Source organism: Zeugodacus cucurbitae, chromosome 5 (assembly GCF_028554725.1).
Source record: "Zeugodacus cucurbitae isolate PBARC_wt_2022May chromosome 5, idZeuCucr1.2, whole genome shotgun sequence".
Classification (NCBI taxonomy): domain Eukaryota; kingdom Metazoa; phylum Arthropoda; class Insecta; order Diptera; family Tephritidae; genus Zeugodacus; species Zeugodacus cucurbitae.
The window spans coordinates 32,602,166-32,674,254 of NC_071670.1; the positions used below are offsets into that span (position 1 = coordinate 32,602,166).

General features: G+C 34.3%; 5 protein-coding genes and 1 pseudogene across 11 annotated transcripts; 4 read left to right on the forward strand and 2 right to left on the reverse strand.

The window, feature by feature from the left end:
• The first annotated feature begins 2,078 nt into the window (after positions 1-2,078).
• LOC105213921 (uncharacterized) lies at positions 2,079-35,126 on the forward strand. Of its 5 annotated transcripts, none has more exons than XM_054231874.1 (7): positions 2,165-2,538; positions 11,249-11,501; positions 23,349-23,456; positions 32,234-32,574; positions 33,448-33,562; positions 33,658-33,861; positions 33,942-35,126. In XM_054231874.1, the coding sequence occupies exons 2-7, from the start codon at positions 11,370-11,372 to the stop codon at positions 34,005-34,007; spliced, it is 966 nt and encodes a 321-aa protein (XP_054087849.1). In that variant the 5' UTR covers positions 2,165-2,538; positions 11,249-11,369; the 3' UTR covers positions 34,008-35,126. The 5 variants fall into 5 exon arrangements, 4 of the variants coding, with proteins under 4 accessions (XP_054087848.1, XP_054087847.1, XP_054087849.1 ...); XM_011187036.3 differs by having other exon boundaries at positions 2,166-2,538; positions 33,463-33,562; XM_054231872.1 differs by lacking the exons at positions 32,234-32,574; positions 33,448-33,562; positions 33,658-33,861; positions 33,942-35,126 and adding an exon at positions 26,316-27,798 and having other exon boundaries at positions 2,090-2,301; positions 2,416-2,538.
• A 7,049-nt stretch (positions 35,127-42,175) lies between these two features.
• Positions 42,176-46,955, forward strand: LOC105213919 (transcription factor 15). Of its 2 annotated transcripts, none has more exons than XM_011187029.3 (3): positions 42,176-42,642; positions 46,304-46,434; positions 46,538-46,955. In XM_011187029.3, the coding sequence occupies exons 1-3, from the start codon at positions 42,485-42,487 to the stop codon at positions 46,660-46,662; spliced, it is 414 nt and encodes a 137-aa protein (XP_011185331.1). In that variant the 5' UTR covers positions 42,176-42,484; the 3' UTR covers positions 46,663-46,955. The 2 variants fall into 2 exon arrangements, with proteins under 2 accessions (XP_011185331.1, XP_011185332.1); XM_011187030.3 differs by having other exon boundaries at positions 42,182-42,639.
• Positions 46,942-49,400, reverse strand: Zbtb17_0 (zinc finger protein 70). Of its 2 annotated transcripts, XM_011187032.3 has the most exons (8): positions 49,235-49,400; positions 48,998-49,123; positions 48,701-48,945; positions 48,494-48,611; positions 48,283-48,438; positions 47,833-48,216; positions 47,217-47,778; positions 46,942-47,160 (listed from the first exon to the last, which is right to left on the reverse strand). In XM_011187032.3, exons 1-8 carry the CDS (start codon positions 49,236-49,238, stop codon positions 47,058-47,060), a joined length of 1,698 nt encoding a protein of 565 aa, XP_011185334.1. In that variant the 5' UTR covers positions 49,239-49,400; the 3' UTR covers positions 46,942-47,057. The 2 variants fall into 2 exon arrangements, with proteins under 2 accessions (XP_011185334.1, XP_011185333.1); XM_011187031.3 differs by having other exon boundaries at positions 48,998-49,400.
• An 885-nt stretch (positions 49,401-50,285) lies between these two features.
• Positions 50,286-51,068, forward strand: LOC105213918 (protein BUD31 homolog). The gene is made up of 2 exons (XM_011187028.3): positions 50,286-50,539; positions 50,607-51,068. The coding sequence occupies exons 1-2, from the start codon at positions 50,446-50,448 to the stop codon at positions 50,945-50,947; spliced, it is 435 nt and encodes a 144-aa protein (XP_011185330.1). The 5' UTR covers positions 50,286-50,445; the 3' UTR covers positions 50,948-51,068.
• Positions 51,069-57,273: 6,205 nt separating this feature from the next.
• Positions 57,274-58,509, forward strand: LOC128922177 (uncharacterized). Its single transcript, XM_054231875.1, has 2 exons — positions 57,274-57,776; positions 57,840-58,509. Exons 1-2 carry the CDS (start codon positions 57,630-57,632, stop codon positions 58,236-58,238), a joined length of 546 nt encoding a protein of 181 aa, XP_054087850.1. The 5' UTR covers positions 57,274-57,629; the 3' UTR covers positions 58,239-58,509.
• A 4,113-nt stretch (positions 58,510-62,622) lies between these two features.
• Positions 62,623-65,001, reverse strand: LOC105213916 (uncharacterized; annotated as a pseudogene).
• Between the last annotated feature and the right edge of the window lie 7,088 nt (positions 65,002-72,089).

A 72,089-nucleotide genomic window follows, 5' to 3' on the forward strand; every position in this document is an offset into this window, starting at 1 on the left:
TTTTACGAAACTAATTTAAATTCAGTTATGTTGCTGGCTTAGTAACAGCGTGATAATCATAATTACACAAACACAAAAATATCTGCAACGCTGTCTGAAGGAGCGCACAAGAGCTGACATCAAGTGTTTCACATTCAGTAAGAAAATAGTCTGCAGAAAATCACCACAACTACACTAGCGCACATAAATTTCAAAACACAATGTTAGAGCGTTGGTAACAATGGCAACAAGCGCCAGTGTGGCAACCCATAAGGAAATTCGAAAATGCGGAAACTATTCGGCTATCAAATTGAACCAATGGCGTCATGGCAAACACAGCTAACTGGGTCGCAGTCACAATTGTGTTTGTCAGGATGTTTATTACGTCACGCCGGTTGTTGCTATTGTCTTGGGTACTCCTTCTTTATATATTGGCATATTATTAAATTTCTTTTGTATCATTGGTTATTGTTCAATGTGGCAAGTATCGTAATGTTGTATATATTGTATGTTGTTGTAGATTTAAGTAGTTGAATATATGGGATGTATAAGCACGAACTTACTAAAACAAAGGTGTCATCGAGCCAGCCACCCTGAACTTTCAACTTTTGAATGTCATTTTTGTAGTAAGATTTACTTCCATATAGGCTGGAGCCTCGGATATTTCTTCAAAGACATCTGGGAGCAGGAAAAAATTTATTAGCTGCATAAGAGGAATACAGTGGAGATGGAGGTTCGTGTAATTTTGCAAATATATTAATTGATTTATGTCGTCGTGAATCAATTGTTTGTGAGCTCTCATGGCATTAATTTTTTATGTTCCTACGTTTCTGTTAGAGTTTCTGCTATCTTGAACAATTTCTATATTGAACCACAAGCATTTAACAGGATCGTTACATTTGAAATCCAAAAACGAGATTCTCAAGAAAAAATTTCATTTGATTATCCTCAAAAACAATTCCTCTATGCACAACTCCACATCCATAGGTAAATATTTGTAGGAATGCATGCACATTCTATGCCCTTGCAAATTATATTATTTTATTATTTTATTTTATTTGTTACCATTAGCTATCAGCTTCTTGCATTCAGCTTATTATTTCTATTTGTTTATCTGCTTCCTTTGAGCTAAATCATGTCAGCGTTGTCGACAAGTGCTAATAAAAATCAACAACAGCAGTAAATAGTAATAAAAGGAATAGTCACAAAGAAAAAAAACAATTAAAGCATTATGAGTAAAACAAAATACGAAGCGAATGGAAAAACCTCCAAAAATACTAAAGATAAAACCGAAAAAAAATCTGTAAACCTTTTACTTTGCGCCACTTTATTTTGTGCGTGTATTTTTCTGGTAACGCATACTACAAAGGGCAGCAGCAAACATAGCAAAATTATATATAACATACAACAACAGTAAGAAAAAAATTATCTAACCCAAAGCAGTGGCTGATAAAACTGGATTTGAGCGTAATTCACTTTCGCTTTCGATACGAGTGACTTGCGCGAAGGTTGCATATGTATGCAGGCAAAAACCGTAATAATTATTACTACATTTACACCAACGGTGTGGATTTGCTGCGTTAACAAACACCTATGCAATTTTTGAAAAACATATTTTAAAGCGGCGAAATCTCTTTCGTTTTCAATTAAGCGCTCTTTGCTATACTCTTTTACTCTTTCTGCAGCCGCGCTGACGTCTTAACGTTTTTGAGCGCAGCGCTAAGATAATACTTATCGTTGCTATCAGACTTTAAGCAGTTAGGCATTTTTGAACCGAACACTAGTAATTAACACGCTCAATCGCTCAGACACTCAAGCGCTAAGCGCATGCGCCGCTGACGGCGGAAAGCTCAAACCCCTCATTATCAACACCAGCGCAACACCTCACACTACAAACCCTCGCGCTTAAACTAGCGCTCAGTCTTTTTGTTCATATGCAACAGTTTTTGAGCGCTCGTTGAAGCCATGAGCGCCACCACGTATGCTTAGCGTGCCTCAATGCCTCTCATGTGTGGCTCAAAGCACTTGTCTTGATTGACGTTGGTCTCTAGACGAACACCACCTTGCAGGCGCTAGTCTCAACGCCTTTTCGTGAGCTGCCTTGCCTGGCTCGGCGCTGGTGATGGCGGTGTTGGCGGCGCCACTCGTTGACTTGTTTCACTGTGTGGCGTTTTGAGCTTTATTCCGTTGGCGTGTGATAAAAATACGTTAGTAATCAATTGCAAGCCCAACTGCCAAGACACGGAATTAAGACGCGCCTTCGCCGTTGTCGTCGTGGTTTTACAATCGCTAATTTAGTCGTTTTCATAATAATCATATCTAGTAAGCAGCGTACAACAGCAGCCGTGTTGTTGAAAATCATTAAAAAGTGTTGCAAAACTAAGAACTCCGATTGAATTGAAAACAATTGTTAATATTATAAACAATAAATTGCAGTAACGGCACAGCGCGTATACCTGCTATTGAGTGGATAATTTGCAGTTATTTTCAAATTTTTTGGTATCATTGCCAAATTTTGCTGTAGAACGACAAGCAACCAAAGCGTTTAACCCTAAAATTGTACGTGTTTGAAATTTCTTATTCATTTAACATTCGATTTCATGGCAAACTCATTACTTCATTTCAACTAATACATATGTGCATTTTAAATATATAATATTTTTAAAACGTGCGTGCTAGAAACATTTTATAACTACTCATATGCATTTTATTGATCGTGGTATGTTAGATTACTTTTTCAGTTTTTGCTTGCCTTGACTTCCTATTTCATTAGAGTTATATACTAAATGTGCCTTGTGGTGTGGCATATGTGTGGGTGGGTGAAGAAATTAAAAAGAATTAAAAATCAAATACAAATCTCAATTTATGTGCCACAATTTTGAAGAAATATCAGGAAAAATATAGTGCTAAATTCTGTGTTAATCTTTTGTAAGGATGTTGTTGTGTTTTGCCGAATTACATTTAACCGAACGGCTTGTTGTTAATATCAAGGTTCATATGTGTATAAACTGTTTTCAATAGTAATTAGATATATATTTATATGAACTGCACCAGATCACAGAATTTTGCATTTTTATCAATTGTTATAATCGTACTACAATAGGTATTTCTTCGTATTTCGTCTAAACGATTATATATATATATTTCTGAATGTGTTAATAATCTGAAGTAAGCTAAACATAGTCAGTCCTAGTAGACTGTGTACTACTTGTTCTTATCTTTGTTTTGTACAAAGCCTTTTATAAGCTTGAACGCTGCGTTCCCATGAGCCTCTAGTGTATCGCCATCATTTGCTAGACCAAAACAACCTCAGGTACCCCTCAAGTTGCCCCTCCAAGATCTTATCTGATATATGGCAAAACATAGAATTTCAAGCCGGTTCCTAAGGTATAAATTGTAGAGAAGTAGAAGTAGTAGAAATTATTACACATTCCAAAGCCAAATCAACCAAACGTTAGTAAGATGGTCAGTATGAGAGACCCTTATTCTTAAAGCGTATTATATTGAGAATTTATTATTAATTAGAAAAAAATATTTATTAAAGCATTACGTATTGTCTATATCTATTGTGAATCAGCAAGTCACCCTAACTTTACCTCTGTTCACTCTATAAGTTATTAATAAGAGGGATAGAAACAAAAAAAAATATAGTTTAAATAAGATTATGATTTGATTGTCGTACTCGATTACACCTGTAATAGATATACATAATTATTCATTGTATTAAAGATTAATGTCGGTTTGTGCCTACTACTTACTTCAAATATTTAATTAACAATGCACCTACAAGCGTACATAAGTATACCGTTGTGTTAACACTTACTAACCACAAAATACCCGAGTGCTTCGCTTCTCAGCCAGTTGGATTAGCAAGCTAAACTAACTAATTGATTTTGCTCCGCTCACCGACCCACCAAGCGACTAATTATTATACGCTTGGGGCAAAGTTCCAAACATCCACTTTGCTTTAGCACTTAACTACAACAACAAAGTTGTTATTTGCACCCTGCAGTGAAACATCAAACAGGTCACCACAATTATAAGACTACAACTAGAAATCCCTTACTCGATTCTAATTAGTCTGAAATACACTAGTTTATAAATAAACTTTGGTACTTCGTAGTAACTAGTTAGCAAAGAATCAAGTTTACACCAATTATAAAGTAATGTATTATATACGGCTCCGATGATTAAACACAACAAGGGTTAGAAAAAAATTTTAATTTTCGATGGTGTTATTGTTCTGTTATAGCACTGTCTGATTTTCTAACTAGATGTGTTAGTCCCTTACTGAACTCTCTTCTACCTAATTGCTGAATTATTATAAAGCTCTTGTATTTCCATTCTAAACTGACAATTTTTAGAAGATCAAATTGTTATTAAAAAAGGAAAGAAATAAATGCAACGATAACTAGTTCCTAGGTTGTTCACTACTAGTACAATTCCCTGCTGGGCTTCTTGCAAGCTTTTGAAATGTGTATTCAGTATCAGTATTACTAGATCTGTTTAAACTTAACCTTAAGCATATGAGAAACATTTATTTGTATTATTGCGATAAAAAGTGATTCATATATACGATTTCTAAAGGGGTTAGGCCTGCCTAAAGACCTAAAAAGTCCAAAGTTTGATAGTTTATTCTGGGAAAAGTAATCCAATTTCTCACATTCAGACTTTAATGAAAATGAAATTGAGGTCGTTTTTTACAAAATGGCGACTACTAGGTCAATTCCCGAAATCGCGTTTTTTAAGCTTCTTTGGGAGTTGGCGATTCTGAAGCCTCGTGCTATATGAAAGTAAATAAAACGGTTTTTCAACTGTCCAAGTGGTCTACCCGTGATCTTCATCGTATTAGAACAGTCTGAAAACCTTACCTAATATAAGCGTACTTTCGACTCTGATCACGCAAAAATTTGCAGTAGTTAATAAATTAAGCAATTAAGAACAAAATTAGATTAAATTTAACCTAAAAATAATATAATATTTTCAACGAAAACATCACTCTACAAATAAAACCCCATCTCATACATAATTCACGTATGAAATCAACAAAAACGTACCAAATAAAATGTTAATAAATTCAGTAGAAAACCAAAAAAATGGTAATTTATATAAAGAATAATAAAATTTTACAAAGTACAAAGTGCGCATGCTGTAAGCTTGATAAGTGTCTGAATACAAAATACTTGTATGGGTCACGTATTAAAATATATTGTTGCGGAATTTTCGGATATTGTTTCAATTAGGACATTTATTGGTGCATAATTAATTTGTTCTTTGAGAAGATAAGATTCTTATGTAATTTTTATTTGTATTAATTAATTCATACTGTTTGTGAATGCAGACAACAGCAGAAAAATGAGCTCTATATCTAAACAAGCTTCCATAGTTCACAGAATTTACTGAGTTAACAACGAGTGATAAAGTAGTTATATTTCGATGTTAATCCACAGAAGATGAATATAATTCGTTAAAACTACTTACATAACCTAAACATGAATTCATTTTTGGTTGAACGTATTTTAAAGTGGTGTCATACTAGCTATACTTTCGCTTCAAGATCCGATTAAGCTAAAATTTAAAATCATATTTAGCGCTGTAGTCTTTTTGATGCACATCATATCAATTGATAGTCTCAAACATTTGCTAGATATTATTAAGAGAGGAAACAGTATTCTCTATCTTGAACGTTGCACCACTTTAGCAATCTTCCACTGTTCAAACATTTTTAAAGTACTATTGGACTATTTCTTCAAAATATCCGTCCGTTTCTTCTCTTTTTCTTTTGAAGTTTCCCTTGAGGTCTGAGAACGGAAAATACCGCTGGGATCAAAACCAAAGAATACACAGAAGTATTGCGAACTTTGCCATCACTTTCATTCATTTGGGATCATCCCAAATAATTTCGGGAATTTTTAGGTTAGATCAAGTCTAACAACAAACATGTTGTTACAACTTAGTAGTGCCATATCATAAAAACGTCTTACCTCTACAAAGTATCTAATGGCGTCGAGCTAAAGTAATGAAGTAAAAATACGAAATGAAATAAATCATTTATTGCTCTCTTCATTACTCACATTTTTCACAGGCAACATTTATAATTATTTTAAGCCTCGCAAGAGTTGCAACGCACATTAGTTACGCTCAGCCCACTTTAATGGTGCGACATATTGGCATATTGGTGTCAACGCTGCCAGCTGTAGAGTAAATTGCCAGCATCATGGATCTGAATTTCAAAAGTTGTACCCTACGCTGAAGAAGCAACAAAGCCAGCGGTCACTTTGCCGCAACAGTTGCCAAGTCATTATTACTGCTTGGAAAATACCATTCAAAACATTTACTGTTGTTGGCTTTGTTGTTGTTATTGTGCCCAGAGTGAGTGAGCAGCAGCGTGAATGGATTGCGGTTGAAGATAAAAATGCTGCTAAAAATGCAATAAAACAAAATATCAGCCACAGTCCACACATACATTAATAAGTGTATGAAAGTGTAAATATTTGTATGAAAGAGACCATAACAACAACGCTGGTGAGCCATACCGAAATGCAAAAACAAATCGTGAAAAAATAAAATAAAACAAATAAATAAAACATTAGCGTGCGCAACCATTTAGCTATGACATAACAGTTAAAGCGGTTTTGAGCACAACCAATGGCTCAGCCATTCACCCAACCAGCCAGCCATCCATCCGCTCTCGGCAGCCATGCCAGCGCGCATGCGCAACAAAAACAGCCTCTGGTGGCGACGAACGTGCGCCGAAAACTGTTTTCCTCTTTTTTTCTGCTTTTGCGTTTTGTTTTGTTTTTTAATTCCGTTTACCCACCTACTTTCTTGGTTTTCCATTTCTGCGAAAGTCATGCGCTCTTTCACTCTCACTTTCATGTCCGTGTCTGGCTGCCTCTGCGGCTCGATTACTTCATTTGTGCTGTCATTAGCAATTCACCGCCAATAATGGCTAAGTAATAAGGTTAATAGTGTTTTTTATTCTTTATTTGCCTGTTGATTTTCTTGATTGATCGCCGCATGCGATGGAGGTCATCAAATGTTTCGCATAATCCATTAACATACAATTGTAAATAGGGATTGTGTAATATGCCCAAACACATTCATATTGTTTGAATTTATTGCACATTCACAATTGGGATTTTTGCATTTGGGTTATTTAACATCGGCTTTCGTGCATTTTTGCAAATATCCAAAATATTTACCTTCAAGCTTTTATCAAGACTGGTGTTGCTGCGTGAGTGTGTCTGGCGGACGCAATTATATGAAGGGGTGGATAACTTATTTCCCTTAATAGTATTTAAAAAAAGTACATATTTTTATAGAGAGTAAAAGTCAGTTGATCAGTTCTGGATTTTGCGGTAATCTCTTTAAACAAACAGGTCTATTTTGGAGATAATGTATAAAGCTTGAGAGAGACTGGATTTTAGTAATTAGAGGAACATAAATAGTATAAAGGCTCGAAACCTTGTCTTTATAGCGCTCTCGACTCAGCAGTCTATGACAGGCTTGAGATGATATTAAAGCTCTTACTATAAATGGAAAGAAAAGTTTATGTAGAGATCAAGCAGGATTGTAACTGCCTTTATAGTATTTTCTCACAGCCAAATTATATTAATACATTACGATTATAATTGAGAAACCAGCTACTCGATTAATGATCAGTTGTTATACATTTTTGATTTTGCTGTTCATAACAAGTCGATAAGCTTCATCAGCTGATTGCCATTTTATCAATAAACACATCCAATTTGACGTAGACAACAACATGCAGAGCTGCATTTCAGTTTTAACTCGATTTGTATTCGATTAAAAATTAATGTAGAAATATTCGATTTTTATTTTGTATGGTAAAACGATCTAAATCAGCACTCTAATCGAGTAAAGGTTGGGTTATTACCTGTGCGAAAAGGCTAGTAGTCTGACTATGAAATTGGCATTGAATTTTTATATTACTTTATAATATTACTTGTTTAACAGAAATTTCGAAGATATGCTAGATGTGGGAATTGAAAAGCGAAACGAAGTTGTCTATTATGATAAAAACTGATATATTTATTATTAAGCAGTAAATATGAGTTGTAATGAGTATACTTGAGTTATTTGTCAGCTTTACTCAAGACAGTAGCTCTAAGTAATCCAAATGATTAGAACTTTTGTCAAGAAAGATTTATTATTATAGTTACTACATTAAAGAATGTTGACATTCAGAGGAAGTTGTTCCAATCTTATTTTTTCTTCATATATGTTGATATCAACAAGTGATCCAGTGATGTAATTAAAACTAAATTTAATGAAATTTTCGACAATATTTTTGCTTTAAACCAGTTTAATTTAAAAATAATTATCAACGGTTTGCTGTTAAGCATTCCATTTTAATAGGTTAATGGCTTTATTAGATTAAGTCTGGCGAGCTCTTCATTTATGCTCATTACTGTTAGCACGAAAATAGGTTTCGGGTACCTGCTATACATAAGCAATGTTTTGTCGGAAATAATCATTATGATAGAACATGAAATACCTTTAGGAAGTTTTCTAAATTTGATAGTTTAACAAAATATCAATAATTTTGTACGTTCTCAGTAATCAAGTAACCCACATAAAAAAGTACAGCCGACATAGTTGTATCAGCTTTTAAGCGGAAGGCTGGCTATGGGGCTAATGATACAGGTGCAGTAGCAACGTCATAAAAATCAAAATAAGCATGCTAATTATTTTATGCATAACACTAAATATGCGGGTGGTCCGAAAGTGGTAACATACGAAATTTCTGCGAAATAACCACAAAAAACTAAAAGTGAATTCAAAAGCAAGCATGTACATTTGGAGTGACATTATTCGCAAAAATCAGCAATTTGTATTACCAAAAGTAGTTTTCGTTGCTTCTGCTGGGCATTAGTAAATTCCACACAGATTTAACGTTTAACAACGTTTTCTAACGTTTTTTCCGTTGAACTTGACACAAAGTTGTCTGGCGCATGCGCAAACGCCATAGCTGTAGATACTCGTTTCGAACTTTATATTATTCCAAAATACATATTGTATTCATAGTCAGACATACGTACGTGTTTGTAGGCTAAGTAATTTGCATAATTTTGTCAAAGCAGTGCCCAATAGTCATTCGTAATTGTGTGTGTGTGCAAACATAAGCAAATGATGCACAGACCTCTATAATATACATCCATATATTATATGTATGCGTATATACCGCCATAACCACTTTAAAATGTTTATGCTGTGTATAGATTGCGGTTCAATGTTGACCTTCTCAAACGCAAAAAGATAATGCTCTGCGTCATAACGGCATATTTTAAGAGCATTTTGAATGGTACTTGCACTACCTTCATATTTTCATATACTCTGATTTGCATAACATAAAAACCCGTTTCGAATATCAAAAAAAAATAGTATTAAAGATACGAGTTTGATATACTTATAGGTTATCTGCTCAAACACACTTTTGATAATTCTCTTTCTTTTTAATATGCTTCAGAAATGCTTGGATGTTTCGATTTCAAAAACTGTCAGGTCACTTAGTTCAAGGTCAAAATATGCCCGATTTAATGAAATAATTAGTAACTCTATCAAATTTATTAACATTTTTTTGGAATGTATCTCCAAGTTGTATATAAAATGGCGTTTTGGTTTAAACCAACTTTGTTTATAATTTCTTCAAAAATTTATAACACTTAATCAAGGGCTTATTTACATACATGATTGATCTATATCGTTTTTGTATTTATGATTTTGAATCGGTTCTCTTTCTATTTGTATAGGAAAAAGTAAGCACATTAGTCTTCTTGGAATCCAATGAGTATAAAAACAATGCTTTATACATAGTTGTCACAAAGAAGGATAGAATTTGACAGTTTCTTTCGAACCGATCATTGACCTAATCATGAAAAATATTAGCTTACATTTGTAACAACAACGATCGATCTCTTCTGAAAAGCATCCTAAATATACCAGATTTTGACTCAAAAAGAAAAAAAAACGGTTTCGTGAGCGAAGCATATTTTCTTTATAAAACACAAAAAAACCTAAATATGTGGAATATAATATACCCTGAGTATATAACATACCATATAGGTAATCATAATTCGTTGTGTTCCCTGCAAGTAGTAATAGTAAGAATAAAGGGGTAATTCTTTGGCGATTTCCATTAAAACTTCTAGACCCTAAACTAAAAATGAAGTGAAGCCTTTATTGTGAACTCTCCCTCGCAACGTGACTCTCTCACATTAATCTGTCACTTTGTTTGTTTTGTTTGCTTAAGAGAGAGAGAGAGAGGAATAATTATTTTGACAGTTGTGACGTTTCTCAAAATTTAAATATCAACTCATTGAACCTTGTGTGCCTTTATTTATACCATAGTATCAAATTATGCCTTTCATTTTGGTATTGGAGCCCCAAAAGTAAAAACATGTAAATTTATTATTTCTACAACTACAACTTTCTAAGGTCAAGCACTGGTCGATTAAATCGATTAAATCGTTTTATATCGATCTTGGACATTTGTGTCAACATTAACCCAACACAATTTTTGTAGAGATCTGTTTGCATCCCAAACTTATTCTTAACTGAAAATGTCACTGTTTTTGTCGTTTGCGGGAATGTCTCTAGGGTCAAGCACTGGTCGATTAAATCGTTTTATATCGGTCTTGGACATTTGTGTCAACATTAGCCCAACAAAATATTTGTAGAGATCTGTTTGCATCCCAAACTTATTCTCAACTGAAGATGTCACTTTTTGAGCCGATTTCTCGACATTTGCGGGAAATTTTGCTTTTCTTTTATAATTCCAAGAAAAGTGCGGCTGAGGCTCATCAAATGCTTTCGGATGCGTACGATGAGGCTGTCCTAAGTGAAAAAAGCCTTAAATTTACATAAAACGGCGGAAGCAAAGTTGTAGACCTAATAATTTATGCAAAAATTGTTGTATTATATTACATAGCTTAGACAACCAATGTGAAACATTTTCCTTTTTAAATCGTATCGTTTCAATAACTAAACCATAAAAATAAAAAACAACAATATAACAAAACCATTAAATTAATTCAATTTGTACCAAATCCAGTCTAATAAAACTATTTAGCAATAAAAATAATCTTAAACATGTTGCTCCACTATGCTAATATTAACAATTGTTGTAAAATATTTATCTCACCTCAATTTCATTAAAAACAAAATATTTTGAAATTCATAAGAAAAATATAAACAAATTTTGTAAGCGTAATTTAACGTTACATTTCTTATCTTTCCCTTTCAGTGTTTATTTTAGTCAAGGCAAACGCTTCGTAGTGCTCTTAGCTGATTAACTGATTGCAGTCAACCATCACCACCAATAGTGCTCAAATTTACCCACACACACACATAGCCACAGTCACATTATGAGGCAACAACACTTATTTGCAATCGCCGCCTGCCTGTGCAGCGCCGCCGTAGTGCTCGTATCCGCTGTGCCGCTGCCTGCCGGCAACCAGGAATTGGATGTGTTACAGATTCCGCTTTCAGACGGGAAGGTAAGTCTATTGTCAGATTAAATAATTTCAAGTGATTCGGTTACATCAGCGCCGCAGTAGTCATTAGTAACCTGCAAATATTTATCTATGTAGTATGTATGGGTTAGTGGGCACGTACGAAAGCACAGCCAGCATAGTTGGTTAAGTGAAGTGAGCTGAACTACTCGTACTCACTGCAATGCTGCTTGAATTGTGCAAAGTGTGAATTTTGTTTACAACTCATTTCCTGTGCCATTGTTGTTGTTGTTGTACGTTAATTGTTTAAAACGATGCTAAATGTCAACAAACGCCGAAAGTACACGAATTTGCGTGTTTGGTTAGTTTTTCCAACTTTTACTTTGCTCTCCACTGTAGCCGCTATTAGATAAGCATTGAAGCAGAGGTGAAGCAGAGTTGTCACGAAGTTGCACTTATTTTAGAAATGCAAAATAAATGAAATAATTGCAGAGTGTTTTAGTTTCAAATAATTCCGTATTTTCAATGGGAGGAAGCTAATTATTCTCAGTAATAATTCGATTATAATAGGCACGTTGGACTTTTTTTAAAACTTGACTCGAATAGCGTTAATTAAAACATTACATATTCTTTTTCAGAAGTGATGTTGAATTCGCTACGGACTACGGCTTAAAATGAATATGTGACACATTGCTGTAAAAAATCGTGCTTTTTATTATTGATTATATCTCAAAATTGGCGAGAATCACCAATTACTTGCTGTTTTTGAGTCGTTTTTGAACGTCGCGGGCCTCAATTTCCACAGAGATTTCTCAATCCCAATTATTAAAGAACAGTATGTCCAATATATTCTTTCAATATTAGATTGACAAATATCTCCCTTCGGCCTTTTTGTCTTTTGAATTTCGCGGCTATGTATAAGCACTACAGAGCTCGTATCTGACAATACTATTCATCTTTAAAAGGTCTTGACATAACCTAGAAAACGACGCTATGCATGATTAGTTTGGATATTGAGTTCAACAGTTATAGACGTGTAAACATGGAGTTTACTAACCCCGAAATTCGGGCTATTTTAAAGCTTCCCTTCGTTGAGAAACGCTAGAGAAACGTTCCGTGAGATTAATGGCGTTTTGGGGGATGGTACTCTATCACTTCGAAATGCGAATGAATGGTTTCGCCGATTCAGAACAGGTGAAAACAACACCATGGATAAGCCAGCGGAAGACCTGTGAAGACGAATACCGATCAAATCATGGAAAACATCAAGTTCGATGCCACATACTATCTCGTGACATCGCCCAGGAGATGGGAGTTAGTCACGAAACCATTTTAAACCATCTGCAGAAGTCTAGATATACAAAAAAGCTTCATGTTTGGGAACGAACCCGAAGTATTTTTGAAGCGGATGGTGGCTGACGACGAAAAATGGATCACATACGACAATATCAAGCGAAAACGGTCGTGATCGAAGGCCGGTGAATCGTCCCAAACAGTGGCTGTGTGTTTGGTGGGATTGGAAGGGAATCATCCACTATGAGCTGCTCCCATAGACGCTTAATTCTACCATCTACTGCGAACAACTGAACCGCTTGCAGCAGGCGATTGACCAGAAGCGTCCAGAATTGGACAACAGGAAGAGTGTAGTGTTCCACCATGGCAACGCCAGACCACACATTTAGTTGATGACTCGTGAGAAACTACGGGAGTTGGGATGGGATGGATATTTTATCGTATCCACTATATAGCCCGGATATAGCGCCAAGTGATTACCACTTGTTCTTGTACATGGCGAACGCCCTTGGTGGTGTAAAGTTGAACTCAAAAGGCTTGTGTAAAGTGGCTGTCCAAGTTCCTCGCAAATAAGGAGGGGGGCTTCTACAAGGGGGGTATTATGAATTTGCCGTCTAGAAACAGATTATCGAACGAAACGGCGAACGGCTAAATCCGATCACTTTTATAAAGAACACTTTTTTTAAAGAATTGAATAAACAGCAAAAAAGCGGAAGGGAGATATTTGCGAAACTATATATGCTACCTTGTCTCTTCTTGGCCATAGAATCTGCGAGTGATCCAACTATGAATGATCCTGGTTCTTATGAGTGACCCTATGGTATTACTGTAGCTTGACTCCCCGTCATTCAAACCACAATTCAACTTTTATAATATAAAACTATCAGTGATCAACTATAAATTTAATTTTATAGAATTTATAAAGCTTCTTGATTGCCTAGCTGGTAGACATCCTCATAATATTATGAAACCATATGTCTAATATATTCAAAATGTTGACCGAATTTTTGTGCTTAAATACGAATTGTTGTTATTCACATTATATCACATTAATTCTGGTTTTGAGAGGCATTCATGCATTAAATTTATGCCAACAACGTTCTGGTATTTTATAAACTCGAACAGCCGGCTTGCGGTAATAAGCTAGTGTCCATGCCATTAAGTTTAATATTTGCTAACCTAGTCAAGCTTTAATATTCTTGTATCAAGCCCAATTAATACAAATATAGAATGGGCATGTATAATTTTCATTCAAAGTCTTACTAAATTTTTTGTAATAGCTCCATTCTATTCATTCTTAGTATAAGATACTAAACACCTCAACAGTACTGTAAGTTGTTGTAGCCGCAAACGTTCACTTATAACATTGAATGACTCATATTAAGTCCTTATCTCCACGCTTCGCACAATCACATACACTAGAGTACTGCAGTGTTGTTGGTGACTTTTCAATCGAATTTTCATTGTCCACCAACTGGAAATTTGCGCCTTTTGTGTCTGTATAAAATCTGGGTCTCCAGGTTTGCAGTCACATATAGACGAAACAAGTTGCCACCAAATCCTGACAAACCTGCTCAATGTGCGTGTAATAACCGATATGCGCGGAAATGACACATTGAGACACTGCCCAGTTAACCAGTTGGCGTGAGGCTGAAAACGAGAGTGTTTATTGCATATACAATCATATATATATATATATATATATATATGTGATTGTATATGCATTTATGTAAGAAATAAATCGGCATGTGAACATGTCGGTCGGGTCTTACTGACTGAATATCCTCTAAAGCAACAACTTAAAGTTAGTAAGCAAAGCGGTTTATGTTGGAGGCTATAAAAAAAACAGAAACAAAAATTTACAAAAATCAAGCAAAAGCTTATATGCACACATACATATTCATACTCATACATAAGTAAAAATAGCCAAATAGTTAAAAACTGCATTCGGCATCAGTCACATGGACAAAGGAGTGAACGGCTGATTTGCTGACCAGCTGAAATTATGCTTTAGTATGTATACATACATATAGACAGAAATGTATTTTAATAGCTGCGCTTATTGGCGCTTGGTTCAACCAGTCGCATATTGTCTTGAGAGTTGAAAGTAAAATGCCATAACGCCGAGCGGCATTCGTGCGAATAACTCGCTTGTTATGCCGCATATTAGAGTCACCATTAGTTTGTCATTACTCGTAATATTTTGCTTTGAAGTTGGTAATATTTAACTTAAACATGAAGACATTGTATCGAGTGACAGCAAGTAAAATGTAAGTTACATTTAATTACTGAGGAGTTATAAGCGAATTGTGTTAAGGATTTCTGGATATTTGAAATACGATAGTCCTCGTATTCAATAAATGGTTGATTTCAAGAAAATGTTCGAGAAAAGTTAGGCTATAACTTCATATAAATATTTCCAGGCACTTTCACATTCAGCGCTTTATTCAGCTATTCTTCTCTCAAGCTGAAGTAAGTGTTGAATGTAAACACAGTTAAAAAGAGCATAATATGGTTCAGCCGTATATAGCTAACATACATTGGTAATTTCTTAAATTCATTAGTATTGGTTTATCAAATTAAAGTTTGTGTAAAGTTTGTAATGTTTGAAATTTAAATCAAATCATTATATCGAGTGTGAGTAAATTACACATAAATTTTACTAAGGAATCATTAGCGTGTTTTTGTTAAAGATTTCCTGATGTTTTAATTTTAAACACGAGTGATCTCACTTCCAATATATTCGAGAAGCAATTAATTTCAAAATTTTGAGGTACTTTGGCATTCAGCGCTGTATTCAGCAATCCTTCTATTGAGCTGAATGAGTGGTGAAATCAAATAGAGCTGAAAAGAGCCCTATATGGAGTTACATTTGAATTTATGCGATCTAATCAACTCTGTATCTTAGGGAACTATCTTCTCAAAATGATTTAAAATATTTCATTTTCCAATTAACAGTAAATTTAAATTTACTCAATGGTAAACATGCTGATATTTACTTTAAGGGTTTATTCCAGTTAATACGTTAATTTCCCGACTCTGTCATATGCCTCGTTAAATCTACAAAGAATAATTTGAAACTCAGACACACTCTTAAGTAGTGCTTTCTATCTCCAACTTCGTTAAAATTATCAAGCAACCAAAAATATCTAAACCAGTAAAAAATACCTTACAACAACAACAAAGACAATTGTCTGCAAGACAATCAATAGCGCATGCTGCCACAGCTGTGGCAACAAGCTGAAGTGCTGCCGAAAATCACCTCCATCAGTCAACAGCCGGCACACTTCAAGCGATACAAAAGACTTAAGCGACGAACTCGAGCCAAAGTACGCGCACTTTGGCAAAGTGCACAGCAATTGAAGCAGCAAAGACAACTTTTCGAGTATTTGTTGGCATAACTTATGCTCGCGGCTATATTTCGCTAACGATTTTGTATATACAAATTCATTTATCTATTTTCGCTGTGGTTACTTAGCAATGCTTTGTTGTCTGTATTATTTAGCAGTAATTTGTCGAAGCGCGCAGGCCGACATTTTATTTTTGTTTTAATAATAGCGTTTACCTGTCAATATATTGCATACTATGCTTGTGAGTTGCATTGCAGCTAGCAATTTGGGAATTTCGCTTTAAAATTTTTGGCAGACTCTATATGCTTGCAGTTACGCGTTAAGCGCGTTGCGTTTCGATTCATCGTATTTTGTGAGCGTCCGCAGATGTGGTATCCAATTATGCGCGCTGAATAGCATTTGATTATTGCCTACTACTGCTGTTCCGCTACGGTTATGTAGAAGTGAATTAGATGGTTGATGGAGCGTGTATGTTAAGTGCATGACTACAAGTTGATGCAGTATGGGTTCAAATCTCGAGAGAGTTAAAATTAAAAAAAGCATAAAAATATAGAAGAAGTTCTATATGAAAATATATATCTCATTCAGAGTTGGTTTAATCGTTGTAACGATTTCAATTAAGCTATAGACAGAGTTGAATTTTATAAGTGTGTAAGTCCATTTGTCACTTTTTTGATTTTATATGCTTAAAAGGTTTTATAAATATAATTACAAGCACTTTTTCTAAAAAATTTTACGCAATTTTTCGGCCATATATATTATTACTCTTGGTCTAATCTTAGCACATTCACTTCGCTCGTATGCCTGCAGCCATTTAGCATGTCAAATGTCATGAAAAATAGATTTGCACAAAATTTTTGTTCTTCGCATGCAGACGCATATATAAATATACATCATTTTCAGCCACATTAGCTACACAAATAGTCGTAAGTGTGTTGCATTCGAGGTCTGCGTTGGCAAAAAAAAACTGGTTGAGTCGATAATTTGCATGCATGGCTTAAAAATGTTTTTTTGCGAGTTTATTATATTTTATACGTTTTTTGGTCTTTTCTGCAGAAACCAAAAATAAAATAAAACAAAATGTCGGTATAATTGAAATTTGATTATGTGCCAGTTCACGTCTCATAAGAAATATAGCGTATGAAATAGAAACACTAATACAAAGCAACACTTCAACACAGTTTTGCAAAACATTTTTCTACTCAATTTAAATTCAAATAATAACCTTAATGAACACATTAAGATTTGAGCCGTGCGCTCGGTCTGCAAGCGTATAATCAAGTGCTACATCATTGAAATGTTTTGGTTATTAGAAAAGTGATTGTATAATTTAATGTAACACTGCACACTAAAAATTTGCGATTAAGTAATTTAATTACAGTAAATTTTTATTAAAAGGAAGAGCGCAAATTTCGCCCCAAAATTTTTTTTTAAAAATATCTCATGTAAATTATGAAATATTTTTATTAATTTTTGATTTTTACAAATATCAATTTAAAAAAATATATAATTTGCACCAATTTACATTTCATATTTACTTATTTCAAAATTTTGCAATTTGTGCCAATTTCGCCGCTAAAGCTTCACACAAAAGCCGCTGCGTATGAAATTATAATTGTGCTTCAATCAAACAAAATGTGTCAGACATATTAAAAATCAAAGCAAAAACTATTCACACACGTAATAGTTGAAAGTCCACTACAATTAAAGACGGCACAACAAAAAAAATAACAACAAAAACTACAATTCATTAGCTGCTCCAGTTATTTTTTTCCACCACTAATACATATGCATGTCTGATGCCAGTTGGCAAATAAATATTAAACAACATCCGCACAGACAAAGGCAACATTTTCATTCGGTTTCAATCTACGAAACCGACTTCAAACTACGCGTGATTTAGTGTTCAATAGTTAAATGGAATTATGGCAAATTGCGAGTCAGAGATTTCCTCAAATTTACAATCAAAGATCTCTATTGATATGTTCACAAATGCACATGTTGGCGAACGTAAGTAAAGGTTCACCGCAGCCATTGCATAATTGCATATGTAATAGCTCAGCTCAAAATTGTTTTCATATTCAATTTGGTAGTCATATTTAAATGCCTATAATTGAGTTTGGTTAATTGAGCGGAATATTCAATTGATTAATCTCACTTTTGTTGTGCATGACTTACAGACAGCATAAAAAATGTATATATATTCCATTACAGGGCTTAATAATTCTTATTATAAGTTTCTACTTAAATATATAAATACATGATAAATTACTGTATTTAAATGTGCAATTTACAGAAGTAAAGGGTATAACATGAACAACTTCAAATTTGTGCTACTACAGTTGCTAGTACAGTTTTTGCATATAAATACATAATCAATAGATATAAATCTAATGACTACAACATGTTTCAAGGTTAACAGATTGCACATTTTCTTGTAAATATCTTTATTAAATATTGGAAAGAAATATAAATAGTGTAGAGCCATCAAGTCATTTCTGAAGTGTCGTACAAAAAAATATCAATATTTTTACTATCCCTTTTTTATAACTTAATTATTAACATTACAAGAATACAGAAAAAAGGGGACAAATAAAATAATAAGAAAGTGGAGAGTCCCAAAAAATTGTGACCATAACCACGATTCTAACCCTCCTATCAAAAAGATTAATAATTCGCAATAGCTGGAATAGTGAAAAAAAAAATTCTCAAAATTTCCACTGCTTCAAAAAACAAAAAAAAATCTGGCAAGAAACTGGAGAAATCGTAGGTGTCGTTTTAAAAAAGACAGTTTCAAGAAAAACACGTTTAAAGATGCACGTCAAAGAGGCCAATTTGGATGCCGTACCAGGAATGTCCACAAATGATTGTTGATTATTCATTAATAGCACAAATTCGACCTTACAGATACCTCAGATAATCTTAGAATTATTTATTTATGCTTAAATAGTATACCACTCATTCCGAATTAATTTAGTTAACAGCAACTTTAATTGATATTTCTTAAAGATTCCATTTAAATCAATATAGAGCAAAATCTATTACAAAGCCATAAAATCGTATACACATCACTATTATAGATATGTAGAAAGAAAGCTTATTGATTTGTTAATAGGAACCTGTTGAAAATTCAAACACATTATTATATTTAGTTTGTTTTAGGTAAAATTAAACAACGGGAGGCCCAATTGATGGCATGTTCAATTAAATCGTACTAAGCTCCCAATTATTTTTATTTGGTTTTAAGTCCCATGGCATAGCCCGCTCCTTATTCATATCATCTCCACAAATAATATTTACAAATAATATTTACACGCGAAATGTGTACGAGTATATCTACGAAACTACATTATTCGTAAAACAAAAGATTTTCATGTCAACAGTTCTATAAATCAGACAATATGTCTCCGAATCCGTTATAAAAAATGAACTACAAGAACTTTCCATATATTTGTTTTTTGACCGACTCCAGTTAATGAGCTTTGGTTCGTGAAGGCAAATTGGAATCATCCAGACATTTTCTTCTCCAATATGCAAGTTTCGCTGAACAGAGATCAAAGGATGACGATAGGCATATCTTCGGCGAACGCAGCGAACTGCCTGGCATTGATATTAGCCGACTCAAGAAATTTGTGAAAGACTCTAAGTTTTATCTCGTTTTATCGATAAATAAGATTTGTCTTAGTCCATAGATAGGCGTGTTTTAGTTGGTATTACAATGAACCAGCATTTCTAGATGCCCAAATGGCATCGGCTATGACTCCAAACATGCGAGTAAGCTTCTTAACCTAACCTAACTGTTTCTAAGTTTAGTAATCCCGCTAGTTTTCTCGTTATTATATTTCACATTACTCTGCTATCTGTTTCTAATATAAATCTCGATTATCCATAACTAGTGTATCATATCACAGAGTTTCTCGCAGTTTGAGCTTTATTTGCATATTTCCTCCCTCACATACATCAAACATTTTTTACTCACTGATTCAGAAAAAAATCGCTTTCAATGACGAATTAATTAAATGAGTTCTCGCTGATAAACGAAGTATTACGACTTTCAATAATTAATAAATGCTTAGAAGCCAACGCGAGTGTTCATAAACATATCTGTGGCGTGAACAACAACACTGATGTGTTGTAAATTAGCATACACACTTGAGCAGCACAGTCGGGGGTATTATTAGTAATTGTTATTCACTAAATACCATTATAGAATGTTTAATTTAAATTAGACAGTACTAATTGCTAATTGCTTTAGCACAATAAGAATAACGATCACACACACACAGACAGGAATAAAGAAAGGTTTATTACAACTACAGCGGCAGCGCATAATGTTGCAAGTATCTTTCATGCATAAACATTGATTTATTGTTTATTAATTAATATGTGTGCATGTTTTCATATCGACCTCTTCCACCTACATATGTAAAACATACTCACACACTTGAATGCCATGTCGAATGCCGATTGCCGATTGCCGATTGCCGAAAGCGCCATTATAATGAAATGGATTTACGATAAAAATTGTTGCATTAACAATTTTTGTGACCTTCACCGACTTAAGGTGGACGAGTTAGTTAACTTAACGGTTGGCATAACCGAGCTAAGCAAACAAAACAGTCAACGGTGATGGTACTATAAAGATACCATATACATATGTACATACATGTATATAAATATTTATAAATAAATATGTGCGCATGCGCACGATGACTGCGGCGAAGGTGGCGACGGCGGCGAATTGAGGAACGTCGCTAATGACAAATATTAGAGTCGCCGTTAAAATCAATGCGCATACCAAAGCCAATGCTGAAGTCAAAGTCGCTCGCTTCATTATTAATAATGAAAATTAAAAAAAAATCGCGTTCCATGGTAATACTTCAAATTAATGGTGCTATGCGCTTTTATTGACTTTGCCAGTAAATCATTGTTGTCAAAATTGATGACACTTTGACATTGTTAACAAGACATTAAACACACTCGTCTGTGCTACGTGTATGTGTTTGTGTATGCGTGCAATGCGTGAAATTTGAAAAGTGAATTCTTTGTTGTGTGCAAATTGGTGAAGCATGTTGCTTGGTATGGCATGAAATTCGTCTGCTAATTGCATGATAGCCAGCGGTTTTGTTTTTGATTGCTTTTAAGGTTAATCATTTGAATGGAGGAAACACAATTTTGGATTTTATAAATTCTGAAAAATACTTCCGCAAATCAGTATCAACCTGTTGACCTGGTTATGTAGATTAACATATATTATGCTTAATTGAAGCTTACGTCATAATAAATTGTGTAAAGGGTTTTAGGGTATTTTTGAAAACAGTTTATAGCTTTGTATGCTATGTTATGTTATGTTATATTATATTACGTTATGTTATGTTATGTTATGTTATGTTATGTTATGTTATATTAGGTTATGTAATGTTTTGTTATGTTATATTAAGTTATGTTATAGTATTCTATAATATGGTGTTCTATGTTATGTTATCTATTTATAGCGTTTTTAGACAGCCAAATTAATTGATCAATTAAAATTGTTATTGAGAAACCCTTTTTTATTAAAAAATTCAGCCAATCGCAGACAAAGAACGTATGTATATCGTACGTATTTGTAGCAGAGTTGCATTTGATTCTCAAGTGAATTAAAATCCAATTGAAAATATATGTAGATTTTATTTTGTATGGTAAATCGATCTTAATAATTAATTAATTAGCTCAAGTCTAAAAACGCTATTAGTTTCCATCAGCTATTATACGAAAAGTAAAATATGCCTTTTTGAACGGACCCTAGTCTCGATAAAGTTTATCGGTAGACTTCTATTGCCTTTTGTAGTGTTCTCATAATAACATGAAATCTTAAAATCGGTTAAAGGGAACTTAAATTCTTTAACAACAATTTGACAAATACAAAAGCTTCTTTGCAAGATCAGAATCGGATGAAAATTAATACATTAAGGTGCCTTGAAGATGGTAAATTAATCAAAAATTACTATTAATTATGTTCTATTACTGAAATAAAGTACGCTTAGGAGTAGTGATGATTAAGGACTAAACTGATCTAGTTTCGGGATGATCTATAAAGACCATTTATTCAAGTTTTCGTACCATTTTAAATTGCACAACTACTCTTTGATGATACATTAAGATGTATATTCCATTAACTATAGATTTCCAATACTAAATTACATAAGATTACATTTCAACCACTTATTATGTGAAATTTGACATTGTGAAATTTTCTTTTAGCTCGTGGTTTTCAGCTCGTGTCATTGCAATTATCGCTAATCAACGGTGCTAATTTGCAAATTAGCTGCAACGTAAACGCTGCATAAATTAAATTAATGTTGCGTTGTGCCAGCTGTCAAAGTGTAAACTTTCAAAACTGGCTAAATGCGTCTCTAGCGTCTCTCTGTAAATAAATATCAAACTTGGCTATATTTGGTGCGTTGTGATTTATCGGTGCAACAGTTGACATTTACATTTCTATTAGAAGTGGGTATAAAATGTTGTCGCCTGAATGCTATTTTAAATTATGTTGCATAACTCTTCTATCGTAGCTATCGTTTTGTTTCTGCTAAGCAATCTTGAGAGCCTGCCTCAATGCTGAAATGTTCAATGAACTTGAACCCACAATGTAGATATATTTGCCGACATTATTGTTGTATCACGAAATACAACGATTAGTTAGCTTATGGCGTCGTATTTATATATAAACGATTCAATTAAGCTGTTAACCAAGAAACGTGACCTTTAAAACACTCCGACTGTTACCTTCAAATTCAACACATGTTAAAAGAAGAAAAGTTGTGGTGATTATTGAAGTGAATGCCATTATATTGGTAATTACATTGGATATTCTACACTTTAACACTTTAAAGAAATTCATTTACAAATAAAATTCTTTATTCTTCGCGTCTTCAAAGAACAACAGGAGAGACAGAGTACTCTACGTTGATTGATCTCTTCTTTTGGAGGCATATACTTACAAGAGTACTTTCCCTTAAATTTCCTAATCTAATTATACACCGACCTCACTCTTTCCGTGTACTGTTAATTTGGTCCGGTCCGAATTTAGTGTTACAATCTCTTTAAGTTTCAGTATTGTTATATTTTTTTAAGAAGTTTGGTCGGAAACTAAAACTTTTACATCTATATGTCCGAAATAAGCTACACTTCCTTATATTTATTAAATATAAAATATAAATTCTAAATCTCTATAAAAATAATTTCCAACTGTCTACATATCTTCCAGGAAATAGATGTTTTGACACTTGGCGCCAAAGATCAGGAACAAATAATTGCTGAACGAAATAAACGAACGATTGGTCTACTGCGTGAACTCTTCCCCGACATCACAAAGGTATATTGATATTTTCATCTAAAATTTCAGTGCAATTAATTACAACTATTTACATCTATATATATATATATATATATAACTACATAAGTATAATGCTCATCAAACAATTTTGAGAAATGAACATTTTTTTTTCATTTTAATAAGCATGCATAACTTATTTTAACTTATAACTTTGTCTATATAACTTCTGTACAGGCAGAATAGTTTGTAAGACATATGAAAGAATAATCAAGCAAAGCATCGCCTTCACTAATTCTTTGTCTACTTACGTATAGTCGCTGTCAAACACACGCATTCCGTTGCGCATAATAAATAACAATCTACAACAATAACTTGAAGTCCTCATTGACGTAGCTGTCATATTGACAATTGTGACGACAGCTTTTGTCAATTGTTAGCGCTTGAATGACAAATAGTAATTTTACGTATTCACTCTTCCATTAGCATACTAAAAAAATATGTGAATTCTTCTTTATATTATATAAACTATTTCTTTGATAAGTTTAAGGAAATAAGTAGATATAGTGTCATAAAACGAGGTGTGCTTGTTCGTGAGCTTGAACCTGATACGAATACGCCGACTAGACTATAAAGCAAAATACACTCCCTCCGACAGTAATAGAGTGATTATATAGATTTGTATGTTTTTGCTGATATATGGTATAGAAGTTTTTGCCGCATAGTAACACGAAAATCCCGGTAATACGCGTAAAGGGCACTTGTCCACTCGTGAAATTGGTAATTCCAAAAAAAAAACTGCACTTTTGACGGTCTTATTTCATGTTATCTTTAACTAATGAAGTTTCAGAAAAGATAAAGATTTCAATGACAATGGGTTTCTACATTAGAACAGAATTAGATATGGCATACTTACTACCCACAATTTAGATTGTGGTCCCAACCTCGTAATAGTCTTACCAGATCATTCTCGAATCAAAAAAAGTGATCAGAATTCTAACTAGAAAAGAGTTCAGATTCCCTGCTACACTAGAAATAATACTTGATTTAGTCAGGAAGAATGTTCCCCGAAATTACAGAATCCTGATACATAAATCCACCGTGTTCTTTAGGTCCATTTCCTTACAGCCTTTAAAATGACACTCGTTATTATTTAGCAGGTATAATAAGGTGTGTAAAGTGTTGGGAAAGCACACCTCATATCTTGCATAGATCTCGTTATAGACTTAACTGTAGTTAAAGTTAGAGTCAATAAAGAAATTTTGTTGAGACATCATATCTCTGACCGAGGTGTGCTGTATAAGAATAAGATAAGTGACGCCTTATTCATACTTTTCTCAATATTTGGATTTCATGGAACCTTCTTCTTCAGATTGGATATCTACGTTTATGGGGTGTGTTTAAAATATTAATTTAAGAAAGAGGAATTCAATTTTTTAACGATACACTCTTAACACAAATGAATTAAAACAAAAATCAAACGGGATGAATATACTTAACAAAATAATTTACAATTGTAAATAAATACATCAATATATATCTACATATCTATACCATTATCGAAATTGGCAGATTTCCCTGAAGGTCCCGATTCCTCTCCTGCTTTTAGTGTTGAAGATTTAATACTTGATTTTGTCAACTCATATCGCTAATTCACTTCTACAGACCATTAATGAAGAGGTAAATCGCTTTGTAAATCGTTTGCTACAAGAAGTGGGTCCTATAATACTGGGGACTGTGCTCAACCCAACCTTAAATGCTGGGCGCCGTCCCAACAACACTACCACGGTAGATTTCAATGATGATGTTAATGATGATGATGCAGACGCAAATAAGAATGGTGCTGACAATAACGATGATTTTAACTATGAAAGTGGAGCTAATGGAAGTGCTACTGAAAATGACTCTGAAGAAATACCGGAAACAGTATTCGTGCCAGATGCCGAATTTGGACGAAAGAAAAAATCGGAATAATAAATAAATACAAAAAGAAACTAAAAGGATAATTGAGTGCTAAACATAACCATTAAATTACAAATCTCAAATGGAAATAATCTCAGCATTAATGCAATAATTTAGCTTTAAGGCGGTATCACGAAGTACACTCTTACAACACCAACTCTAACATGCATACATACCAAACCAAACAACATACCAACCATTTTATTTTTGAATTTTTGAGATTTTTTATGTGTTTTTAGTTAAAATGCACAATTTCTGTGTGCATTTTGCTTTTGTAAAGAATAGTGTCTAATTCGCAATAGTTTCGGCTTAGAACCCACTTATAATATATTGGCACGCTTCTATTCAAAGCTTGTAAAATAGCGCGTAAGCTTGTAAGATATATAGAATTTTCAGTGATTTGCTTAGCTCTCTTCCAGTTTTGCTGCATTTTACTCAAAAAGTACGATTATCTAAGTTGATTATTTTGACATTATGATTCACATTAGATAAAGAGGTAATCCTAATGACATCATTTGTTGAAAATAGATATTAAAATAATATATCAACCGAATGAATATGAATCCCACGTCTTCATTGAAGTTTTGGTCCAACAAAAGAATATAAAATTATTCTCTAATATAAATATATTATTGTTTCCATAATTGCAATTACTTTCCGACAAGCGAACTAAAATTCTCTCATCAAGTACCTTTAATATTAGAAAACAAAAACAAATTGGTTTTTAAAAATATATTTAAATTGATAACCCAATTGGCTTACAAACAAAAGTGCACTCGCTCTCTCATACGCATCGATGCAGGATAATAATAACAACGAAATCATACCAGAATCCAAATTCCGTTCATCTTCAGCAATGCAAACCGTAGACGATTCACCAAGTATTATCTTATTTGTTGTACTTTCTGAATTTATGCACTCTTCCACTTTCCGTTATAGCAAATCGACGACATAGTTAATCGCATTATAGGTCAGGTTATACGCGTTGCCGGACCGAGTTTACTGCCGGCTTTGCTGGGCAACAATCGCCCCACCACCGAACGTTCCGACTTCGATGCCGATTTCGAAGATGACGATGACACCAGCAACGATGTTAATGCACCAAGTAACAGTGCTAGCACCACTGCTGCTAACAATGAGAATGGTGGCACGCGTGTAAGCATTGTATTGCCAACTTTTCCACCAGAGGCTGGTTCTACTACCCCAGCGCCAACAGCTGCTGCGGATAATGTGAGTTTAGCGCAAGCAACAACTGGTGTTGCAGCATCAACAGCAACAACGACAGCAGCAGCTATTGCAACAACAACAACAACGCCTAACACCACCACCACAACAGTGGCAACAATCACCAGTACCCAGCCTACAACTGAATTAACCACAACTACAAGTCGGCCCGTTGAAATTCCCACCACTTTACCAAGTACTACCACCACCACCACCACTACCAGCGCAACTAGTCCAATTACCATACCTACGCCCACACCAACGATCCTTTCACCAACAACATTACCCACAACAACTGTTAATTCCATTCTGGTTATACCCAGAACTAAAAGTAAAAGTAATGCCATTCCCACCGATATAAATGGTAGCACTGTCAATTCAGTCACAGAATCCACCGAAAGTACCTTTGACACTGCCACTACACCCATACCCCCCGCTCTTCCCGAAACAGCTCCACCAAGCCAATATCCCACCGATTCCACATCAATATCCGACATTTTGAACACACCAACCAAAACGAATACCATTGGTGGTGAACCATTACCCACACCCACAATACCCGCAACCTATATTGGTAGATTTGAGGGTGATGTTGCATCACCAGCCAAATCACAACAACAACCATCATCATCGCCATCTAATGCGTTGCCGTTGGCTGTTGATGTTGATCGATCACAGCTTGTTGCTTTAGTCGACAATATAAATCGTTTATTGAATTCACCAAATCTTCTTATTACCAATAGCAATAATCCAAATACACAACAATTCATGACAACAACAACAACAACAAACCCAATCACAAGAACGCCTTTAACAGCAGTTTCAACACAATCATCGGCGTTCAATGCAACAGCAAAGATTACAAAACTTCTACCGGTGTCCAATTAATTGGAAACATAGAAAATAGAAAAATATATAAAACAAGTAATAACGATCAGCAATTATCACAAGTACAAAACTTAAACAACAACAACTCATATAACTGGCAGCAATACAGCGTACACATGTTGGGAATTTCCGTTATGTAATCGGCTAATATAACTATATACAACAGCAACAACAACAGCGCATGAATAAAATATCACAACAACGAAATCAGCTAATCAACAACAACACATTCCACAAACTAAATGCATCACTGCATAAATGAGTAGTTCGCCAATTCACCACGATCTCTCCTCACAGCCGCTTTATCGTATAGTAATATCGTACGTTACATATTCTTATCTCTATCCACGTTGTAGTCTCAATTCATATGCTCACCATATCAACAATTCAGCAACGTTGCGCAGCCATATATACAAGTAGTTACATACATATCTACATATATAAATATATATATAAATATGTAAGTTTGTATATATGATTGTTTATGTTGTTGTCGTTGTTGTGTTATTGAAAAAGTTCGTTATCGTCAGCGCATTCACATCGTTTATTACTCCCTCAGAAGGCCTTGAGTTATTGGTGATGTAGTTTGTCCTCTCATTTAGGTTCCTTTGCACTCATTGTAGATCACTTGTACGTGTGTGTTATACATTTATTTCGCATCAGTTCCGGTTTGATACACGTATGTATAGCAGGCATTACTGCCTTGTAGACACATGAATTCCTGCATTGCGCAAAGTTGACTTACTAATATACCTAAACTAAATATCTTACGAAAATAAGTGCTGCAAAAATATTATTTAATGTTGGAAATCTACAGAAATATACTTAAGTATTATATTTTATTCAATACAAGTCCAAACTATACAACCATTCAAAAAATTTCATGAATATAGATCAACCTATTATATATACATATGTACATACAGTTGAACTTCTCTAACTCGAAAAACTTCTCTAAAACAAAAAAAACTTCGAGTTAGAGAAGTTTGAGTTATGGAAGGAAATTTGAATGAAATTTGATTTCTAAACGTTATTGCTAGTTCAAAAGTTCGAATTATGGAGATCTTCGACTTATAGAAATTCGAGTTATGGAAGTTCCACTGTATATGTCATTCTGTCCTTCATATACTACAAAATAATAAAAACGCTCAATAGAACATTCCATAGCTCGTTTATAACACTACTGAATATTACGGTTGAAATTACGCTCAAACAATTGATTTTTTCTGTTCTTTGACAGAAGTACAATAAGAGATATTATCACTTATATAAAATATCTTTTTATCGACTAAATGCTGGTCCGTATTCAGCTAGGCAACATCTCTAAAAAGACAAGTTTCTTAATAACAATTATTTGTCCAAATTTCTCTCTTATATGAAAAAAAAATTGTTTAAAAACGCAAATATGCCGTATTCCTTACATTGTTTGCAGCACTGAGTAATTAAATAATATAATATCTCAATATGTCGTAACTAACTAGTGACTAAATTACAAAAAAAAAGTGTATACAAGTATTATATAACAACATTCATACTCATACATTGCCGTAATGTAGACAGCAAAAGGCATGAGAGTTTTCATAATTCAGAAAAAAAAATTATATTTCAGAAAGATAACCAAAAAACCTGTGTGTCCTCCCATTTGGTTGAAATTTGTATTATAAAATTGAAATGTTTTATTTTTATTTTTATTTTTTCAAAAAATTAAAGTTCTTAGTAATAAGTTACGTTACGTCTCAAAGTTGTATCCCTCATAAAAGCACACTTTGTCTCATTTGCTAATTATATTCGAAAACCCACCGTGTGTTGACTCATTACTTTTGTATCCACAATATACATTTGCACCAACTATCTCTCTGCTCTAACTGTCCCATACGAAAAAATCAGGTTGTGCTTAAGCATGCTCACTTTATCACTTGCTTGAAATCAGAAAAAAATGCGTTTATGTTTCTTACAAAAAAAAAAGTTAAATAATATAAAACGATTCGAACCGCCACTGACTGTGCTGTTGTTGTAGCAAATCGATGATCAAGTAAATCGTATAATTTCGAAAATCCTGCGCACCTTGGGACCCACTGTGCTGCGTACCGCCGTGCAAGGTAACACCGCCAATCGCGCACGCACCAATTTCGACGCCGATTTCGATGACGACGATGACAGCAGTAGCAGCAACAGCAACAGCAGTAGCAGTAGCAGCAGCAGTGGTTCCAGCATTAGTTCCAGCGATGGCAGTGGCACACGCGTCACTATCGAATTGCCAACATTTGCGCCCGATGAAGATGATGAGAACAATGAGGTGGGCAGCGGCAACAGCTCGGCCAGCACGAAATGTGAGTGAGCGTGTGCAAATACGTATTGCAAAGGCGTACAAGTGCAGGGCGTGTACACTTTGTGGTGTATGTACAGCAAGAGCTGTCAATTTGACATTTGTTTTGACAGCGGCGCCCGCCACTATGTAACGCAAGCATATACTTTACAAATCACTTTAGTTGATCGCATTTTCAAATTCGTATTTTTCAAATTATTTTATTTTTTTTCAATTGTTAACAGAAATGCAAAATTCTTAAATTTGAATGTTAACGAATAATTGGCAACAACAAACAACTGACAGCAAATTGGCAAAACACAAAATTATTATCAAATTTCAGCGGAGAACTGTTAAAAGCGCGTTAACAAACAAAAAACAAAAAAAAAAAAAAACAATAACAAAACAACAAATCTAAAGCAGCATACAACTTTACATCCACCAACAACAACACACGTAAACAGCATGGAAAATAATAATGAATGTAACTGTGCAGACGGTCGATGCTACAACAGACGCAACAACTGTCAGTCTAACACTGAGAGAAATCACTAAATTGTAATATATTTAAATGTGTGCAAAATAAATCTTACGTAACTTAACTTTACATAATTCTTTTTCACTTTTCCTTTATGTCTATAACTCGCATTTGAGTGTCTCTACCACCATTCACTAAATTATTAACTAACTATGTATTAATTTTAGTATGTGCAGTGTCTCTAGCAGCAACTATACCTGTTCACTTTGTATGTATATTTCGCGTGTGCGCTGTAAATTTCCATTATTCATTCTATAAGTACTTACCTACATTAAAGACGGTCATTTGTATTGTCATAATAACTGCAACACTGACAACTGTTTCCTGTATTTTCACTCTCACGCAAAACTCTCCACTATTTCGCGCCATATGTCTCACTTTTCCTGGTTCTCGCACTGTCCGTTTACGAAAATCGTTTAGCGTTTTTGCAATTTTTATTAGTTATTTGATAAACAAAACGAAAACTCTCAGCAATATGAGCACTGAGTAAAGCTTAAAATGAAAATGAATTGTATTAATGAATTGAGAAGCTTACTTATGCAAATGTATGGCTTATCAGCTGAAGTTCTTGAAAAGCAATAAAATTGTGCCACGGTCACATAGTTTATCTTACATAAGTATTTAGTACTACATTGCAGCATTATTTAGTGTAGTTATGCAGCCTGCAAGGATTCACTTTATTATAGTATAGCCTACGTAGACGCATATAACAGTAGATTATGAAGTGAAAACTGCGCTGAAAATATAAAAAAAAAGAGTTTAACTTGGTTGTAAAGCGCTTCGCAGGCATTTAGCGTTAACTGCAGCTAGTAAAAGCTTGCGTTCATCATCTACTGTTGTATATATGTATGTACATATGTATGTGGCATAATTTTTTCCATGCATTAAATATTGCTAGGCATTTATGGAAATATATTTTTTTAAATTAATTGGCTTAAAACGAAATTTCATAATTCTCATGCTTTTTGTTTTTTTCTCTTTTTCTTTCTATTTACTTTCATATTTACGCATACCATGATTCGAACTGTGAAATAATCCACCAAACACCCACACAACTACACACACACACCCAAAAAAAAAAAAAAAAAAATATCGAAATAAAACTGAAATGAAACGCATACAAATTTCAAACGAAATTGTGCATTTTAATTTGGCATTTGAAACGGCAACTCAAAAATATGCTGCTGCAATAAAATTATAATAAAAAAAACTATAAATTGCAAAATTTTCACAATTAAAATTTCAACAAAAAAATATAAAAAATCACACGCACGTGCATCTTGTAAACCTGCTCACAAAACCTTTTGAATCACTGTAAATACTGTACGCTTACTCTGCAAAACACTACATCTCTCCTGCTCGTATTCGCACTTATGACTGCCGCAATTTGCTAATGCTTTTATAAAATTAAATCTTTCTCTCGCTATTTCATTTACTTGTTCTACACAAACTTTATTTTTTCTCATACTATAACTTTGACGCATCCTGGATAAACACTTCACACAACAAACTTAACATAATTTACACCGCACACACACATACCTTTTCTACAATGCTCTCCCTATCACAACTCTTTTATTACTATATGTTAAAACAACAAAAACGCCCCATTACAATAAACACACTTACACGCAAAACAACAAATATGAACATAAAAAATCCAAAAACAAATGCAAATAAACGCACTTCATGCGGAAAACTAACTTTCTTGCCATAATCAATCAATCAATAAATATACCATCAAAAAACAACAACTAAATTGGGTTGGCCATTATCAAAAAAAAAAAAATAAATTTGCAATTAATACATAATTAATAAACTCAATTCGAACCACGGTGTTGCGGTGTCTTGCACAAATCTTTGCCAAACCAAAAAAAAAACAACAACAACAAAAATAAACAGAATGGTGCCACCGACACACAAATCGATTTATCGGCCATAAATAAACAACTTGAGGAGACAATACGTGTGGCACGTCAAGTGAAGGAAGCCGAAGCTGCGGCACAAGCTATTGCCCAACAACAACAACAGCAAACACCATCATCTCTGCCCGCACAATTGCCGATACCCAGCAAAACTGATCCGAATGCGCCCATACAATTGAGCTTCAACAATGAAGCACGCGATAGCTCAAAGCCCGTCAATAATGATCTTCGTCTCACCGAATCCAAGTCGCCAGCCATTGATGAGCTCAGTTTGGACTCCAATGAGGATGCAGCCGATTTAGATGATCGCAACAAGAGGTAAACTTTATGAGTTCTTTATTAATGGTGAATATTTGAGCGCGTGAACTGCAAATTATGTTCTGAGAGCTATACTACCATGGGGCATTTAGCGCATACTGAGCATTAGATATAATAAATACGAGGTAGACAGCTTGATTAATGTCTGTTAAATTAGCCAGCAAAATTAAAGATTTTGGTATCAAATCAGTTTCTTTTTTATATTCACCTTCATCTACAGAAAAATCGTATTTTTCTTGAAGACTAACAGAAGAAGTCTTCATAAAATCGAAAAAAATTAATTTCGAATGCATTCATTCGACAATTTATATGAAATTAAAACAAATAAATATATAAATATATGAAATGCTAGACTTTTTGACTTTATTAGTAAGCAAATTTTATGGCATTTAGAGTTCGAATAGAGTTTTGGGAACATGACAACCGTAACTATGCCATTGTGTTTGTTCCTCACCATCTCGTCAATAATATGACTCATGTTGGATTTCAAATGGTCAGTTCTAATTGGTTCATTAGTATAACCCATTAACCAGATACACTCCAGTCGCACAACAGTCGAATTTATGTAGCCGGAAGATACCTCCATTCTGAACAACAACAAGAAGTAGTCTAACTTACAACACTTAATTGGGCAGTTTATAAGTTTCTACGATTTCTGTAAGCACCAATATAATTAAGTTGGTTGTAGTTCCGCGCTTGTATTCGCTATTAACTGCTTACTTTAACTGTATATAACATTGTACACTTGACTCAACCAATTGGCTGTACACGTACAATTAACGACTAAACATCATACTGAATACAAGCTACAAAAGCATGAAAGAAATTCTGGTAACACAAAACACACTAACCGATATGAAAAAATTTCAAAAGTAATTTGTTCAAAAGGTTCCTGAGCTTCGGGGGAGCTGGCGTAGCGGGCGGTTCGAGCGGCAACTCTGGTAGCGCCACACCTGGTTCGGGAAATTTCCTCTTTGATATCATACGCGTGAGTTAAAATCTTCTTTTCCTACATAAGCAGTGACTCTAAAAAGCATATGAAGATACCAATAAGTAAAATTCATATATTTCCCATCCAAACAGTTGTTCTCGGGCAGTGTCCAAACACAGGCTGGTGATGAGGCGGCTAATAGTGCCAACAGTGTGAGCGGTGGCGGTGATGCTGATGGTGATAGCGATGCGAATCGTGCTGCCGATGGCTACACGGAGGGTATTCCCGGGCCGGTTACACGCTTGGTCGTGCTGGCAAACCGAGGCTTGGCCAATCTGATACAAGATTTGATATTGGTAAGTGTCTACCGCCAGCGCATTGATTTATAAAGCATAAATGACAATATTAAATTAAATTTTTTTATCTGACTTTCCAGCGTATTGCGGCAACCAGCGAGAAGTTCGTCAACTTCAAGGCCAAACTTATCACAGCGCTTATTTAAATCAACACCAATACGCAGCTACAGCTGCCTTCATATCACAAAAGAAACTGCCTTTGTCCATGCTCAATACTCTTATAACATTAACATGCATGCATGCAAACATACACAGCGAGAAATCGCTTTAGCAAACTCATAAATTAGTTGAAATTGGAAATGCCATTAAATCAGACAGAATCCTCATGAAAGGGCAGCAGATACATATACGAAAAGCCGTCAAAAACAAATTCAAATATTGTAAAATTGTAATATTTAGAAAATTAATCACAAATATTTATTCGATATGTACGCATGCGCCAAAAGCAACAATTATAACTTACCAGTTGAAAAGGCAACACACGTACACCAATTATATAACCTTAAAACTACCGGCAAAAACGATAAACTGAAGAGTAGTCAAATACAATCTATCTGCGAAAACACAAATAACAGCAATGATAGACGCTTGTATAACTTTTCTCAATGAACTAAACGGTGATAGCAAGTGAATAAAAAATGTACATAACTTGTCAACTGAACTCACATGGAAGCTTGCGTGAAAGCTCACATGTAAGCTTGTGCACAAAAAAAAAACAATTTTTAGTTGCATCAGATTTTCAAAGCGTGAATGCAGTAATGCGTTGTAAAGAGGCGTAAAGCTCTAAAAAAATAATTGATATTATTATTAGTGTTTATAATGGCTATAACTTCATTTACTTTTCTCAACTTTCGCACAAAAATTCAACACAACTACAACAACTTCCAACTATTGTATTTTATGTACATACAAATATCTTACTTCCAACTCTTATTTACTCTTTTCTTACATATATACTCTCTTTATATATTACATGCACACATATATACCTTTGTAAAAGAAACTTTAAATGACTGTGGTGTTTAAATAGCTACTTTATTTAAATTGTATGTTTTTGTTTAAGGTTAAAAGTCTTAAAGAAAATTAATTTTGCGAAGCTCGATCTACTTGCAACACCCCAAAGTGTTTGCTGCAAAAGCGCATTACTTGTCAAAATTCTTGCTTTATAAATGTTGTTAATTATTATTTGGCATAAATAATTTACGAAATCCTATATATAATTAATTTAAGCATTTTTATTTACATATACATATGTGGTTTTTAGTTACTCATTACTTCTTTTAATTTGTAAACGATTATTTTACGTTTTTGTACAGAATTGTATGCAGCGCTTTAAACAAATTTTTGAAAAAAAAAAAACAAAAACAAAACTTGAATTGTTAATGGTTAACCTGAAAACGTAAGCTCTTAACTCGTCACTTACAAGTAACTGATAAAAGTTACTAAGAGTATATACGTGTAAAACGTGTAAAATTTGTACTGTTACAAAAAATTATGAAATTTGTTTAATTCGTTGTATATTTGCTTGTAAATTTAATTTTGTAAATAAAAAGTACGTAAGTGAAAAAATTACTAAAAGTTGGCTATTTTTATCTCAATACTGGCGCTATCACTTCGTTAAGCGTTTTTCTCGAAACTACATTTTTTTGAGGTGGTTGACAATCGGGTGGACAAGTTTTTTTTTAGATCTCTACAAGGGTTGAAATCACGTCAACCAGGACGCACCGGCCCGTATCACGACGAATTTTGTTTTTTTTCTTGTTTTTTTTTTTTTATATTATTAAAATGTCAATAAAATCATATAAAAAATGAATAGTAAAATGTTTTTCATTTCTTTTATCTTAGTTTAAAAAAGATTGTCGCGGACAAAGCTACGATATTGCTAGCATTGATTGCGAATCAAGGCAATAAATAAGTACTTCGAAGTAGGAAAGCTAAGTCAGCTGTATAGCTGTATGAGATTTCAATGCAAATGGACAGTAATCACCGCTTCTACAGTACGTTACCGTAGATATCCATGAATATCCGATTTTTTCCGGAAAGATGAGTCGACCGCTGGCAGGGTTGCCAGTACCGATGTTTTGTGGTAATTAAAAAATAAACATAAATATACAGTGGAACTTCTCTAACTCGTATCACCATAATCCACAAAAAAATAGTAGTAAGATAGTACAATTTTAAATTTTGTATTATGCCCTGGTCGAAATGTTCGATTTATAGAAGGAAATTTGTATGAAATTTTACTTCTGTTGCCCATTTAAAAGTTCGAGTTATGGAGAACTTCGAGTTAAGGAAGTTTTAGTCATGAAAGGAAATTTATATGAAATTCGATTTCTAAACGCTATTGCCAATTCAAAAGTTCGAGTTATGGAGATCTTCGAGTTATAGAAGTTTGAGTTATGGAAGTCCACAGTATTTCAAATATTCTTAAATTATCTCAAAATTCCAGATGAATATTTTTTTTAATTGTTGGCTATGAGTTTTGATCTTTTATATTATGAAAAATCAAAACTGAAAAGATAAATGTGTACAAAACATTCTAGACAAGTAAGCAATGAGCAATGACAATGGCAACATTGATTTCCCATTTCTTCGTTACTACTAAGGGCATAACGGGCATAACTTTGGAAAACTTTTGGTTGCTACGGGCGACCAGTATGGTAGGGCGGAACGATAAATACGTGGAATAATGACAATTACATGAAATAGAATTTTGAAACGCTTGCAATACTAATATACTTCACTTTATGTAATTTTTGGATGCAAGTCAAAATCTTTTTTAGTTTAAGAGATAAGTAACCTCAAAGTCAAATCATTTCACTGCACAAGTTTTTGTTTTGGTTCACTGTATGTCCTTTTCCTTTATTAGTATGACTTTGAATATGTTGAGCAACAAAAACGTCAAATTGGACTCTTAATTCTAATAAGCCTGAATAATTCTCATTGAGGGGAGAACCAACTATTTCGTTACTACACCAAAATGCAAGACATCGTTCTGCTAAAAACTTTATTACTGCAATAATTCATTTCCTTAAATTTTTACGATAAATTCATATTTTTTTCTGTCGGACAGACAGACAGACCGCAGGGCCTCCCAACTCGTTTGGCATTTGCTACTCTTGCGGCCAAACTATTAATTCGAACCTGGATAATTGTTTTGGTTAATAGGAGAGGAATTATGTTCTATCAGGACAACACTAGTAGCTCGTTAGAAGTTCGGGAGCTTGGCTGGGATGCATCCATCTTCTGCCTATCTGTTTATGGTAATCGAACGATTTAGGTGGTGAAAAATACACCTAAAGCAAAGTTTGAACTAATCGAATATCCATCCCAGTTCTTTGCCGATAGAAACGAGTGTATCTATAATGGCGACTTTATTTATTTTTATAAAACCTTTAATTTGACCAATATGGGCCAAAAATAATATATTTTATATATATTATATATTTTATCAAATATAAGTGAATCATTAAAACATCTATTTACGGCATATTATCACTTATATATGAACATATTTATTTATTTTATTAGTTCCTCGAATATTTAACAAACAATTAAATATGATTTGTTTCGAACTCCTTCTGCAGCATCAAAAAATGTTGATCGATCGGTTCACTATAAACTCTGTGGTAACTCCGCTGTAAACATAAACACGATAGAAGATACCGAATTAATAAAAAACTTATTTTCTCACCCAAAGACAACGACCACTATGATGCCATCTCAAACAAGGTACCCGAAATAGAATAGCCCTTAGACTCTCATCCTTGCTTGAAAAATTGTTCATTAAAAGCTTGGTGGTTGCAAGAAAGCAACAACAAGTAAGCAATACCACCAACGCACAAATAAATTTCATTTTCAGTGTTTTTATGTTGAAGACTTAAACGATACAATTATAACTGTACCAACGGATTTCGAGAAAGTAATTATCCACTTCAGTGATAATGAAATTGTTATAGTATGTGTGTATGTATTTATTTTAAATAATTTTTTCGATAAGCGCTAAAGCTGTAAAAACAAATAAGGATGGCTGGATTCGTACGGAATCCAATAATGTATTTTTTTAATCTTATGAATATGAAAGATTCTATAATTCGGAATTCATTTTTAGTGACATGTTACAACTCAACAGTTGTTATGTATGGAATGGTATAGAAACTATTCTCACATAGTTAGGATACATGTTATTCTCGAGAAAAAATTCGCCAGACTGTATGACTATAAGACTCATACAAATCGTTTGATACATGTAGTATTTAGAAATCTATACAAGTATCTCAACTTCATTATGGTGTTTCAAACAACCATTAAGTGCAGACAACAATATTACTCCATGCAGCATGTTGCTACACTATAAATGTACAAGAAATAATTAGTCATCCAATAATAATGAGCGTTGTAATCAAGCATGAATGAAGCAAATGCTACTTTGCTACTTATAGATGTACGGTTTCATATACGTAAACTCATGAATTTACGCGTATGAAATTTTATACGAACTTCTCTGCAAATGTTGACACTGGTCAGCACCTATGTACACTGGTGGTCACATAATTAAGGACACTCCGTTTTCTTTTAAAATATTGGTTTATTTTATAATTTAAAAGCGACATATTTTTTTAAACTTCAGTTACCATAAGTTACCATTTAAAATTCAGTTCATAATTTAAACTTCAGTTACCGGTTACCATCTAAGGTATAGATTTATTGAAAATTTAACGAACAAATTGTTTCCCATCTGAACCAAATAAATTAAACTTGGATTCATCGCTCAACAGTATTTGTTTCCAAAAATCTAAGGGTTTTCCGATATACTCCCTTGCAAATTTAATACGACTCTTTAAGTTTTTGTTTGATACGTGCGGTTTTTTTCTTGCGATTCAAGAAGACGACATCTGATGGTTCGTGTTGATACATCGTTGGTCAGTTGATCCTTTATCGTGCCAAGAATTTGCCTGGAAGTTAAAAAAGGATTAGCCTTGCAAACTCTACAAATTACACGATCGTCCTTTGAAGTAGTTTTTCTGGGCCGTTTTTTTCCTTATTTTACTCCCTGTCCTCCGTGATGAATCAAAACATTGTGAACCATTGATTTTGAGCATAAAAGTTCCTTCGCTACGGCTCTAATGGACATTTTTTCCTTCACGTACTTGTAAATAATCATTTTCCTCAACTCTGGAGCACAACTCTTTTTTCGACCCATATCTAACAGTTATTTTATTTGATATTGAATATTTAGTTAATATACAAATGATTTATACAACTTACCGCAAGTTTTTGTGTTAAAATAATAAAAAAAGCAATAAAAAATTGGTGTCCTTAATTATGTGACCAAGCACAAGCGCACTCAAAATACAATAAATTCATCAAACCGCCGAATTTTAGTAAAAGTGTCTAAATTTGTCACTCAAAAACGTGCTACATTTTTGAGCACAGTTATAATATACCGTTGCAATTTACAGTGGGTCTCTAGGCGAAAATTTAGTGCTAAAAACATTGAACTGAAACGCGTGTTTTACTCAACTTTATTTTGTCCCTAATTATGTGGCCACCAGTGTATATGAATTCGTGCTGCCCTATGAGAATGGATTAGGCAACGGTATCGTTGTGCTATAAAATCTACGTATGTCTATGAACACGGCAATATCCGATAGCTCTGAAAAACAATTATTACTATACCCAACTTGACATGGTTCAAAATTGAATATATCTACTGACCTAACCAAAGCTCTATTTAAAATTTATATTTGTGTCTTGTATTCTCGTAACACCCTGTACAGGATTACAACACCTTTTATAATAATTAAGGGTAGTTAAGAAGAATGGAATTGGATATAGATTTATATACCTAAATATTATTCTAAATTCTTTTGGAAAGTAAGCTGTGTCCCTATTTAAATGAGTCTCACTCCCTCCCCCACGCAATACACCAGTACCCAACACTGAAACACGTAAATCATCACGGACACTCACCATTCACCACATCCAAATACACATCACTGATACACAATATTCACCACACTCAATGGTCCGATACGCGTATCAATTATCTCACTTCCCTTTTCAGACACCATTCTATATTATTAATTAAAAAATATGTGAACATAATAATACGGTCATTTTTAATTAAAACATTTAAACTAGGGCTCTTAAAATTATTCGAATAACCTGAAAACCGATTATTCGAATATCCGGTTTGTAATCGTTCGTATCGGCTATAACCGCGTAAGCGGTGTCTACACCAGTCAAGAAGAACAGTTCGTATTAATATTAACCGATTAATACTATGCGAATAGTCGGTCTACTGCGATTATTGGAATGGTTGCCCTGCTGCGAGCATTTGATTAAATGGAAGTTGCTTACAATCCAAGCAGCCTTTGATTTCCGTTTGTTTCTAATTTTTGAATAAAAATAAGAAAAGGAATTAACTTGTACTGTTCGAATAGCCGACAAAGAACGGTTAACCAGATAGTCGGAACTGCTCATGTTAATCGAATAGTCGACGACTTACGACTGCAGCCCGGATACTGCAAACCGAATATTATTATTCGAATAATGCCCTATCCGGTTAATTCGGTTAGTCGATTAGACGAATACCAAGAACTCTAGAACTCCGCCCTACTTTTTTGAAAAACATGTGAGGTAATTTAATGAAGCAAACAGGCAGTTGAAAATATTTTATACAGCTTCAGTTTTTACAAATTGCAAGAATAATATAGAGTATTCCCCTGCTCCGAACTAAGATCTTCCTTATCATTAGAGAAATTTCGGGCAAGGACCTGTGCTCAAATGCATACAAAGTAAATATAAGAAACTCACACGAATATTTCTAATTTATTCACCATATGTATTGTGTAATTTTGAAAACAACAAACAATATGTAACTGTTAAAATAGCAAACGACGTGATTGCTCTTAACTATGTTTCTAAACTAATGCAACCACATGTCAAAACAAACCATTTCCATGTCCACTTCAAAAGGGCACGCCTCCTGCTGTGACTGGGCAATTATAGAAAACACACACTTGTACTTTCTCAACTACAGTATAAACTCGATAATTCGGACACTCTCTAATACGAACAACGGGGTAATCCGGACACTAAACTTTCACTTTCCATTGTTGACTCTGTAATCCGGACACTCTGGTTTTTGATTTACCTCACAGATCCGAATACTTATTTATTATCTTTTCTTTTCGTCTGTTATTTGCCGGGGAGTCCCCGTTTTGGATTTGAATATATGCATTCATAAGTAAACTGGGGACTTGTATGAAAACAGGTTTCTATCTCTTTCTTACATATAAGATGCATAAAGTTGAATGGGTTAACGCTCAAAAAGTGAGTAATGAGTCATGACATTTTGAATAAGTGCGTGAAATTTATTTGTATTTTTCGCATTTATATGACTAGGTCGGAAAACGGCCTACTATGCGATCTGCTGAATACCGACTGATGGGATAATCGAGATTATACTGTAATAAGCGAGCTAAGTTGACGTCACCGCACAGAAATTCTCACTTCATTAAGGAATAAACGCTCTATTTATGTGCGTTTAGCAGCACTTTATCAGAGATATGTTTCTTTTTAATTAGTGGAGATACACTGCATGCTGGAATGCTTCATTCATAGCACTACACAGAATTCAAAGCAGTAAACGCTGCCCGAAAGCAACGCAATTTAATTTAGCGTAATAATTGAAAATCAAGAGCGCAAATGAGTGTTTAAGGCTTAAGTGGATCGGACGAGCTGTTGTGGGCACTTAAGTAGTATGTGAGGAAGTGCGGCGTGACAGCCTGCTGTGCCAATATCCGCAAAGCAAGTACCAAAACAAATTTCGAAGCACGGACGAAGAGGAAAAAGAAAATATATCAATCTTAAGACAGAACAAAGAATTTTCACAGCTCATGCGAGTTGTGGTCAAATATTTAGACTCCTACAAGTGCATTAAGTTGTCCCTATTTACACTAAACTGTTGTTGTTGTTGTACGCATAATTACATACTTACAAACATACGCGTACATAGTTTATGGTCAATTTGTCGCCACTAACGACTTAATTCATTTCACAGACAGTGCGCCACCAATGCGCTCTCACCGCATCTCACTCGCACTGTTACTCAAATTATTAATTTTAAAAGCGGCACACTAACGGCACTACAACTATGCAGACTGCAGCTGAGTAGTGGGAGGAGCAGAAGGAAATTTCTGAAATAAGAGATCAGCGATGATCATTAACTCATTAGTTAAACAAAAACAACAACACACAAGCACACACACGCGGGAGTACATTTGTAAGCGTTGAAAACCGTTCGTTGAAAGTGGAAAACATTGAAAAGAACAACGCCGGGACAAGCGAACGCGCATTTCTAACGTTCTCCTACAATTAGTAGCCAGCTAATTGTCCAACAGTGTCAATTAACTCGACTGGAAGTGAAATTTTACAGAGCATTTCAATTTATGTGCAAGAGTACACACACATATATAGATTGATAAATAAAATTTAAACAGTTCATCAATTAATTAATTTTACATTTGTTTCGTAAAAAAGTGTGTCTTTCCCATAAAAATAAGTAAAAAGTGCTTTGGTGCTAATATTTCTTGTTGTTGAACTACAATTGTGAAATATGGAATATGAATTATTGCAAAACTATCCATTGATGATGGATATGCTTTGTGAACCACAGAGCATAAGTCCTGCGCACTCGGATGCCTCTAACGGTAGCGAATCGGGAAAACCAAGAAAAGAAGTGAATGCGAGAGAGCGTAGTCGTACACAAAGGTTGTGAGTTGAAAAAGCGTTGATTTGTTTATATATTTATGATTTATTTAATATTAATTATAACTATTAATGGCATTGTCAAAATAAATAAAAATTTATTTTGTCCTCCAATATGAAGGGGCATATTTGGATGTAATTTTTTTGGGGAAGTAGGCGTGGCCCCGCTCCAAATAGGTTTTTTGTACATATCTCGCAAACCAATAAGGCTATATAAACCAAACTTTCTGCAGTCATTTCTTTTAGCCACTTCTTAATACAGTCCAATTAAAGAAATCGGATAATAACCACGCCCACCTCCCATACAAAGTTTAGGTAAAAATTACTAGAAGGGCGTTAACTCACTAACGAAACACGTCAGAAACACAAAAGTTTACAGAATAAATACCAGAAAGAAGCTGCACTCAGATTTTTTTACAAAATGGAAAATGCGCGTGGCATCGTCCACTTATGGGTCAAAAACCATATCTCAGGAACAACTCGACAGATTTCAATGAAATTCGGTATATAATATTTTCTTGACACCCTGATGACACATGTGGAAAATGGATGAAATCGGTTCACAACTACGACAACTTCCCATATAACTCAATTTTGAATTTCATCTGATTCCTTCACTATATAAGATAATCGAAATAAAAGTTTACATAAATACTGTATATGATCCGTGGCATCACTTGTGAAAAAAATTGTCGAAATCGGACTATAACTTTTCAATGCCCCGGATATCGAATATGAAGAACTCAGTACCTTATGGTAATTTTTCACTGAAAATATCGGTAAATCTCTCAGATATCTTAATTTAATTCAGAGGAAATCTAATAGTGTGTCTCTGTATCAGAAATGGTTAAAATCAGGTCATAACTTCCCCTCTCATATAGCTAATTATAGGATTTTCAAAAATACGATGGGCTTAATACATAGCTTATAAATCGGGTATATATGAAATATCTTAGCCAAATTAAATGATAATGAGTTTAATCGGCTCAGAAATTACCTCAGCCTATATACTTTATATGATGATTTTCGTTTTTCTATTGGACTTTATACCATATATATGAATCAAATTGCATGTTAATAAAAATATAGCATAAATTGCGAGAGTAGAAAATATTCGGTTGCACCCGAACTTAGCCTTTCGTTACTTGTTTTTTTTTAAACTTTGGTTTTGCATAGAACTATAATGTCATTTACTAGTTAAATTTTAAAATTTACTTTATATCTATAAATTTAAATCCAAAATCGTATACATCTTTAAAATTTGCCTTTAACATTTTATATTCACCTGTTTGTGTTTAGACAGTTTTTAAAACAGTTATGCGAATTAAGCTAAACCCAAAATAACTTTTTTCTTTTACAAGCAGTTACTAAAGAGCGTAATTCACCTGAGCGATTTTAATATTAGTAATTGTGAGCAAAAGAGCAGACGAAAGAGTAAAAGTGACCGTCGCTTTTTATGAATATATTTTTGCTGGAAAAGTTAGTTCATAATTTGATATTAACAGAAATATTAACGAAATACAATGGAGCACAAGGGAGTACACTAAACTATGAAAAAAAGGAATTTTTCAAAATATTAATTTTTTAGGAAAATGAAAAACACTGTGATGTATTTAAAACAAAGTCAAATTAGTAATACTACATTTACGGACATTGATTGTACTTATTTTTTTTACTGAACCCCGATATTTTGACGAGTGTATTAAAATATTGTAAAATATTTATAAAATATTATAAATTTTTCTTAACTATTATCTTAAATACATTTGTATATATAAACTCCGCGCCTGGTTGTACACTTTTCGCATACCTACGTTTTAATTTATTACATGCCAAAATTTGTACATATTTTCCTACACTTGGATTCGGACATCAGGAAATAAGTTGAATACATTTTGTTCATTCTGATAATCACTACTTCAACTAATTGAAAATAAAACCCGGTGTATTCCGTATAATCGCTTTCAAAGCAAATCAAACAATATATTGATTTTAATAAACTATAAATATGTAATGGGTCTTTTAGATAATACGATACATAAAACATGAGCTATAACGATAATGATTTACATATTAGGTTGTCCACTTTTTTGCTCTTTATTCAATGCTTTATAAAAAGTGTTACAGTGATGGGATTTAGTTCAAATATGCCACGTTTCGTTCGATAATTTGTTTCCATCTAGGTTACAAAACTTCCCATCTGAGCTCCCGTAGCTTCGAAGTGTGTGGTCTGGCGTTATCCTGGTGAACACTACACCCTTCCTGTTGGCCAATTCTGGACGCTTCTGGTCTATCGCCTGCTTCCAATCCCACCAAACACACAGCAAAACCTTCCTGGCCTTCAATCCCGCTTTGATCACTGTTTGGGACGATTCACCGGCCTTCGACCACGACCTTTTTCGGTTTATATTGTCGTATGTGATCAATTTTTCGACGCCAGTCACCAACCGCTTGAAAAAGGGGTCGAGTTTGTTCCGTTTCAGCAGCATATCGCAGTCATTGATTCGGTTCAGAAGGTTTTTTTGCGTCAAATCATGCGGCACCCAAACATCAAGCTTTTTTGTGTATCCAGCCTTCTGCAGATGGTTTAAAATGGACGATCTAACTCCATGTTTTCCATGATTTGATCGGTATTCGTCATCACAAGTCTTCCGCCGGCTGTCTTATCCATGGTGTCGCTTTCACCCGCTCTGAATAGTCGAAACTATGCCTTCGCAGTTTGAAGTGATAGAGTACCATTCCCCAAAACACCATTCATCTCACGGAATGCTTCTCTAGCGGATTTATCTTTAACGAAGGAAAACTTTAAAATAGCGCGAAGTGAACTCCATGTTTACACGTCTATAACTGTTGCACGCTCTGTAGTACCTTATACATAGCCGCGAAATTCAAAAGACGAAAAGGCGGAAGGTAGATATCTGACAACCTAATATTATAATGTTTGAAATTTTTTCTTCATTTTCGCTTTAATTGTAACAACTATATGCGATCCGATTCGTCCTGTCTTTCAAGCCACTTAAACGCTTCAAAAGCATCTGCGTAAAGTGATACTTCACATACAAATGTACATCCCCAGTTTCAGTCTCTTCATCATCTTCTCTCTCCTTACTGTTGAAATCGTCAGTGATTTCTTAATATTTGGAGTCACGGTCTTCATTAATGCTAAGAATCTTCATTGCTTCAGTTATATCTTTAAAATTCAATTGAAGAATTATACAGAGTAAATTTTAATAATTTATTCCATTATTATTTGTAATGTTTGCGATACGAATGCGTTCGGATAATCGAGATTCTACTGTACTTGTACTTAGAACCCTGCAGGATATAGTTGTAAGGTTAATCAGTACTGGTAGGGTTTATATCCAAACGCTTCATAAAATGTTTCATTGGTATATTCTTGCTTAGTTTTACTAAAGTGTTGTTGTTGCAAAGACACTCCACATTCTCCAAACAATTTTGTGTGCAAGGGACCGAACTGACTATCCTGGGTATTAAAAACCTGTAACCTCAGCAGCAAATCAGAACCCTTAATGACTTTTTTACTTTTAGTATAACATTCAAGGAAGTTCTATTAGTGGTTTTCAAATAAATTTTCTTATTTTCAAAATTTAAAATTATAATTATTTACCCCCATATATTTAATTGATATTGTTATGCTATATTTTAGTGTTAATTCCGCCTTTACAACACTGCGCAGCTTGATACCAACCGAACCGTGTGATCGTAAATTATCAAAGATCGAAATACTACGTTTAGCAAAGAGCTACATAGCACATCTAGACGCGGTCATAGTGACGGGTGAGCATATTTAAATATGAAAAGTAAACATTTGTTAAATCATTTAAAACTAAGCAAACTAAAAGTTAATCAAAATATTCAAACAACTTATCATCTTTTACAGGCAATAACGACAGGCCGTGCGCGAATTATTCCAGCCAACATCGATGTGAAAATGTGATATCAGCCGACAAGCCTAGATCAACTATCTGCACATTCTGCGCCACGTTAAGCGCAAATAAAAGTTAGTCGTTGAAATGGAGCACTTTTAAAGAGCACAGAACAGAGACATTATATACTTTATTATTATATACTTATGTGGTATATAGACAAGTGCTATTTAGAGCTGATTATTCCGAGATTATGTTACCATTCCATTTATTTATATATTTTTATTATAATGTGTAACTTCGTGATTCCGTCAAAGAAACGAACAAAACACAAAGAGAATAACATATATTTTGACAGCAAATATTCCTGTTAAGCATTTTCCCAGGCACAGGTTAAATAAAAACAAAATAAACAATATTTAATTGTAATAATACTGTTTACTTTAGTAAGGAACTGTTGTGCTTATATCGTTGAGAATATAATTTACATATAATGTCTAGCTTTATGTTCAATATTGAAAATTGTATGTATATTCAATTCCAAGGCACTAAGTCATCACTGTCGAGTTGGACAAAATCTTGTTCCGCTGTCACATGTATTGGTGGGAATTTTGACGAATCTTCAGCATTTTCGGCGCTTTAAAGAAATAATTATTTGTATTATTTAAATTTAAAAGGCAATGCACGTATTACCTGTTGAAATCATAACACTTATCTTCAAAATCAGTTCCGCCTTCTGCAATTAGCAAGTTTTTATTTGACAATTCATCAACTCCGTAAATTTTCGAATTCTCTTCAAAAGCACCACCTTGCGCTCTGGTGTCATCAGTTGAATGCGTCAACTTGGTTACATTTGGCTTTCCAGCATGCTGTTGGTTCATGTGCTTATTGAGATTCGCTTGGCGCACAAAGCGACTGGGACACAACTGGCAGGGATACGGTTTATCGCCAGTGTGACTAAGTAAATGCGTGTTCAAATCGGTTTGACGCGCGTATTTTTTCTCACAGTGTGGACATTTTATTGTCTTGTCCATATGATTCAGCTTCATGTGCGTCGTCATCGACGAGTGCTGTATGAAGCGTTTACCGCAGATATCACAACCGTATGGACGTTCGCCTGTGTGGCGACGCTGATGGCTTTTGAGTGTAGTTGGACGCAGAAAACGGTCGCCGCAAAACTTACACTCATACGGTCTTTCGCCGGTATGCGTGCGTATGTGGTGCTTAAGCGCATAAATTGTCGAGTAAGCTTTTGCTGTAATATATGGAATTTGGTATATGAAATTATTGAAGTGTAAGGTCAACTTACGGCACATTGTGCAGAGGTAATCCTTTTCACCAGTGTGCATCACCATGTGGTAGCGCAACTTGGAAGCTGATATCATATGTTTACCGCATACGTGACACGGAAACATACGTTTCGGTTTAGGTTCTTTCGATTTTCGCGCTCTTTCGTGTGATTTATGTTCTTCCTTCGCATCTTCGGTTGCCGGGTTTTCCTCGTCGTTTGTTGGATTTAAACTCGAGTTTTCACATTCTTCATTCATGATGACTTTTTGTGAAGATTTGCGTTGCTTATTTCGTCCCCGTTTCTTTTTTGTTATGGAACTTTTCGCTAAATGTACTTCCATGTGTGCCTTTAGACCTGCTGCGGTAAAGTACCGTTGTTCGCAAATAGCACATTTGAATCGTCCTAAAACATTAATATTTAATTTTATTATTTTTTCAGATAATTAAAATAAATATTACTGAATGAAACCTTTAGGAAATATTTGAGCTTCTGGCGAAAACATTGGATCAGTCACTTCATCTTTAGTTGTATTTTCATCGGCTACGAACTCGTCATCGTCATCGAATGAAGATCGATCCTTTTCAAATGAATGCGCGATTTCAGTTTCATTGCAATTCTTTTCAGCTAAAATTCACAGTGTATAATTGTAATGTTTAATGATTATATATAATTCTCTCACTCAAAAGCAATTTCAAAGGTTTCTCGTCTTCGCTATCGTAAAGAAAATCTGAGTAGGTATGCGATAAGGCGGGCGAATCCAATTTATTTGTAGTTGGACCAATATTTCTTTTCACTTCCTTAGAGATTACAAAAGTGATAAGTTCAAATATATTTCTTTTGTATTGGAAAACACAATATTTTTCTAATTTCAAGTATGGGTACTAACATTGTCACTGTCTGATTCCTCCAGCGGATCTTTATCACATTTCATAATTTGGGTACTGCAAGAATCGATTATATCGGCATCAGCAAGAGCATAACCCAAGGCAGTATTGTTATCAGGTAACTCAAATTCGGATGGTGATGGCACTCGGCGTGCTTTTTCTTCCCTTTGCGCTGTTACCTGTATATGAAGTTTTTCATAACTTTTCTTTGCTTTAATGCAAAATTCATAGGCATATTGAAGGTCGCCTGTAAAATATAAATTATTAACTAAACATTGGAATAAGCATTTTTAACTTACGACTACAGCTATTGCACAGCCACTCTGGTAATCCATCTGCACCAATTTCAGCTTGCAGTTGTGTACAATTTTTATAGGCTTCAGCATACGTAACTGATTCGGTTTCTGTGCTCACTTGAAAAATTTCTAAAAGTGAAACATGTCTACTTTTACATTTCCTCAAACACGCTCTACAGTTTAGCTGAAGATTCTTCGCCATATTCCAGTGAGTTACTAACTTATTTTAAATTCACCTACCCATTATCTCTATTCAACAGGTGGATTTGGAGATAAACACATTATTTACAAAAATTAGCTTGAACAAACAAACCACATTTAAGATAAAAACAAAAACAAAAGTAAAATTTGTAATTTTCATTTTACTTTCTTTTATTCATACATTTGTTGATATTTCTATAATCTTTTTCGTTTTTATTTTTATTAGTGCACAGTTGTCATATACATGGTTGCAGTCATGGCTATTCCTACAAATCAAAGTTGCCAGCTTCGTACTTATTCGTCTTAATGAGTCTCGTATCTCTATTACACTATCATTATTATCACTCAAATAAATTATTTACGATGTTTCCATTATGAATCTTTTAGATATCGATTTATAAATAATACTAGCAATTTGTTAGAAACTCTACAAGATTATGTTTAAGGTGATAATAACCTTTATTTTTTACTATTCATTTAATTACTGAAAATGATTTTAATTTGTCACATTTTATTTATAACTTTATTATTAACTGCCATCGATTGGTCACTTCTCTGCTCGCTATCTTTGGGCGCTGCACGTCTGTCAAAAATTTTACATGTGAAAGCAACAACAAAGTTATCTAGTTGAATTCGTGCTGGAGAGTATGCGAATACGTCATTAAAAATTCTATATCCGTTTGCTGAGTGCTACCAAGTTTTGTTTTACATATTTTAGAACCATTTTACTATTGTGAACGGCTCAAAGGACAAATTACTGTCAAAATAATAAAAATTGTTATACATAAATGAAATGGCAGGCGAAGATAAATCGTAAGCATTTATGTATTGAATTTATTGAATAAAAAACTTAAAAAAAATTAAATTTGTTGCAGAAAACGTAAGACATGGACGATGGTAGAAGAGTTCAGTGCAACCAAGTATAGACAATTCGATTTCAGTGCTGCCAGTTCTTATGAAAATTTGGAAAGTTTGTTCGATTGGCTTGTCTATAGCAGTTAGCCAATCGATAACAGCTATTGTGAAATAAGACATGTGCAACAACTGGGAACAGTTCGTAAAAATTTTAAACAACACAGGCATCACTCATACTTGAAAAACATGTGGCAACATCCGGAGGTACGAAAACAGCTGTTGACTCGCTTTCTATTAACATTCAGCATATCGTGGGAAAATTAAAATAATATCAAACATTTGATACTTTAGTAGATAAACTATAATCCACTGTTATAAATATATAAGATTTCAATATGCCAAAAGTTCGTAGAAGTCGAAAGCCTCCTCCAGATGGCTGGGAGTTGATCGAACCGACGCTGGAAGAATTGGAACAAAAAATGCGTGAAGGTAAATATTACTAACATTTAATATGATCTGCTATAAATTTATAAAATTCTATATTATTTCTGCTTAGCTGAGACGGAACCACATGAGGGAAAACGTATTACAGAATCATTATGGCCCATCTTCAAAATACATCATCAAAAGTCTCGCTACATCTACGATTTGTTTTATAGGCGTAAAGCTATAAGCCGTGAACTCTACGATTATTGTTTAAAAGAGAAAATCGCAGATGCAAATTTAATTGCAAAATGGAAAAAATCAGGCTACGAAAATCTATGCTGTCTGCGTTGCATACAAACTCGTGATACAAACTTCGGCACGAATTGCATATGCCGTGTACCAAAATCGAAATTAGAAGAAGGACGAATTGTGGAATGTGTGCATTGTGGTTGCCGTGGATGTTCGGGCTAGTATGAAAGTTTAAAAATATTACGAAGATTTTTAGTAAATAGTGCATAACATAAAGAGGAATGTGTAAAACGAAAATAATGCAAAATATTAATAAATAAATGACTTATTTTTGAACAAATTATTGCTGCAGAAAGTTGATTGCATATCTTCCAAAGAAGCTGCCCTAATATAAAACAATAGTCATCAATCACATGTAGTTTAAAAGTAGTAGTAGTAGTAGTCAATGTGAGGATACTGGGAGCATACTAGACAACGTCTAGTTGGCGTTGTTTCGTACCGGCTTCGTATAGGCGGTTCCAAAGTGCGTATTACATGATCGGTTATCTGATTGCCTTATGTGTTAAAAAACATTCCCCCAAATAATTCTGATAAATGCTGCCGATTTGATATCCTTAGGCGGATATAAATCCGGGTCCCTTCCGGTATTATAGAACAGATTGTTGTGGTGACGGTCCGTACAGTAGCTGTTGGTGCTTGGAAACTTGCGCCGAGATCGGTCTGTACAATAACTTATCGATTCGACAGAGTTAGATTTTCGAAATTATAACCTTGTTTAGATAATATACGGACCTGCCATGGGATCCGTCGGTTTTAACCAATGCTCCGAATTAAAAAAATACTGACGAAATGTGTATGAAAAATCTGAAAATGTTTCGCAATCGCCATTAAATATTGTTAACTATTTTCTCAGCATTTTCTGGATTATTATAAAACTGTATCTCCAAAAACCAAATAAATTTCGATAACTAAAAAAGCAAGTGTAGGAAACTGTTATTCCGAAATTACGGCAGATGTTCTCTATTATGTTATCGGGGTATTCTAAAATGTACTTTAAAATTTGTACAAAATATATAAATTTCTAAATATCTTCAAGAAGTTCGAACCATGTCCCCGTCACCAATACAACAGCTATTAAAAATTAATACCAGCTGTGGTATACTTATGTATTTAAATCATGCTTCAATTTAGAACTTCATTACGAATCTAAAAGCTTTTTGAATTTTACGCTCTAATTTAATTTTAATGCGAACGCCAAACACCACAGACAACTGACGAGCAAACATCCTGACTTACTTAGTCGACTGTCTGCATCTACAATGAGCTTTTGTGTAAATACCGCACAAAATCTCTACGCATTCACTGTCGTATTAGGCAAACAACGAAATTTTCATGTTCAAATTTTCATTGCTCAGAAATACATGATTTCCAGCGTCAAATAATCAGTTTTCCCCACTAATTAATGCTATGCACAATGACCAACGCGTAATACGAGCTTTATTGCGCCCACACTTTCGATTTAAAACTACTCGCACATACCCTGTAAGGAGTTTCACTCATTTAAGAGTGGTTTGGTATTATCTTCCCAAACGCCTTATTAACCTTTCGATGTCTTAGGCAGGGTTATTTGCACACATTTTACTATAGTTTCACTCCAAGTGGTAAAAAACTTATCCACAGATGAATAGTAACTAAAATAAAATATAATTTTGAAAATGAATGATTACATTTTTTAACTTATTATTAATAAGATTTAAATATTTAATACGCTCTATGTCTTGAACTGTATATTTGTCTGATCGATTTCCTGCAGGCCACACATGTATAAATTTACTTTATCTCCCTGTTTGGCTGTATGCGTTGGCGCCTGTAAATATGCTAACATCAGCGTAATTAAAAATCCATTTATAATGATTATTGCCAACCCTTTACTGCACAGCGCGCGTGTATTTTGTTTTTGCCTTGTTAAGTTATTTGTTCAATGATCATCGCGACTTGTTATGTGGTTGTGGTCGTGCAAATTTAGCTGGTTCTTGTTCGTCGCTGTCAAATACTGACCTTAAGCAATTTTAATGAAGTTGCCGTCAGTTATTTAGGTTTATGGATTAACATATATTTGCATTGTTACAGGACTTATGAATTCTGACTTTCACTTGGTCAGTGACGTTGTTGTACAAACGCATGTATAATATATGCGCTTTAAACTTAAATGTAGTTTTTAGAATCGTTATAATAATAATGAAGCATACACAGAATCTGTGGACGCCGTCGCTCAAGTCTTACTCGCTCAATTTATTAGACTCAAAGATGTCTGTAAAACTTTTTATATGTTTTGAGATAAATTGTTGGAATACTTTATAGAAATTTTGAATCTGTAGCGACAATTTTTGAAACAATAAATGTATGCTAGAGAGTCTAAATGTACCTAGTCTTTATTAACTTAGGAGTGAATATTAAAAAAATGTTATATTCATCATGTGGAATCTAGAGGATCTTATCTATTTTTGGCATAAAATCATATAATTTTCATAATCTTATTCTAAGGCTTCCCTCACTTAAAGACATATGTATATGGAATTTAATTTCAAAATGTTCGGTATAGTATGTTCAAAAAAATGATTACTTTTTTTTAACAAAATTTTAATATATTACTAAGTGAACATTGTTCGATATCAATGACCATTAACAATCTTTACTAAGCAGGAATCTAAATAATGTAACGTCCAAATCTGATTCCGCCTAGAAAAAAGTATGGCAATATTTGCACACTTTTTTTTTAAGATCGAAATAAGTTGAGAAAAGTTCCCAATATATTTTTAGATATTTGTCGAAGTATTAGATACAAATTCAACCAGAAGGATTGTTCAAATATCATTGAACATGCATTCTTTTAAATCTCACCAAGGCTAGACTATCAATTATTTTCCCCCACCAGCGGTAAGAAATATTTGACACAGCTAGTCATAACATTTGGTCCTCCTCAGCCAAAATAAAAAGCCCTGTTGTTTACACAGGCACCATAAAAACCCTGATTTTTATCCTCGCATATTAACAATATAAAAACAACAACTTTTTGTGCGAGAGTATAACAATAACAGTAAGATTCTCCAAAATGTGGAAGACTGAACCCAAATACCAAGACCTGGGCCGAAAAACGTCCACGATCATGAGTAAAATTGAAACCTTCAAAAGAAAAATGGCATATCTAAGTTTATAATTAACGATAAAGAAACATCATTTGGAATCATTTTGCAATGATATTCAGAATATGAAAAACAAATTAGATTTCAATGAAGAAATTGAAATCTTATAAGATCGACAGTTACAAAAAGAAGAGCCAAAAAATAGTTGTAATATAATTTGGATAAAAAAGAAGAATTTATAATCGTTCCAAATCTCAATCAATTTTCTAAAATTAAGAAGAGACCAACTAAATTAGTTGAAGATACGAAAGTAGAAGAAGAAGATTTTATAATGATTCCAAAATTCTCTCTATCTTCTGTAAATGAATTAGTTAAAAAAACTAAAGTAGAAGAAGAAGAAGAAGAGAAGGAAAGGAAAGAAAACATATTTGAAAAATTACGAGATGAAGGAAATAAAATTGGAAAAAAAAGAGACTTCTGAACATCCTACTACTGAGGACAAAACAACTGAAATGGTTGAAACCTCAGAAGTAAACGTACATAGAATTAAAAATGAAAAAGCTGAAACTGGAGGTCAAGAAGTCGAAAACAATATGCTCGCTAATGAGCAAATATCCTGGCATTTTTCTCCTCCGGCAGACCCACATTATGGAGAAATGTGGAAAGCTGGAGTTACAGATCAAACATGCAAGTCTTTCATTGCCCCCACCAGCGGTAAGGTTTGTTAGAAACTGCATTGTTTTATAAATTTGGTCCCGGATGAATTATACAAGGATATTTCTCTTCAGTAAGGTTTGCCATTTCATAATGGAAAGATATACGATCCATCAACGAGTATAAATTATTAAAATTTACTACCAAAATTCGGAGTCAGTGGCCTCAATTTTTAGAGTGCTACGTCCAATTATTGGTCCTTCCTATTTCTGGCGAAATGGCTTCGTCAATAAGCAAAAGATGCGTTATTGGTCAGACAGCAATCCACACGGACTCCTTGGGCCGGGTCGTACTTCTTCCGTGATGAGCAATACCGGCACGTTACTGTGAATGGGAATCGCTTGGACAATATGTGGTTCCAACAGCTACCGCCACAAGCCACACAGCGAATGCCACAATGGATTTATTGAAAACCAAGTTTGGCGAACGTTTTATCTCAAGAAATGGCTCAGGCAAATGGCCGCCTCGGTCGTGCGATATAACGCCGTTAGACTATTTCCTGTGGGGCTACGCAAGTCTATGGTCGATGCCAACAAGCCAGCGGCGATTTATGAACTCCGTACGAATATCGAACGTGAGATTGCAGTAGTATCTGCAGATTTATGATTGAAAACCGTCGAAAATTCTGCAAGAGTGCCCGTGGTGGTCATGCAAAAGAAATCGAATTCCATACATAATGGGTAGAAGGCACATTCACAGGAGTAAAGAAAACTTGTGTACTGCTCTTATTACAAAACTCTTTATTGAGTGTTTGAAGGCCACGTTATATCAAGAAAAGTTTCCAACTTCTTCATTACATAGACTATTTGAGAAGTTGACTGTTTGGTTTGGTATGAAGGCAGTCAAAGATTAGGAGCTTCTCAAATGAAGTATGTGGGGTTTTGAGAAACTATAGTTAGATTTCGACATTTTTTAAATTGGAGTTACAACACCTTAAAATATATACAAAAATACGATACATTTTACTATGCTACTAATATATTTTGTATTATACAGTCGTCGTTTTTATCCAAATCGATTTACTTCAGTCTCAACTTGGACAGAAAGCATGCACAGTTGCAATCTTTGCCACATATTTGAACTTACATATGTATAAATAATGTTTAAAAAATTTTGCGAGAATTTTCGTAAAACTCTACGCATAACTTTCGAGTGTGTTCGAAATTTCTAATGTTAGTGGGCATACCAATACTTTTGTCATACAACAGCAAGGTCGGAATGTGCGCCGAATTCGGTAAAAATTTGTATTGAATAAACATTGTCGTAAAACTATACTGGCGATCAGTGAAAATTTTAACAATTTGCACGTAACAAAGTGCCACAGAATGTCCAAAACTTTTCGTTGCAAGCCACGACGCTGACGTGTAACGCATACAATACAGTTGTGATAGTTGCGTTGGCTTTTCAAGGTGAAAGCAACTTCTGAAAATGATATGACATGCATATTGAAATTCATGTTTTTTATTATTATTTTTAGTGTAAAATTGAAATTTTGCGTCAAGAAAAAAATATGCGAAGGAAATTGTCAAAGCAAAAGTTTTTGCTATCACTTCCCACAAACTCGATTACTTTCGGTATGAAATTTTAAATAAAGTTCATCTTACTATATTGCAGCTTCTTTGTTAATAAGTAAAATATGTTCATTTTATATAATTATTTCAACAAAATCTAAAATTTCTATATGTCATATACACATAGTCACTTTCCATAAAATGTTCAAAGAACAGTGACACCCAAGTCTAGAATATTTTAATAATTTTATCGGGTATATTACTCTACTTAATTACTATTCGTTATGAAATGGAATCTTTAATATGGGAAATTTTTAAACTTATTGATAGTAACAAATTAGCTTTACAGTTACAATCTGATATAGGGATCTCAGTTGTGAGATGAGAGATATGAAATTGTTAGTAAGTGGGTAACTCGGAAAAAGTAAAATTTAACGGTGATGATACAGCTGTCTTAGAGTGGTCCAGTTGAGACATTTTATACCTCACAAAGTACTGATTTGCGCTGGAAAAGATTGGAGAAAAAATTTAGTTTTTTGAATTTCTTTAGATGCTTTCATTTCCAAATAGAATGAAATGAATGAACGAATCAAATTTTCTTATCCGTTCGCATAGCAGACTTTGTATGGTGTTTACAAACTACCGTAGTCCCCATACATACAGTAGAATGATTGTTTAGAACCTCTGATTAACTTCACGTCTCACATATTGGTGCTATCTCTGAAATTAAGGATTTTACTGTGCCTAATGTGGTACGATTCAGTACTAATGTGATGGATATTCCTTGTCAAACAGGCTTTAAAATAATATGTAGTATAATAATAAAGAAACTAAGAGTAATTTTTTATATATTATATTATACTTGTACATGGTACTCAGGATTGGAAATTCAATCCAACAAAAACAGTGATCCTTCCATTGGAAGCTTATGAGTGTTCGCCATGGTAGGCAAAGAGATAATACTTAGAGAAATATTCATTAGAGAGAGTGAAATTATACATTTTTAATATTCGGGAGTAATGGCATACCGAAAAGATTCCAGTTGATATAGAACCGTAACCGCGTACCTATAAAATGTTGCGGAGACTTGACACTCCAATGACCAAAAACAAAACACATCACATTTAATTTGCTTCAGTTCGTCTGTTGCTACCTGTTCAATATGCTTTGACGAACTTCTTTTTGACAGCTCGACTTACATTTTCTCAGTTATTCAGCGCCTAATATACATTTCTATTCCCAGCTCTGAAAATGTTTCACAAGCTCTCTCAATAAGCAAAAGAAGAAAACAGCATTGGAATTATAAACCGTTTGATTGCAAAAAAATCAGTCACTTTAATTTCTGAGTATTCCTCACCTCGGTGGAGCTCTGCTTATGTAAGCAGCTAAACCTGGTAATTCGCGAAATTTCCTTTAGGACAGTTTGAAGTAGAGTTATTACGCTTACTGAGATATAAACATAAATATATCACGGCTTATTTGCCAAATACGAAGATTTCTGCAGCAACTTACAAAAATATCGAAAGTCACAGTATTATGGAGAAATTTTTTGTGAAATACCGCAAGTTAGAGGATGAGCTAGCCAACCCAATTACCACATTTATGCGAGCGACCTTCGATGAGTTGAAACTTGACATTAAGGAGGAAGCGCACACCAACTATACTGAATATACGAGTGGGGAAGTAAGTGATTTATTAGACGGCGATAAAGAGCGTTGGTATATAATATACTCGCGTCATGAACAGGCATTCTGCGCTTCGCAATATCTTAAAAAAATGGATTCTAAGAGACGCCGTAAGGAACCTCTATTGCTGCCAATAAAAACAACCCCTAATACTGCGGTGAGCGAAGATGGTTATGAACCGGATCAATATGGATTAAAATATTTGGCACATCGAATTAAGCTCCAGGCACGAGAGCTACTTAATGCTCGCCAGTTTATAATGCAGGCTGAAGAAATGATATCTAAAAGGAGTGAACGGGACAAGCGTCAACTGGAACGGCTTCGTAAGACATATGCTGTACATAAAAAAATAGTGAATTATACAAAATTATCAAGTGCGTTGGCGTACGCCGAGACTGTGGACACCGCAGATGCCGACAAATTTGGAGAAACATACCAATATGAATCCGAATATTTTTAAATTATATTATCTGTCGAGTCAAAAAATAATCTTATAGATATACACGTATATCAATGTAGTGTGGACTATATAAATAGTTATTGTAACGTAAAATATTTATCCTAAAATATGATTTACCTTGTTCTTTGTTGGAACTTAAGTAGTTTTACTAAAAAATATTTTTACTGTGTTTTAATTAATATATTTTAATTTCATTCCATTGTATGTGACTCTTAAATGTGTAATTTTATGTAATTTCTTTAAAAATTAATAAAGTGCTTGATACGTCGGAGATGATAGTAAGAGTTGCGAAGTATTGACGGGACAGAATTTGTCTTTGCATCCATGTGAACCTGCAATCTAACGACATTTTACGACAGAAACTTACTTTGATGACAGACTTTTCCATAGATTCAATCACCATAATACACCGTGTCTTGGAACGTAAGAGAACAAAACTTTCGAGAATCGTAAATCAGTTTACTATGAAGACCCTCAATGAGAGTATCAAACAAGTCGAGATATGTAGCCTTTGATTAAGGTCTTTAAACTCAGGGTTTAATGAGACGTCCGTTTCTATTACATCGCTTAGAGAAATTATAAAATATGTCTGTATATCATTATGAAGTCATGAAAATTAAATGCACAATCTGTGAAAAACCGCAAGGACAAACGGGAAAAGCATTTACAAAATCGCTAATACATTAACTTTCTACTGCTGGGCAGTACGTACATACATAGAGAAATTGTACCATATTGCTGACTGACGATATGATTGTCCAAATGAACGTTGTAGTGCCAGATGCCTCGCTGTGGTTAAACGCAGAAGAGCACATAAATATATTTGAAATATATGATGATTTTAACCCAGCAATGAGACCGGCACTGATGACAATTCTGTAGTTCAGATCAGGGGAAATTTCATATATATTTTGTTTGATCTGAAAACATTATATTCAACCTAGTATTGCGAGGTTTTCAATTGATTCAATTAGAAATGATGGATATATGTATGGCTAAGGTTAGGTTAAGTTCTTATTTCGGAAATCAAACTTAGGTAGCTAAAGAACAGAAAAGTACTAAAAAAGGTTGTCATATACTGACTTGTCTTAACCATATCATTCTGCTTAGGCGACATGTTTCAATTTCAGCCAGTTCAATTGAATCGCTCAAGTGGTTGAAACACCTCGAATTTCGTAAATGCAGCCAATAAGGAGGTTTGGGGATAATTCTACTTCATATACTTCCAAACAACTAAGACAACCGGTATTCGCTAAATAGTTAACGTTATCGTAGAAGCTGATTGGAAAATTACCAGATCCCTACAATCCAGAAAAAAGAAACTTGCTAAGTTGGATGAGCTCACCTCTTTGTTCTATTACGGTTTACCTAGGGCTAGAAGATTCTTGAGATTCCAAAGATGTTTGTAATTGTCAATTTTACGTGAAGAACATTCAACTATTAATTAACCACAAGATAGCATCCAACTTTTACCCAATGTTCTGTAATTGATACGATTACAACTAGTGATATACGAGTAACAAAGTAGCCTTCTCTTTTGCTCGTCTCTTCTAGTGGCTACAATACAAAGTGCCATTGCCTGAACTCGGTCTTAATTTGAAAAGACTCAAAGCGTGACTTTCACTGCTGGGATGCAAATTCGCATTTACATACATACATACATACATATTTGTGAACTATTTACTATCAGATGCGTGTATAATAATCGGCGTTTTCCATAGAGATTTCCTTCGGGCAAGGGCAACTAGTGTTATATATAAAACTGAGTCTATACACAGGGTGACAATTTAACCTACTTATACATTTTAACTCTATGGTTGCACAACTCTATACATACATATACACATTGAAAACTGTTCACAAAATATATATTGCAAGCTTATATACATTATAAACATTTATGTGCATGCGCTTCGTGTCTAAATGTTAAAATAAACTCGACAAAAAGGCACACAAATCTGTAGCGCCTGCGACCACAAATAGAGCTCGAATGCCCTTGCACCAGTTGCTGCGGTTGGAAGTTTGTCGGTTAGTTCCACAATGATGCGATCAGAGCCATTAGATTATGCAACGAATTGAGAGAAATTTAAAGAAAAATTTAACACAATACAGTTTTGTATGTAAGTACAGTGGAACTTCCATCACTCGAACTTCTCTAACTCGAAGTTCGCCATAACTCGAACTCTTGAATTGGCAAAAGAAGTCAAATATCATACAAACTGCCTTCCATAAATCGAACTTTTCGACTAGGGCATAATACAAAATTTAAAATTTTAGTATCGAGGTAAAATTTTGCCCTAAGAGTCCCTATATTCACAAACAAAGAACAAAGAATATGATATTACACTAATGAATTTCATAAATCCTTTAACAAAGACATGGCATACAGACTTCAAGAGCTAAGCAATAGCAAAGTACAACGAACAAAATTTCACAATTCATGTTTTAACGTATTTAAGTGGGGGTGTAAGGTTTGTTTCGTCGAAAAAAGACCTTTTTCATGAATTTTTTTAGAAAAAATTATTGCTGTAGGTTTATTTTACTTATTATTATATGAAAGTACAACATTTGAAGGAAATTTAAAAATGTTTTATTGAAAAATACCGAGGAATAACGGATTTATCGTCAATCTCTTCAGGCACCTCGAAAAAAAGTTTTTGTGCGGTGACCAGCCTATAGCATCACTGGATCATCCGAAACCAAAAAATCAAAATGCTTTCTTTAGTTTATTAGTTTATCTTTCAATTGACGTCGAGTTTTTTTTAATCTCTCAATTTTTAAATTTTTGGTACCATTTTCAAGCCAAAATGACGATTTTAGACGAAAAAATCGACCTATTTGTTATTCTAAAATTGTTAGTAATTAAATTTTTTGAAAAACTCGACGTCATTCGAGAGTTATATATACATATGTAGAATATTTGTTCAAAATTTCAAAACGATCGATGCAGTAGTTTTTTCTGTAGGCTGATCACCGACTTTAAAAATGACATATTTGGGAAAATCGATTCAAAGTTTTGTACACTCAGCGCAGGTAGCTGGAGGTACCGTTATTCAACCTGCTGTAACTTCGTTAGTTTTTCTCCGAATGACCTAAAACTTTAACACAATAATCTTGAGATGTTGATGGTTCAGAAAAATTAATGAAAAAAAAATAATGAAAAAAAAAAGTTGTTAAACCTTACCTTATTATGTTACCTTACTTATGTGTAGTAAATATATATATATATATATAAACCGATATATATATTTACCTATACCTAAACCTATATATATATATATATATTTATATATATATATAAACCTACATTTTAAAGCTTTTTGAAAAATTTTATGTTTTAATGTAAATTCTATAACTCGAAATCTCTCTAACTCGAAGTTTTTTTTGTAGATTATGGTGATTCGATTTAGAGAAGTTCCACTGTATTTCAAATTATTATATATTCATTTCAACTGAAGCAACTGACTGATTTAATTGCTAATGCCCAGTTGTGAGGAAGTCTAAAACTATGGAATACAAAAATGCTTTTATTTTGTAATGAAAATGATTTTTTCGTTATAATTCTTGACGACTTCAAAATCATCAAGGGAAAACGTCCAATCGAATAATAAATTGATCCTCTTAAAGTATTTTCTTTATTTAATACCGAGTTTTATAAGAAACCACTTTTCGTATCCATTTCTACATTGATTGGGGTGATAAGTTAAATTCCAATTACTCGATAGCTTCGAAGAAATTTATAGTATAATCGGTTGACAATTTCACAATTCGGATGAACAAAATCTGATTGGTTTGACTTGCTCGACTTGACCAAACACACATGAAGACATAATAGACTCAGCAGTGCACGAATGTACGATGTTGAGGCAAATATTACTAGATACGGAACTCGCTTTAATTTCGTACGTTTGATTGGCAACAATGCAAAATTAGGGAACCTCGATACAGCTGACGCCAAAACCTATTCTAAAAGCAGCTTATTCATAATTCCGTATTCTAACTAATGGCCCGATTTTTATCAATTTTAGTACAGAGGCACATTATAATTACAATGAAAATATTTTTTCTAGATTTCTTTGGAATATCTTAGAGGTGAGAAGTCGTCCAAATGCATCATGCTTGAATGAGGAATGGCACACTCCAAATTCAGTATTTAAGCAAAGTTTTTGTCCGTTACCTTCGATATCATTGGTACTTGATGTGTATATTGTGAAGCAGATGAATGAAATGGAATTTAAAATTGTCTTATATTAGAAGTAGGCATGGTTGTTAATCTGGTTTTTCCATTCTTAAACTGTAATATCAGGATTCCACGGAACCAAACTAATAAGTTAAGGTTCCAACCAGCAATCGGTTCCGCTCATCAAGTGGAAATGCATAAGTAGATATGTGTTTCAGTGAAGCAGAACCGATTATTGCTTTCCTCAGAAGTTTACGCAGTACACAAAGTGAATTTATATTTATGGTCGAGCCATTAGTCCGCAAAATTTCCTTCTGGAATGTCCTACATTTGGAACTCACTTTTTTGTACATCCTCACTTTATCTATCATTTAAAAAAAAAAAAACAATTCGACCTAACGTTATTATTACCTAAAGTAGTTGATTAAATTTTAAGAGACTTAAAAAGCTTTCTACTTTCTGCACTAAAAATATAATAACAAAATGATGCGCTAGATATTGAGTATACTCGTCCACTGCACTTCTTACACTGTTTTACAAGTGGATTTCTGCTGTACGCTTCCTGACATCGTTACTACTTTCTTGTTGCATTGTAATGTTGTAGTATAAAGTTTAACAAACAGAGTTGGCGTCAGTTTGAATTGCGTTAAATTAAAACAATATACAAAACTAAAACTCTTTCCAGTATCCTTGAGAAACAGAGGCGGTGGTGGTGCCAGTGGCCACCAACTTTTGTTATCATCTGCAAGCATATTAGTGGTTGTAAATTTTATCAAGAAATTTATTGTACATAAAACGTCTTATGTTGAACGTTAAGTACCACAGTCAGTATACGGATGACATCGAACATACGTCTAAGATTTTTGTTGCGAGTACAACAAGAAGTTTGCAGTTAGTTAGTTCGAACAACTTGCGAAGTAGAACTTTCAACAGTGAAGACTGTGGGTGTTGCAAGTGAGAGGAGATGAAGTTATGTATGCATGTAAGTCAAAGTATTATTCCTCGAAATAACCTAAGTACAAGAAGCATGGAAGCAATACACGCAGCTCATCCAGAATCTTCGTATTTGCAAATAATTTCCGCCTCGTGTCCTCCGACTCGACCATTTCGTTCATACCAATGCCCTCCATAAAGGCATAGTTAAAGCAAAGCAAAGTGGAAACCAAGTAAAGGCCTGTTTTGAAAATATAATGTAATGATACCAGAATACAATATCGATAAGAGCAGGCTTTACGTACCCCAATGTCTATAATCGCACATCTCCGCTCTCAAATCCGTAATTGTTGGAATGTGACCTTTGTATTGCACACTGCGGAGAGTGTCTTGGAAATTCTTTGTGTAATAATAAAGCAGTTCATCCATTTTCTCCAACCTCATGATCGGGCTGTACATCATTGTAAAAGCATAATGCAAATCTATAGCTGGAGAGCCAAACATACTAACTTGATAGTCCAACTGCAACGAAAAAAATAAAACGGATAATGAAGAAAGATGCGGATAGTTCTGTGGCATAGATTGCCAAACAGCATTTAGTGCATATTTTCAGTTTCTTTGTGATTTACATATCTTACCAGCATTAACTCATTCAGCTTATTGTCCACATATTGCACCATTAAATTCTTCACATGAAAGTCACCATGATTCAACACTTGAATTCTACTATGTTTACCGTTTTTAGGCGCATTTAATAGGTTCAGAACCTTCGGTAGCAAAAATTGTTCTGCTCTCTCGAAATGTGGCAAATATTTTTGAAGATCCGGCTGCTCACTGATTACTTGTTTCATTAGTTTGATCCCATCTCTTAGCACGGGAAAATTAGCTATGTCGATTGTGTTGATGAAGATCTTATCGAAAGTGGCAAATTCCTGTTGGTTCTATTAGAAAATGTTATATTAATGTTGAACTTTCTGCTTTCGTATATGTATGTATGTAAGTGCTTACCGCCTGTGCCATTTGAAAGCTAATTGCATGTATTTTAGCTAATTTCTTTAGTGCTAACTTGATTTCCTCCAAGCTACATGGACGATTATTTACAGGCGAATAACCTTCGGTCCCAAGATCTGCGAAGACTATGTAACGCGGCGCCTCCAAGCTATAGCTGATGAGCCTTCGGTTTCAAAGAGCGGCATGTCATTCATTTTATCCTTCTGCACACCGTCCACAAAGGGCTCAGTTTTCATCACAAATGAGCGTAGTTTCTCTTGAGCAGGTTGGGAACACATTGAGTACTTTACCTTAGCACGATACAGTATACTCGCGTAGTTATCCGTTGAGGCAGTGCCAGATGAGAGCAGCAACTTGTGGATCTAAATTTAAATTTTTTTTTTGTTTTTTAATCTTCATAAATTATTTTTACCTCCGTATTACCTTGACACTTTCATTTTCGCATTTATCGAGAATGCGCCTGAAGAAATCTTCATTTATCCACTCCGGTGTGCTGCAAATGTCATCCTCAGAGCAAAACTCACTACTCGCATTAACCATGATTGCTCCAGAATGTGCGAATAACGCACATTATTTTAAATGCAACGCTTTTATAGCCGCAAATATCTCGCCTTGGAGAGCGCCGTTGATCAATTAATATGCAAACAGTTGCACGCCCAGACGTATAAGAACATTGCTCGCATATACTTATAAGAAAAAATATATTATATACTTATAAGTATATGTACGTAAGCGCACTTTTTAATTATTTTTTTTTATTTTATGATAACAGAGATTTTTTTTAATTCGTTAATACATTGTCCCTAAAGATAGTATATGTATATGAAGCGTAGCAGTGTCATGCGATTAAATTCATTCATACGCTTGTATGCTGATAAAATGTTTCGCAATAAAAAAATTTATGTATGTATATCAGTAATTAAATATTGTTAAGAGGCTTGACAAAGTAATATGATAATCTGTATGTTTGTATATATTTTTTTTTTGGTTGACCCATAACCAGACGCAGTGATACCTTAATGTGTTTAGTATATGTATAAAAACTAGAACGATCTCGAATCAAGTATCGAAGTGCGAGCTAAACACCTACAAAAATACGTTTCGAAAGCAGTTTGTACAGTGTTTTTATACTCTCATACAATATTGCATCTCATACAATGTTGAACCGATAAAACTAATCGAGATACATAGATAAAACGAGGCACTGTAAATTTGTAAATTATATAAGCGATTACCCAAAAACTATTCGCGATGTTGTCATAAAGTCCATGAAAGTCCAAATTTATGACAAAATACATTCATGATACAATCATGGACGATTAAATGAAATAACAAGTAAAGAAGGGCTAAGTTCGGGTGTAACCGAACATTTTATTCTCTCGCAATTTATTTATTTAACTTTATTAATATTATATAATACTCAATTTGACCCACATATTCGTCATATATATTGTATAAAGTCCATTGAAAGTTGGAAACCATAATATTAGGTTAGAAGCACCGAGGTCCTCGTGTTCGATATATGGGGCCTTAAAAACCTATGGTCCGATTTCGGCGATTGTATTTGTGCGAAGTTCTGGACCGATATCTTCACTAGTGCTTACTTTATACATTGTAAAGTAAACGATTCAGATCGTCTTCAAAGTTCTGGTATATAGGAAGTAGGCGCGGTTGTGAACCGATTTGGCCTATTTTCACAACATATCATTGGGATGTAAGGAAACTATTACAAACCAAGTTTCATTAAAATCGGTCTAGTAGTTCCTGAGATATGATTTTTTACCCATAAGTGGGCGACGCCCACTGAGTGTAGCTTCCATCTGTCATTTCTTATGTGAAATTTAGAGTTTCTGACGTTTTTCTTTAGTAAGTTAACCCACTTTTAGTAATTTTCAACCTAACCTTTGTATAGGAGGTGGGCGTGGTTATTATCCGATTTCTTCCATTTGGACTGTGTTAAGAAGTGGCTAAAAGAAACGACTGCAGAAAGTTTGGCTTATATAGCTCTATTGGTTTCCGAGATATGTACAAAAAACCTAATTGAGGGCGGGGCCACGCCCACTTTTCCAAAAATATTACATCCAAATATGCCCCTTCATAGTGCGATCTTTCATACCAAATTTTATTTGCATAGCTTTATTTATGGCTTAGACATCCGGATTTGAACTTTACTCGTCACCCTGATCATTTTGATATATATACTATAATACTCTCGTAGCAACTTTGTTGCGAGAGTATAAAAATGCCAAAAATTGTAGATTCGGAGATTCGCTATTCGAAGCGTTCAGATTCTTTAAATTCAAATACCGTAAGAAAACTTCCAAAATTTAAATTGATATTTTACTTAATTTTGTAAATCTTCTAATAGATTCCCATATGGTCCTAACATAGTATATTTAATACTTCTGACTCGCGCGCTCTTCACTTCCGAAGATCCCCAACAAATTTGCAATTTAATTCAAATAATCCTACACAAATCGCTCTAACGACACAATCAGAGGTCATTAAATTGCGCTTTGAACCCCTTTTGGTTTATTTGTATCATACAGTATGTATCTACTTACATAAGTGTGCACATATTTTGTATTTGCCAATTGCTGGATTGTCGACATTTTAGGCCACTTAAGGCACATTAAAATGCGTTGTCACGGCCATTTGGCGCTTGGCAGCGCCGCGGAGCAAAAGCTCAAAACTCAACAACCAATGTGCCTTCCGAGCAGAATGTCTTAGTGACATGTTCACATTAAACTCACGTAAAAAACTTGTTTTAGGTTAAATTATCTTCGAATATTATGTGCGTTCATATAAGCGATTAAATTGACAGCTTTTTCAGAACTCTGTGTTATCAATAGTTCATTAACTAAATTAAATTAAGTTTACAAATATATAAGTTATTTTTCTAGCGGGGCGAACGGTTTTCAGAATTCGGAAAAATATGTATAAATTACTTAGTTTAGGCATAAATTAACATCGAGTGATACTTTATAAAACTGAACATTAGTTTATTGACAAGTTTTACATGACGACATAATTTAGTCTTTTTTAAATATTTATTGTTAAAATTCATAAGGCGAAATTACTTAGTTTAGGCTTAAATTTACCGATGTTCAACCTTAAGTAAACGTGAATCTATAATATGAATAGTTTCCTTACTGCATTGAAAAGTTTTAAAAGGCGAAACTATTTAGTTTAAACATAAATCAACATTGATTTCTAGCAGAAAATTACTCAATTTAAGCATTCATTAATGTCCAATTCTACATGAACTAAATGTGAACCTGGTGTAAGAAATTCTTTCTTAATTTATTTTGAGTTTTATCAAGCGAGAAATAAATTGAGTTCGAGTTCTGCTTTGAGCTAATGTGAATACAGTATTAGTATTACTCTTTAAACAGCAAATAGCTGGTATATTGAGCTCGAATGTGTGGTCCATCCTGTCTCCGCTGCCTTCCTAAACTAGTTAATTATATGCCTGATTTATATATGTACGTACTATGGAGCTGCTCCAATGCGTGCTGCTCGCGCATTTTGATTGCGTTTACCTCAAGCGCGTTGAATATTTTGTTACTTACGTGCTCGATGCTTATGAATCAATGGTGCGCAACCGCCCAGAAATATGCTTCGACTTAATTACTTGTGCATGCTCGCACTCACCTTTGCGCCAGCAAAGGCCGTCGAGGTGCAGCAAAAGAGCAAGCTTTGCGGCTGCGTTAGCTACTCTTCAATGCATCATGGCCTGCTTAAATGTGCGATCAGCGGGCTTCACAGCACCACCAACAAATGCCATTAGCGCTAACTGCATTTGCATTTGTTGTTGCAACCATGTAATGGATTTAATCTCGCGTGTGTGTGTGCGTGAGTGAGTGAGTGTGGAGTGGGAGTAGCGCTTTAGAGCACACGTTGCGCACATCGCAGCAGCACTTGATTATGAATGCATGAAACGACATGAACATGTGCACATGATTATGTGTTGATAAATGCTGCAAGTTGCGGCAAAGTGCAGCTGTGTGCGTACAAGTTGCACGCTCGTTGTCTATGCATGTTTATAACCATCGATTGACTTCACTTGTCTACAACTGCACTTTTGAAAGCACAAGTTCATATTGATGATTTGGTCGAAACATTTTTCTTAACTCTTTAAATGTTGTATATTTTTCGTTCTTGCTTCAACATTGAATATTTTCCAAAAGAGAGCACTCAGATTAAAAAAAATATATGGAAAACTGGCGTTTCGACACCCATTTATGGATCAAAAACCATATCACAGGGACTACTCGGCCCATTTCAATGAAATTCGGTATATAATATTATCTTGACACCCTGATGGCACGGATGAAAATGGGCGAAATTGGTTCACAACCATGACTACTTCCCAAATAACTCAATTTTTAATTCCATTTGATTCGTTCACTTAATAATATATTCATTAGGAACCAATGAAGATAGCGGAATAAAACTTTACACAAATACTGTATTTGAGGTGTGGGATAACTCTTGGAAAAATTTTAGAAATCGGACTGTAACTTTTCAAGGATATCGAATATGAAGAACTCAGTGTCGTAGGGTAATTTTTAACCGAAAATATCGGTAAATATCTCAGATATTTTAATTTAATTCAGAGGGAATATTTTTCTTTTAAAAGTGTGTTTCTGATGGTTAAAATCTGGTCATAACTTCTCCTAGCTCGGTTAATATGCGAAATATCTTAATCAAATTAAGTGAGCATATAGTCTTGGGAATTGTTATCTCCTCCTCGGGGATTTTTATCTTCTCCTCGGGGGTTGTTATATTGACGCGATGAGGAGGCTCAGTAGGTGCAATGGTCCTGAGAGCGATGCTCCCAAACGGTAAGGTCGACGAGGAGCACCGAAGCTAAAAACAATCCACACAACCAGATTGTAGCGTCTGTTCACAGGTCAGTGGCGGCTACAGCGGTCATCTGCCTTGCATCAATGTGGCGCGCTTTAAAAATGTGAAAGCAAAGGCATGTCCATATGCTTACCATTTGCAATGCAAGAAAGGTAGCAGCCCTACCATTGGACTGGACTCAGTAGTTACTCTCCAATATCAAAAAACCACCGTGCTTGACCGAAATTGAACGTGCCGTAATGGAATTAATGTTTGGAAATGCTTCAGGAGGCGACATGATCCCTTCAGAAGTCCTCAAAGTAGATGGCAGTGTGACAGCGTACTCTTTTCGAAGCAATATGGCGGGAAGAAAAACTTCTGGATGAGTGGATGACAGGCATATTGGTGAAGGTGCAAATAAAAGGCGACCTCTCTTTTTGTAAAAATTACAGAGGCATTACACTAACAAGCATCCCATCTAAAATACAAGAAACGGAATTCTTGGTAGTAAAATTACCCCAATAGGCGGAACAAACGAAGATATTTTTTTTTCAATATTTCTTTATTTATTGAATCTGCTTTGTTTAAAGCCTAACAATAAGTATTAAAATCTTAAATCTATTTACAACTAAGTAAGCTCAAGAATGTGTTTGAGCTTTTTGGCAGAAAGTTGCTCTTTAGTAGGCAGGTAGATCTCTTCTTTTTAAACGAGTTTGATTGGAATGTACCAAGGCGTTTGCCAATGGGTTTGGATGTTCACGAAGTTTAGAAATATATTTCTTTCTGCTGTCCTCTATTTCCTTCTTTACCATAGGAATATCAAGATCCTTATGGATATTTTCATTACGCATGTACCATGGTGAACCCGTTATTGTTCTAAGCATTTTAGATTGGAATCTCTGAATTATATCAATGTTGGTTGCACAGGTCGTATCCCACAGTTGAATACCATACATCCAAATCGGTTTTATGATTGCATTGTATAACAGGACTTTGTTGTCTAGGCTAAGTTTAGAATTTTTGTTTAGAAGCCAATTTAAATTTGCTGCTCTTAACTTCATGCAAGTTACTTTACTCGCTATATGTTTCCGCCACGTAAGCCTTCGATCCAGGTGAATCCCAAGATAAGTTACTTCATTCGCTTGGGGTACTAATACATTGTTTATTTTAACTGTCCGACATGTTTCTGGCCTTAGAGAAAATGTAACATGCTTGCATTTTTGCTCATTAATTTTTATACGCCAGTTGGCTAGCCATTCTTCGACACAAGTTAAGTGCTCCTCTAATACTCTTGATGCTCTAATGGGGCATTTGTTTCGGCTTACTATGGCTGTGTCATTCGCAAAAGTGGATGTCAATACGTTATTAGCTATTGGAATGTCTGCTGTATATATTATGTACAGAGTGGGGCCTAATACACTGCCCTGAGGTACACCGGCCCTTATTGCTCGTTCTTCTGATATAAAATCTGCTACTTTAACCGTAAATTTCCTATTTCTTAAATATGACTCCAATGTTTTATGCAATTCGTAAGGTAAAACGTTTTTGATTTTCCATAAAAGGCCTTCATGCCAGACCTTATCGAACGCCTGAGCTACATCGAGAAAAATAGCTGAACAGTACTCTCTGTGCTCGAATGCTTTCCTGATTTCGTGTGTAATTCTATTCGCTTGCTCTACTGTGCCATGTTTAGCATGAAAACCGAATTGATGGGTTGGTATTATATTATTTTCGTAGAGGAAAGGAGACATTTTTGATAGTAAATCTTTTTCGAATATTTTGGAAAGACATGGTAAGAGACTTATTGGTCTGTAGGAAGATGGTTGTGTTAAGTCTTTTCCAGGTTTATCTATCATGATGATCTGCGACTTTTTCCACGAAATTGGATAGTACCCGAAACCAAGAATTGCATTAAAGAGCAAAGAGAGCACTGATATAGCAATATTTGGCAACTCAATTAACATTTTTGGAGTAATATTATCGTGTCCTGAAGATTTTTTCGGATTTAGCTCTTTTAGAATCTTGATAATTTCATAAGTAGACGTCCTAATAGACACGCTTGACTCGTTTGCAATATTGGGCAAAGTTGACAACTTAAAGTTGTTTTTTGGTCCATTGGGTTGAAATACCTTTTCTAGATGATTTGCAAAGCAATTTGCCTTTTCCTCATTACTGCGCGCCCAATTACCATTCGACTGTCTTATAGGCATCTTGGAATCTACTGGAGGCTTAAAATACTTTTGGGCTTTCCAAAGGGAGTTTTTCTTGCTAGAATTTGGACACAGGTGCTTGATATAATTTTCAGTATTGTATTCTTCATCGCGTTTTAGGGCTTTTTTTAACTTACGTGCAGCCGATTTCAGTTGACGCAGAGTTGAAGGGGAACGACTTAACTGCCATTCACGTCTCGCTTGCCTTTTCTCAATTACAAGCTTTTCTATTTCATTATTAGTCATGTTTCTAAAAACCTTAACTCTTCTTTTAGGTGTTGCCAAGACAGCTGCATTTGTTATTACATCATTGAATTCCATTACGCTTTCATCAATATCTCTTCCTGTACTTATTTTTAAATCGATATTAATGTGGCTACTGATATATTTTCTACATTTCAACCAGTTAGTTTTAAAAGATGTTAGAGATACTTTTGGCTCAACTATCATGGGCTGTTCGCATAACTTTATTAGTACATGAGAATGATCTGAAGATAAATCTGTACATGTATCTGCTGTTATTAGCGATCTATCTATATTTTTGACTACAGCAAAATCTATTAAGTCTGGTATTTTGTTTCTATCACTGGGCCAGTATGTCGGCTTACCAGGAGATATTATATCAAGGTTATTGTGCTTATTTATAATAGTGTAGTACAGCTGTCGTCC

What these genes read in the sequence shown, in the direction of transcription:
- LOC105213921 (XM_054231873.1), top strand. Translation starts at nt 11,370, where the DNA reads ATGAGGCAACAACACTTATTTGCAATCGCCGCCTGCCTGTGCAGCGCC. An exon ending in TTCCGCTTTCAGACGGGAAG is followed by an intron (nt 11,502 to 23,348) that starts GTAAGTCTATTG and finishes CATATCTTCCAG; the next exon opens with GAAATAGATGTTTTGACACT. An exon ending in TCTTCCCCGACATCACAAAG is followed by an intron (nt 23,457 to 26,315) that starts GTATATTGATAT and finishes TTTCCGTTATAG; the next exon opens with CAAATCGACGACATAGTTAA.
- LOC105213919 (XM_011187029.3), top strand. Translation starts at nt 42,485, where the DNA reads ATGGAATATGAATTATTGCAAAACTATCCATTGATGATGGATATGCTT. An exon ending in CGTAGTCGTACACAAAGGTT is followed by an intron (nt 42,643 to 46,303) that starts GTGAGTTGAAAA and finishes GCTATATTTTAG; the next exon opens with TGTTAATTCCGCCTTTACAA. An exon ending in AGACGCGGTCATAGTGACGG is followed by an intron (nt 46,435 to 46,537) that starts GTGAGCATATTT and finishes CATCTTTTACAG; the next exon opens with GCAATAACGACAGGCCGTGC.
- Zbtb17_0 (XM_011187031.3), bottom strand. Translation starts at nt 49,196, where the DNA reads ATGGCGAAGAATCTTCAGCTAAACTGTAGAGCGTGTTTGAGGAAATGT. An exon ending in ACCTTTGAAATTGCTTTTGA is followed by an intron (nt 48,439 to 48,493) that starts GTGAGAGAATTA and finishes TGTGAATTTTAG; the next exon opens with CTGAAAAGAATTGCAATGAA. An exon ending in AGCTCAAATATTTCCTAAAG is followed by an intron (nt 48,217 to 48,282) that starts GTTTCATTCAGT and finishes TTAATGTTTTAG; the next exon opens with GACGATTCAAATGTGCTATT.
- LOC105213918 (XM_011187028.3), top strand. Translation starts at nt 50,446, where the DNA reads ATGCCAAAAGTTCGTAGAAGTCGAAAGCCTCCTCCAGATGGCTGGGAG. An exon ending in GGAACAAAAAATGCGTGAAG is followed by an intron (nt 50,540 to 50,606) that starts GTAAATATTACT and finishes ATTTCTGCTTAG; the next exon opens with CTGAGACGGAACCACATGAG.
- LOC128922177 (XM_054231875.1), top strand. Translation starts at nt 57,630, where the DNA reads ATGGAGAAATTTTTTGTGAAATACCGCAAGTTAGAGGATGAGCTAGCC. An exon ending in CTGAATATACGAGTGGGGAA is followed by an intron (nt 57,777 to 57,839) that starts GTAAGTGATTTA and finishes CGTCATGAACAG; the next exon opens with GCATTCTGCGCTTCGCAATA.